The 60,948-nt window shown below is 47.9% G+C and overlaps 1 protein-coding gene across 2 annotated transcripts; it reads left to right on the plus strand.

Annotated features, from left to right (window-relative positions):
- Positions 1–10,652: 10,652 nt before the first annotated feature.
- MAPKAPK2 (MAPK activated protein kinase 2) lies at positions 10,653–59,797 on the plus strand. 2 transcript variants are annotated; one of them, XM_033199312.1, is made up of 10 exons: positions 10,653–11,266; positions 54,175–54,314; positions 54,499–54,572; positions 54,858–54,937; positions 55,485–55,611; positions 56,203–56,278; positions 56,654–56,778; positions 57,138–57,223; positions 57,337–57,417; positions 58,096–59,797. In XM_033199312.1, exons 1-10 carry the CDS (start codon positions 10,988–10,990, stop codon positions 58,237–58,239), a joined length of 1,212 nt encoding a protein of 403 aa, XP_033055203.1. In that variant the 5' UTR covers positions 10,653–10,987; the 3' UTR covers positions 58,240–59,797. The 2 variants fall into 2 exon arrangements, with proteins under 2 accessions (XP_033055203.1, XP_033055204.1); XM_033199313.1 differs by having other exon boundaries at positions 10,655–11,266; positions 54,499–54,563.
- The last annotated feature ends 1,151 nt before the right edge of the window (positions 59,798–60,948 follow it).

Consider the following 60,948-nt stretch of genomic DNA (forward strand, 5'->3'; position numbering starts at 1 on the left):
CTCATCTGGGCCCCTGGAAGGATATTAGTAACACCTATCTTGCAGGGTTGTTATGGGGCATTGGTTGAGTCAACACCTGGAATCACAGGCATTGTAGGAACATAATAAGTGCTCACTAAATGAGAGCTATTACCGTGACCTTTTAAATTTGTCTTTCTCTATGTGCCATTCACCATCCTCCATTTCATCCATCCAGCAAAAATACAAATACCATATTCTGTGACAGGCGCTAGTCAATTCACTAGGGATAGGCACAAAGTTAGCAGAATATAAATCTCGTCAGAGGGTTGATCTCCTCCCCAGGTTTCTCTTATTTCTTAATCCGGTTTCTCTTATTTCTTAATTTCTTAATTCTCTTATTTCTTAAAGAATTAAACATTAATTCTTAATGTTAAGAGCAGAACATACAATAAGTTTGAACTCAATTTTTGCTGGTCCTTGGTCCTGTTCCTCACCCATTCTCTCCATTTGCTTTTTCTGCTTCCTTATTCTTTCTTTCCGAATTCTGTAGGAAGGTAGGCCCAGGTGTCTCCGCCAAGGAAAGACCCTGGAATCCCGCCAGGCTCTTCTAGGGCTCCTTTTAGTGAGGGAGCCCTGGGAGGGGCAGATCCCCAGGGAAGCCTGCTGCTCCTCCCACTCAGCAATCCCTCTTGGGCCAGGCTCCCCTTCCCAGGCCCTCAGCTCTCCCACAAGCTCTCTGGGGAAGCTGGAAAAGGGCCACTAGGCCCTGTAATAACCACACTTCTTCATGGTAAACAAGAACCAGATTCCTGGGGAGTGACGCAGGCTGGAGCTCTGTGGCTGAGGCAGCTGTGTGATTACACCAAGACATGAAGAAACACCTCTTGCTCGGCCTTGGCCTGCTTGGGGAAGGCCCACGGGAGAGGCTGCCCACGTGTCCCTCTTTGCTACCCTTCTAGTCATTCTTGGCCTGAATTACAGGGGCCTTGGCACCAATTGGCTCTGCAGACACGAGTGGGCAACCATCAGCCCCTATCTCCCAACCAGACTAGGTTCCTCCATCACCTCTTCTTTTCCAGGATTTTCCCCACCCTCTTCCCTACTCATGTGTCTGACTCCCACCCTTGGCTGTCATCCTGCACTCCCTGTGCCTTCCTTCTTGAGGGAGAATCATGCATGTCCCTCATCAATGCCAGGTGAAACCTTAGGCTCCTGTGCAGAGGCCTTGATCCTGGGCACCCAGGAATGAAGCCTGCCCTGAAGGGGCACTGGCCCACAGGCTGTAAAAGCTGGTCCAGGGCCTTCATCTTCACAATGTGACTTCTGAGTGTGGGATCAGGTCTCCTGGATGTTTAGGCCAAGCACAGTTCTTGCTAGTTCCTAGATGGAAGGTTGAACTGTCTTAAATACTTCTAGGATACACAGAAACTGGGGTGGAGAACTGGGTGGTTGAGGGGTTAGGTGGCCAGGGAGAAATTTTACAAGATGCCCTTTAGGGCTTTTGCATTTTGTACCATGTGAATGTATTAAAAAAAAATTTTTTTAAAAAGAATTCTGTGGTCTTGTAAACCTCTTGTACGTCAGATATAGAGAATTTCTGGCCCCTGTCCTCATGGTGGAAGGGAGAGTGGGATAGCTGCATGGAAAAGGCCTCATTTGGGCCAGACTTCAGGCTTAGAAGGGGCTGACAAAGGCAGGTGGCTACTTGGGTTTGAGATTTTCTGAGTGTCTGAATGACACAGAATCTTGCACGATGAGGGTTGTGTTGCTGAGTGTGATGGTCCTGGATGGAGGAGGATGGGCCTGAGCTTCTATCCAGGCCTAGAAGGACATTTGACTTTTTGTGTCTATGAATTTGACTACTTAGGTACCTCAGATAAGTGGAATCATATAATATTTGTCTTTTTGTGTCTGGCTTATTTTATTGGCACAATATTTCCGTGGTTAGTCCATGTTATGGCATGTATCAGAATTTCCTTTTTTTTTGAGATGGAGTCATCTATATCTATATCTATATCTATATCTGTTTCATTCTTTCTGGTATATCCCCAGAAGTGGAATTGCTAAATCATATGGTAATTCTATGTTTAATTTTTTGAGGACTGGCCATACTATTTCCACAATGGCTGCACCATTTTGCATTCTCACCAGCAGTGCACGAGGGTTCCAATTTCTCCACATTTTAGCTAACACTCATTTTCTGGGTTTGTTTTTATTTTAGTAATAGCCATTCTAATGGGGATAGCCTTAAGAAGGTTTAAGTGTGGTGCCCTGGGGCTCAGAAACGGGAGAGATATATGCAGGAAGCTCTCACTGAGAAGGAGACATTTGACCTGGACCTCTAAGGATGGGCAAGAATTCTCCAGGTGGAGGAGGAAAACCACACAGGAGAAAGGCTTAATGAAAAGAGGAACGAAGAGAGACAAGAAACTGCATGGCCTGTTTAGAGGCAGCAGGTGGTTAGCACCAGCAAGAAGATACGGTTTGTAGGGGAGGGTGTCAAGATGTAAGGTAAGAGGCAGATTTAAGGGCTAGAAATTCCTCTCAGGCTTTGGACTTTGGTCAATAGGGAGCTATTGGCAATGTATGTGAAAGTGTTGTGCAAACTTCAACACACTCTATAAATATAAGAATGTAGAATAAAAAGGAGAGAAACGTTTTTAAAGAGATGAAGTATGACAGGGCACGGTGTCTCAAGCCTGTAATCCCAGCACTTTGGGAGGCCGAGGCAGGCAGATCATTTGAGGTCAGGAATTCGAGACCAGCCTGGCTAACATGGTGAAACTCTGTCTGTACTAAAAATATGAAAATTAGCCTGATGTGGTGGCATGCGCCTGTAGTCCCAGTTACTTGGGAGGCTGAGGCACAAGATAGAGAATCACTTGAACCCAGGAGGCGGAAGTTGCAGTGAGCTGAGATCATGCCACCGCACTCCAGCCTGGGCAACAGAGCAAGACTCAGTCTCAAAAAAAGAAACAAAAGTACTAAGATCAATGCACAATGCCTATTGAGTAATCAATGCACAATGCCTATTGTGTAATCAATGCACAATGCCTATTGTGTATTACACAATATGGAAGTCGTGTCTGGCATCCATCTAGGAGAATCCTGGGTACCCATGGTGCTAGCACTGCCCCATTCCCTCCCTGTCAGCTTCCAAATACAAGACTAACCAAATAGCACAGAGGGCCTTCCCCTGTTGACCTCTCTGGGTCAGGAGAGGCTCCTGTTGTCCATTAGGTGGGAGAAACATGAGGCCATCATGATTCCTTGCAGCCTCAACCTTTTAGGCTCAAGCAATCCTCCCACCTCAGTCACCTGAGTAGCTGGGACTACAGGCTCCTGCCACCATCCTCAGCAATTTTTTTTTTTTTTTTTTTTTTTTTTTTTTAGAAACAAAGGCTTGCTCTTTTGCCCAGGCTGGTCTTGAACTTCTGGTCTCAAGTGATCCTCCTGCCTTGGCCTCCCAAAGTGCCAGGATAATAAGCATGAGTCACTGCACCCAGCCTCTTGTGGTACAATAAATGTGCACCAGAAGTTCTGAGAGCCTAGTTTTCCTTTTACTTTTCTTTTTCTTTTCTTTTTTTTTTTTTTTTTTTGAGATGGAGTCTCGCTCTGTCACCAGGGCTGAAGTGCAATGGTGTGATCTCCACTCACTGCAACCTCCGCCTCCTGGGTTCAAGTGATTTCTCCTGCCTCAGCCTCCCTAGTAGCTGAGACTATAGGCGCACACCACCACGCTTGGCTAATTTTGGTATGTTTTGTAGAGACAGGTTTTTGCCATGTTGGCCAGGCTGGCCTCAAACTCCTGACCTCAAGTGATCCACCTGCCTCAGCCTCCCAAAGTGCTGGGATTACAGGTGTGAGCCACCGTACCCGGGTTGAGAGCCTAGTTTTAAAAGTCACACACCTACCTGTCTATATGATGGTGTAGAGGTGGTCTTTGGAGGAAAGGTGCAGATCTATCTGTACATGTCCCTTTTGTCTCTACAATGTTGTAGTTTTCACTGCTTCATAAGAAATGTGGGAGGAAAAATTAGGTCCTACTTTGATCTGTCATGGAATGAGCAAAAACAAAGCAAAATATAGTGTATATACATAGTGTGTGTATATATGGTGTGTATATATATACACACACTATATTTTGTTTTGTTTTTGCTCATATATAGTGTGTATATATATAGTGTATATATAATGTGTTTATATATGTATACACGATACACATATACTACATAAATGATATCACATATACCTCAAATATTTAGGTACTTCCTCAAAAGTTTACAAAAGCTAAGATTCCAAACCCATTAATGCTCAAATGACTCTATTCATTGCCTTTAACTGTCTATCTTAGTGGTAGGAACAGTCTCTGGAAGCTCTGAGTCAGTTGCACTTGCAGACTGTCTCCCTCTCCTGAGCCATGCACACAGGCTGAGATGGCTTCCCCAGGTCAGCCTGGCAGGTGGCAGGGAGCTGGACCACTTTCAAGAGCATTTAGGAACATAGGCTCTGACACATGTGGAAACATGTCTTCCCCATCTAGTTGTGTGATGACTGGCCAGTTATTTAACCTTTCTGAGCCACAGTGTTTTCAGTGATCAAAATGCCAGAAATACTACTCCTTAGAGCATTGTTGAGAGGATTGAATGAGGTGGTTACTATGAAAGTACCTGCTGCATAGTAACTGCTCACATTTATAGAGGCCAAGTACTATGTGTTTGAAACCATTGAAAATGTTACCCTGTATTTAATCTAGGGAGTATTATTTAATCCTTCATTATACAAACAGTGCAACAATGAAGTGCAGTTAGGTATAGTAGTGAGTGATGGGGTGGGATTGGAACCCAGAATTTGATTCCACCATGCTCTGCTGCCTTAAAGTTACATTCTCATGTGGAGCTATGGCTCATTATACCTTTAGGAAATCTCTACCCATTTCACATACACATGTGTATATCTCTCCCCTACCTTTTCTACCTTTCCACTTCCATTTACTTATCTTAAGCAAGGGAGAAAATTCCAGGCATCACCAGGTCACCAGGTAAGAAGATAATGATCCTTTTCGTTGACCCATCTTGATTGTGTTCCTAGATAGTTCCCCCTTTCCTTTCCTCCTTTCCCAATCATTATCCAGGCTGTTACTCATCTAAGTAGCAACTGATATGCCAGATGTAAGCTAGGTTGGAGGGCAATGCTTTTTAATACAAGGACAACAGCCTTGGAAGCCTTCTTGAATACGGCTGGATATTTGCCTCTCTTCCCTACATTTCCCATCGTAAACCGTGGATTTAGCATTAGGCATCCTGGCCGGGTGCAGTGGCTCACACCTGTAATCCCAGCACTTTGGGAGACCAAGGCAGGTGGATCACCTGAGGTCAGGAGTTCGAGAGCAGCCTGATCGACATGGTGAAACCCCGTCTCTACTAAAAATACAAAAATTAGCCAGGTGTAGTGGCAGGTGCCTGTAATCCCAGCTACTCGGGAGGCTGAGGCTGGAGAATTGCTTGAACTCGGGAGGCAGAGGTCGCAGTGAGCCAAGATTGTGCCACTGCACTCCAGCCTGGGCAACAAAGCAATACTCTGTCTAAAAAAAAAAAAAAAAAAAAAAAAAGACTTAGGCATACTGTAGTCCTAATTACTCTCATTTGTAGTCCCTTTGGACCATATTATGTCTGTTGATGTGCAGAGGTGAAGTTTCTGTTCCCCTTTGGGTACTTCCTTCTTTCTCTTTCTATTCGCATTCTTTGCCACTGCCCCAGCTGTTCCCTTCCATGGCATTAAACTATCAAAGGATGGAGTGCAGATGAGGGCACCGAGGGCGTCATGGGTGGGGAAGCATTTTTCCCCTCTGGGATGTGTTAAATAGGGCATTACCAATGGCACTTGCTTTGGGTAGAATTCCTTTCTGTGAGGCAGCCGTTAGCATCTTCAGAAAGAGCTAAGATAGAAGGGATGATAGAGACCATCCTAACCAATATTTTGAGGTCATTTTCTGGGCCAGAAATTTTTGTGACTAATGAGTCTTATGTATATATATCTGTCACTTTTGCTTTGGGGGAATTTCTCATTTTATCACAGAAATACTAGCCTATGACAGGAAGACTATTTCTTTCTGGCTCTGAGCCATTTTTCTTTCCAAGGGTGGGTTTTTAGTGGACAGAGCTTCTTCTGTAAATCATGCTCCTTCTTGCAATATTTTGTTTGTGGTAGTAGCAGTGGATACAAAGGCTGCTTTATCTGTGTTCACGCGCAGACCTGCCAGCCTGTGGATGATCCTCTCTCATCAAGAGAGTGTTAGCTGAAAATTTCCAAGAAATCCACCTCCATAAATTTCCACCCTCTGTCACTCATTCATAATGCCACGTCATAGTAAAACAGGAAACTTAAACTCCCTGATGGTGTGAAGGCTGGGTGGGGGAATCTTGAAGAAAAAGATTGTCACAATGTATCCTGTCATATAACCCAGTCATGCAAATTAACATAGACCTATACTCTGTAACAATTAGGCCAAGATGGAAGGAAATTGAGGTGTGGAAAATTTATGTTGCTCTAAAATGGAAAGAATAGCCCATACCTCTTCAGGCAATTCCTGCCCAGAAATAGCAGATACCGTATTTCTGACATTAAGAAGGATATGTGAGTGTATGTCTGCTCAGGATCTACAGTAAGGACTGTGAGCCTCGACTTTGGGTCAGAAAGACTTGGGTCCTGTCCTTTGCTAGTGGAATGACTCTGGGAAAGTTCTTTAATTTCTCTGGGACTCAGTTTTCTTGTTTAGACAACAGATAAGTGAGGATAACAGTGCAGACCTCATAGGGCTGTATAAAAGTAGGATAAGGTTTGGCTGTGAGTGACAGAGAACCTAGACCATCAGTCACTTCAACAAGAAGGCCATTTATCGATCTTTCATATAAAAGTCTGGATAGGTGGTTCAGTGCTGATATGATGGATCTAGGCTCACCAGGATACAGACTCCTTCTGTCCTTTTGTTCTGTCTTCCTCAACCTGTAACCTCCACTTCACAATCCAAGATGGCTCCAGCTGTGAAATTTTTATTCTAGCCAGTAGGAAAGAAAAAAGAGAAGGAGAAGAAGAAGGACCTACCTCTTTCCATAAACCACTTCCATTTACAAGTCATTGGTTATAACTTAATCTTATGAAGGTAACCAGCTGTAATGGAGGCTGGGCAAGTGGGAAATGTAATTTTTATTCCAGGCAGTCTTATGCTTAGCTAAATATGGGGGTCTCTTTACTGTCAAAGAGAGGGAAAAAAGGTATTACCCCACCCAACTAGCAATCTCGGCCACGGATTGTCATGAGATTTAAATGAGACAATGCAGGTAGAGGGATGAGCACAGTGTTGGGCACTCAGGAAGCACTCAACAAACATTGTCATCATCATCATCATCATTATCATCATCATCAGCATCATCATAAGAAGGTGAGGAATACTTTGAAACTATGACAAGGCATTTTCTTATTTTAACCTGGTCTTGCTGCTAAAGCCACCCTTGGCCACCTCCCTTTTAAGATGATTTGAGTTTCATCTTTTATGATACATTTGAACATGCTTTCATGAAATAAAACTATATAAAAAGGAAAGCAAGGGAAAGGTGAACATAGGACTCAGGATGATGGGGTCTTGGGCCAGGGAAACAGAGGAGTTGGGGGAGTGTGGATGGAGGAATCATCTAGTTAGGTGTACATTATTGTCGAAGTTCTTGTTTTTATTTTGGGTAGTGGATTCACAGGTGCTTACTGCATTATTAAAAATAATTATTAACTAACAATAAAAGTGGAGCTGCATGGATCAATGATCCAATGATGAGAGTGGGTCATGAATCAAGGATTATAATTAATCCATTTCTATGTACCTGAGGTCCTTAAATTGTCATTGTGTGTACTATATTGTATGTCATATGTGTTTGCATATTAATAGTAGACAAAAATAGGACTTTCTATTTGCATAGACTTTCAAGTTTTGAAGCACTTTTACACATCCATAAAAACTGTTTATTAAGTAGTTCCTTACAGATGGCTGAGAGCCTGGTGTTACACAAATAGGACTTTGGACTGCTTCCTGTGGGTATTTTATTTTATCCTTGCACAAGCCCTACAAAGTAGGCAAGGCAGATGTTATTGTCACTGTTTTATAGATGAGAAGGAAGGAACTGTGGGAGCAAGGGGCTCTCATGAGGTTACATAGCGAGACCGTATCAGAATGGAACTTAAGACTCAAGATCTCTTGTCCAGTGCTTCTGCATTTAGCACATCTCACTCCTCAATTATTCATCCACTAGGCGTTTATTCTATTACACGGCACGCTGTGCTTATGTGTTGTGTTCATATATGTGTGTGTTTTCTAGTGCTGTGTGCACAGTTCATATAATCTCTATCCACTATGTATGTACCCTCAGAGTCCCTGCGTACCCCCTAGGCCTATTTGGCTCTTGCAACTTTGGGAGGACTCTCAGGTGGGAATTCAGTTGTCCTGTTATTCCTAGGTCATAGGGCTTCACCATCTCCCCAGAGCTCCAGCTTGGTAGGAAAGCAGCTTTGATATTAGGAATAGATCCGTAGGCCATGGGCACAGAGCACAGGAGCAAGCCAACAATGTCCAAATAATGGTGATATTTAATATTTCATGATAATTTATAGTTTATGCTTTAGGATGTGTTCTCATAATTACTATTTCATTTTATTCTCTCTCAGCCCTGAAAGTAGATTTTATTGTTTTTCTCTATTCTTTTTCAGATACTGAGAGATGTTACATGTCTTGCCCAAGGTAATCCAGCTGGAGGACAGCCTTGGCTTCAGCTCATTTGTCTCTAGATCCTGTCATCTTACCGCTGTGCCTTGCTGAAGTTACTCTCTTTCTAGCTTTGTGGAGAAAAACAGGTGATACCTCAACACCAAGCCATAGGGAGCCTGCAGTGACTCTGCAAAGAGAAAAAATACCAACTCAGATTCCAGAGCAGCCCCAGACCAGAGCCTGAGCAGTTGCAGCCTTCCACCTTCCCACCCCTGCGTTCCTCTTGTCCTTGGGCATCTCCTGTGTGTGCTTCTGGGAGATGACAGCGGTGCTATAGAAGTGTTGGAGTGAAGGTGTTTTCCCATCCCCTTGGCCTTAGGTAGTGTCTTTGCCTTTGAAGAGTCAAGGGAATCCGGGGAGCTGTCTAACCATATCTATCCTGTAGACTCAGGAGGAAGCTGCTAGCTGCTACAGACAGAAGAGAATCCCTGTGCTTCGGGCTCCTAGGAAGGTGTCTACCATACTCTCTGTGCCACTGGTATCTGTCTTCTTCCCCACCAGATTGACACCATCCACCGCTGCAGGGCTCAGCATGGCACCTTGTACATGGAGCTAAGCAGATGCTGCTTGAGAAGAGCAAATGTTCATGTCCGGGAAACCATGTCTCTCCTTGGTCTACAGAGCCCTGCCTGCCCCAGGAAAGGACAGCGTTGGGAGAGTAAGTCCCACCCCTCACTCTCCCCCTCATTCCTGCCTCCACAAGCATCTTCTGAGAAAGGCGAATGAGGGAAGAGACATTGGCACTTGTGCCTTACCTACCTAAGTTCTATCCCCAAGGGCCCCTTCCGGAGGTGCTGTCTTCTTTCTGGAGTTTTGGGGGACCTATCAGGGGGAATGTGTGGCCATAGGTCAAGCCTCATTCTCTAACTGGCCTTACCAAGACTTAAGCTGAGGTTTTGTGTTCACCTGTCTGGGTCGCCTGCCATTTCTCAACTGTTTGTCAGTCAGAAGTGGGAGGAGGTCAGCAGGGATGCACTTGGTCATCTCGAACCCCTCAGAATGTGTGTGGAGGCCTCCTGGCAGCTTCTATGTAGGGTCCAGCTAGATCCCTGGGCTTTTCCTGAGATACACGGGGCTAACCCATTTCTTACGGATTAATTTTTCCACATCAGAAATCAGAAGCCATTCCCTAGGCCCTCCCCTTCAGTTTCACTATCTCCTCTGACTCTGCCCACAACCTTTGAAAAACTCTCGCTGTTCTTCCCACGGAGAGAGAGGTGCAAGGCTTGTTCAGCCTCACACAGCCAATCCGTGGCAAAGGATGGCGGGAATTCAGGCGGCCCAAATCTCAACCCATCCTCTTGCCACCCTGTATCCTTTTTAGTTTATTTACATGAAAACATGTTCAAAGGTATAATTAGTAAAGTGCTCCTGACACAATAATACGTCTTTACTGAAAAACAATACATTAATGAGAAAAGAGATGCAAAAAACCTCAGAGGAAAATGTTGAAGTTAGGGAAATATTTAATACACCCGCGTTTGGCTCACACCTTTTCCTGGGACGATTCCAGCTCCCCCGCGAGGTCTCATCTAGCTGGACACCTACGAGCCATCCCTCTCCTTGGAAATACACCCTTCTTCCAATTCGCTGACGCTGAGGCCCAGACAATTGGAGAGGAGTGGATTTTCCATCTGAATTAAGCAGCTCCTTTGACACGCCTCCCCGTCCCTTTGCATGGCCTTGGTTAAGAACTAGGATTTCTTCGTCCTCTCTCCCTGTCCTCCAGGCAGCAGCCCCCAGCCTACTCCGCGGTCCTCCCAGCTCCCGGCACCGTGCGTCCTCCCCTTTAAGGACCGCCCCTCCCCCACACCACGCCTCCCCAGGCCCCGCCCCCGCCCCTCCCCTTTAAGGACCGGCCCCGGACGCAGACGAGGCTGTGACGCGGCCGCCGGCCCGGGGCTGGGTACATTGTAGCGCGGCCGCTTCCCCCCGGCCGGGCCCCCGCCGCCCCGCGGTCCCCAGAGCGCCAGGCCCCCGGGGGGAGGGAGGGAGGGAGGGCGCCGGGCCGGTGGGCGCCAGCGGCGCGCGGCGGGACCCACGGAGCCCAGCGACCCGCCGAGCCTGGAGCCGGGCCGGGTCAGGGAAGGGGAAGCCGGCTCCAGCTCGGAGCGAACTTCGCAGCCGGTCGGGGGGCGGCGGGGAGGGGGCCCGGAGCCGGAGGAGGGGGCGGCCGCGGGCACCCTCGCCCGTGTCCCTGCGCCCCCGGGCATCATGCTGTCCAACTCCCAGGGCCAGAGCCCGCCGGTGCCCTTCCCCGCCCCGGCCCCGCCGCCGCAGCCCCCGGTCCCTGCCCCGCCGCACCCCCCGGCGCAGCCGCCGCCGCCGCCCCCGCAGCAGTTCCCGCAGTTCCATGTCAAGTCCGGCCTGCAGATCAAGAAGAACGCCATCATCGATGACTACAAGGTCACCAGCCAGGTCCTGGGGCTGGGCATCAACGGAAAAGTTTTGCAGATCTTCAACAAGAGGACCCAGGAGAAATTCGCCCTCAAAGTAGGTCTGGGGCCCGGGGAGGGGAGGCGGGGCCGGTCCGGGCCCTGGAGCTCCCCAGCGTCGGGTGCCCGCCCCGGCCTGGGTCGCGGCGCGGTGTGGAGGGGTGGCTGCGGCGGGGCGGGGCGGCCGGGCGGGGGTGCCGAGTGCGGGGCAGGCGGCGGGTCCCAGCGCCCTCGCCACCCTGACCGCTTCCGGCCGCTCCCGGGCGGGAGCCCTGGAACCCACTCCGGGGACTCAGGGGACCCTGCCATTTTGGGGTTTGAGCGGAATCCAGCCGAGTCGGAACGGTTGGCCTCGGGACTTCTGCTAATTTCACTCCATCTCAAGGAAGTGATTTTGGGGGGGGTGGTTCCCCGTACTCTCCTCCCTCCTTTTTCTCTCTCTGCGGGCACAAAAGGCCCATTACTCATTGAGCCGGTTGGTCGGTTGGTTTGGAGAAGTCGGATCGCAGAGGTTTATTTAGCCTCGCTCCTTATTTGGGAGCCGGAATGTGTGATTTCACTTCCCCGAGCCTCGCGAGGGCATCCGGGCCGCCTTGGGGAGCGCCAGCCAGGAGATGTGCTGAGGCAGGGTCCTGGGCGTCCCCCGGCTGCGGGGGCGGGATTGTTTGGATCCCGGAGCTGGCCCCCTCCCACCCCCGCGCGGGGCGGCTCCGGGGAGAGGCCGGCGGTGTCCGCGGCCCGGCGGATCATTGTGAACTGAGTCTGTAACCCGCGGCCGGACCCGTGCTGATTCCGCCTCCCGGAGAGGGCCACTTGCTGTCCTGGACTCGCGCGGTGATGGGCAGTCTGAGGAAACGTTATCCTTGAGCCAGGGAAGCCCATCCCTTTTCTTTCTTTAAGGGGTGTGGTGGTGGGGAGAATAAGGATTCAAGTGAGAATATCGACTTCAGAAGTTAAACAGAATGCAGTGGGAGGTCTCTGGAGATGGGTGGGTCCCCAGTGAAGTGTGAGCTGGTCATGCAGGGTCACCAACAAGGTTTTCCTCTCACAGGGGTTTCAGGTCAAACCAATCTCTAAAGGTGACATTTCAGGTTTGTTTCCCCTGGGGTGTCTCAATGATTGGAGGAGGAGAAAAATACTTCCTGTGTTGTATTTTTCTCTTCCCCATCAGCCCCCATAGCGAGGTGTATTTCAGTTATCAAATACAAAACTCAGAAATGAGGTATGGGTGGAACTATTGGAATATACAATCAGATGTTTTGAAAAACACCAGTACTTCGAAGTTGTACAGAGCAAGCATGTTCCATTTCTGGATTTTAAGGCCTCTAGAATTATTTTCCTGCTGCTCTCATACTCAACCCTGTCAGAGTTCTGTGGTTTCTGCTGTAAGTTTTTGTTGTGGGATCTCGGTTGTTGTTTAGTGTTGGCTGTTGGAGAGGGGATAAGGATCTTCAACACTTCAATATTTGTACCTTAGACTTCTCTTTCCCTACTCATAACTGAAGGGAAAGGAGGAGGAGAAATTGTTTGGATTGACCATTCACCCAACTCCATGACCTTGGGGACTGGAGTTGGGTGAATACAGTTTGACCACAGTTAACCTGTATCACTGAGGAAGTGACAGACGGTCTTTACAGGAGCGTTTGCTGTCCCCTCTGAGACACCATCTGCCTTCACCCATTAGTAGTTTGGGGACACTGGCTGTTTATTTTCTTGGATATTTGGAATATTATGTAAAGACTTCAGAACAAAAGCTCCCAGCTTCTGCTCTGTATTCTGTGTAATAGACACATGCACAAAATCATCCTGTGAAATGCTTTTGAGTGGCAATTCAGATTTCTCTTGTAACTAATGGGATAGAGGTTTAGATATTTTTCTACTTTGAATAGTTTTGGAAGGAAAAATCCAGCATTGTGTTAAATAACGCTTATAGTTTATCCCTCTCAGGTTAGAAGTGCGTGAAGAGTGAAGTCAGTCTGTTTTGACAGGCAACCTGCTCCCAGATCTTTTAAGTTGACTCAACTGTTAAATTGTGGATTTCCCACACACGTCTTTGTGTTAAAACTTAATAATGGAGGAATAAAGGAGAGACAAGGCATTTGGAGTCTGACAGCAGTGTTAACAGCAAGCACTTCCATATCCAAATACTGGCTGAGACATAATTACAGCTGTAGGGGGAATCTGGTTCAAAGAACCCTGTTCTAGAGACACACACCAAAGAGATTTCTAGATCTTGAATTTTGATTAACCTCAGATGCTGAGTAGTGAAATGATTTTCAAAACCAGAAGTCTCATAATTATAAAGCAGGAGAGGAAGATGGAGTGGGGCAGGAGGGATTACCCCCTTGGAAAGGTGCCTGAGAAAAGGGGAGGAGACCTCTATTCTGCAGTGTGCGGAGGGCAATGCTGGGGGCTAGGGCAGAGCTGGAGGGCAGCAGCCCAGCCTCTGCTGGGGTTCAGAAGTCTCCTATGTTGCAGCTCTGAGAGTTGATGGCAGCTGGCAGGTGCTTAGATGCTCTTCTCCTTGCCTATAGTCTGGTGACCTCTTAGCCCTGTTAAGTGAAATCAGCGTTTGAAAAACAGTCCCAGCTCACCCTGCTGCTTCTCTCCCTCCACCTCAGAGAACTACCATTTAAATGCTTTTGGTGGGTGCTTTGACCTTACCTCACCATCTCTCCTGGCTGCCTTTGCTAAGTTCTGAGTCATGCTTCCAGTCAGAGTTGCAAGGGACTTGAGAGGTCATTTTGTCCAGCCCCCATCTTTTGCAGAAGCAAAAACCAAGGCCTAGAGTGAGAGAGTGACTTGCTCAAGGTACCATAGCCATTCACTTGGCAGAGGCAGGGTTGGAACCCAGGTTGCCTGACTCCCAGTCTCAGGCTTCTTGCCACTTACTTCCTAGCTGAGCCACAGGCTCAGGGACATGGCCAGCTGCTGCTCCAGGGTGCCTCCAGCCTGAGGAGCTGTTCTGTCACCTCAGGCCCTGACGGACAGGAGGGGAGGTCAGCGAAGGGGGATGGGTGGGTATTTGCTCCCCTGCCCCCCCCCGCCCCGAGCACAGTCCCCAGAGTTGGAGGGGAACTTCAACGGTAGCTCTATGCATCTTTTTAACCACTCCCTCCCCTTTTTAAGAGAGTATTTGATAGACACCTTACTTATTGTTTTTTGTACAAGAACATGGGAATTCTATTATTTCTTTGATAAGGACACCTAGTCTCAACCCACTTGTGTATTAATTAGTTGTATTCCCCGGGAGGGTCCCTCAGCTGCTTGCTACTTCACTGTGTCATGGTGACCCTTAGGTGTTAGCTCAACAAATTTAATTAAAGACCGTATCGTAGTTCTTCTTTGCCGTGCAACTCTGATTAGGTGAGGTATGTTGCTGCTTTATAGAATGTTGTCGTAACTTATCTCTGTGTATCTTTCTATTGCGTGGATTAGAGAAAACTAGGTCCTGTAGTTTCTTTTCCTTTCCTTTCTCCAGCAGTCCTCTCTCCCTACGTTGTCGTGGAAGTGCCACTGCGATGTGGCTTCCTTTGTTCTGGTGAAGGGGAGATGATTAGAGCCTCTCATGATTGTTCTGGATGCTGTTGGAGGGAAATGCCAGAGCTCCCACATCCTCACAGTACAGGCACCATCTCTTTTCCAGCACACCTCATACTGTGTACCTGTGGAGGGCAAGACAGGTAGTGTGGCTAGGTGAGAGGCAGTGTCCCAAACTGGAGTTTGCTGGAGGAGTCACAAGGTTAGGAAAATTTCATTGACCAAGCCAGCCTCTTTTATATGCAATATGGTTACAGATAGGTAACAGTTTGCTGAGTATCTGTCATAAGCTTAGTTGCATGGAGGATACACATGTAAAAACTGGCCTGTAAAATTTTGAGTCAAGAAACCTATTTAGAGAAGATGAAATTAACACATGTAGGCTAGGGCTGCACTGTCCAATTTGGTAGCCACTACCTTCACATGACTAATTAAATTAAAATTAATTAACATGAATGGATTAAGCTAAATTAAATTTGAAAAATCAGTTGCTAGCCACACTTCAAGTGTTCAGTAAACATGTAGCTAATGGCTATTGAATTGAACAGTGCAGAAGAACATTTTCATACTTGCAGAAAGTTCTCCTAGACTTTGCTGGTCTGGGAGCTAAATCATGTGGCTGGGAATAGAGGAGCTTTGAAAGAGGGGAATCTGTGGTGACTCTGGGAGTTAAGGGAGGCTCCAGCTGGGGTCAGTGGGACATGGCTGTGCCTCTGAGGAGTAATCAAGTCTGTGAGAGGTGTGGTGATGTTGGCCTGGCTAGAACTGAGGAGAGGAACAGGAGGTCAGAGTGGTCAGGGGTTGGTGGCTCGAAATTGAAGCTAACTCATCTTGTGTCAAAGCAGGCTTCAGAGTTTTTGAGGGGCATGAAGGTGTCAAAAAGGTTAGGAATCATTGAGGTTGGGCTTGCGGAATTATGAGGGAAGCGTCAGGTTTCTGGTTTCAGAGATCCTGTCCTTCCTGGCCCTAGCCCTGAACCCTGGCTCCTGCAGCAGGACTCTTGGTATTCACTGAGGCAGGTTCGAAGCCGGGTCAGCTCATTGTCCTTTTTCACTTGTGAGTTCTGGGCTTTGACTGAGCTTGGAGACCATCTCCAGCTAAGATATGGGATCAGTGACTGAGAGGAAGGGAGAGAAAAGCAGTCCCTGGGCCTTAGGGCCAAATATTGGTGGGTGTCTAGGAAACAAAAGAACCCCTTTGTGGGAGGAGGAAGGTATTGGGACCTGTGATGTTTCTACTACTTAGGACCTGAGGGATTGGGCCATCCACAGTTGATGATTTTTCTTATGAAGCAAGTACAAGAGATTGAGAGGAGGGCCTGGAAGAGTCCAGCCTCAGAATTGCTGGAGGCAAACTTAATCCTTGGGCTAGGGGAGGGGCCAAAGCTCCCGTTACCCAGAGCCCAGGAGTGTGCTGAGTGGGTGCCAAGAGGAATGTCAGCCAAGATGGGGAAGAGCAGGGCATAGTCGTCTGCATCTGAGCCATTGCCCAGTTCCCAAGCAGCCTTGCCATGTTCTGAGCCAGGGTTCTTCCTGGTGGCGTGATGTCTGTGGTGCAGGATTCACTCTATTCTCCTACCTTTCCTCTACTTCAGGCCCTGCCAAAGGTCATGTGAGGTCTCTTTTCCCCCTCTTTCCCCTGCACTGTATCTTTCCAGATGGTTCTGTGTCCTGGAGGGAGGTGGATGGGCAGAGAAGAGTTGTTTTTTGCAGGGACTGCAGCTTTTCTTGGTAATGGTTTGAGGCCCAGTGGCAAAGCGACCCACACTTCATAGTAACTTAGAACCCACACTCCCTCGTCATCTTTCTTGACTCCTTGCACATCACTGAGGAAGAGGCTGGGCCAGTGCAGAAAGGTTCAGTGGCATGTCCAAGGTCTTACATGGTGTTGGCATCCGAGCCACACTCTGGTTCCTTGGGACCTGCTCTTGGTCTGGGCTCCTTTGGTTTTTGGTTGGTTGCTGGAAGACTGCAGACCTGGTGGAGCAAAACTGAGCTCCACTAACGCATCAGCTAGGATCTTTCCACATAGGTCACCTTGTAAAAGGGGGCACTGGTGAAGAGAAAGGGCCGTGCTACTGGACAGTGTAATCATGTATGGCAGTTATAGAACCCAAATCAGATTGCTGTGTACCTTTTCTAGTTTTTAGGAAAATACTGATATTTTGTATTTTAAGATATATATAGATATAGATATGTAGAGATGAGCTTGTTACCATGGGTTATGTGCTAGATAAGAAAGCAAAAATAAGTACATACATAAATAGAAAGGTTCTAGTGTTTGCATGCTGCTAACAAGTTACATGACCTTGAACAGGTCGACTAAACTTGCCAGGGCTCATTGCACAGAGGGTCGGCTCGAGCAGCTTCTTGAGCACCGGCAGGGTGAGGCAGTAGAAGGTGGTGCTGCAGGCCAGAGGCGGAGGGCAGGCAGGATAGCTTGCTGACTTGCCCCGGGTCTGACCATCAGCAGTATTTGGGTCAGCATAGATGCCCTTTCGTAGGCTTAATGCCGGGCTCCAGGGCAGCCTGTGTTCAGTTAATGAGTAATCATCACTGACCAGCTGCTCCTTCTCTTGTATGAAGACTTAGAAAGTGTTCTAGCTGGTGACTCAGCAGAGAGGATAGACGACATAATTTAGCAGGGTGTGCATCTTCTCTTTCCTTAAAATCAGAAGAATCATGGTGTAGTGGTGGTGCAAAGTAGAGATGAGGAACTCTATTCCCTACTTGAGATTCCTTTCTCATTTCAAGTCATGGGGCATTCGAAGGCCACTGTGATTGCTGGTGCAGGCTGTGCCCTGTGCACAGGGATCTGGTTGAGGAACTAAGGGAGGGCTGAAGTCTAGCCACTGTCCCCTTGCTCGACTTTGTCTTTGTGTGTGGCTGGGTTCTTTCAAAGGAGTGCCTTTTTCTAATTCACCAAAGGTATAGTTATGGATTAGGGGTGGTTCTGAGTTTAGAGTTGGGGACTGATTCCCAGAGCTGATGAGGAAATTAGGATTTATATTCAGGTGACCCTCAGCCCCTCAGACAGGGCTGAGTAAGAAGAGATATCAGGAATCCAAGGAAGCAGGAGGAAAAGGGGTTGTCTGGTGATGTCTGTTCTCTTTCTTCCTCTTCCTGCCCATGCAAGGCTAGAGCAGCTGTTTCAGCCCTGGAGGTTTGGACTGTGGGGTCCTGTGTGCCGGGTCATCAGATTTGGTGTGAGGAGGAAGAAAACCACAGTAGAAGGAGACATAAAGTTGGGCTGGGCCTCTGGCAGTGAAAGGTTCTTGGGGTCTTTATTCTCTGATCAGTAAACACCTCTGTGTGCCAGAATGAGCTGGGACAGGGCGCCAAGGTCAGCCCATATTTGTATCTGGTGTTCTCCTCCAAGACTAGCCAAGCTGTGTGCTCATTCTGCTGGGAACCTGAGCTCTCCAAAAGGGTTGTATGAAAGGGCATCTTATTCTTGAGGGACATTTCCAAGCTTCTCTGTGGCCACTGTCCATCCTGGACTCATCTGAGAGGTGAAGAGTGGTGGCCAGAGGTGGAAGCCAGTGGCTGCCCGATGGAAGCTTTTCTGTTTCAGAGCATATGAGGGAGCTGAGGGAGCTGTACAGTTGATGCCTTCTCTCTGGCTCATCTCCATGAAGATTCTTTTGAACCAGAAGCAAAGGTGAAATCTCTCCAAGGGGAGGGGCTGAACAGGAGATCTACTAACTGTCCCCCTGCCGACTCCTCCCCCTTCGTCCTCCTGCGGGGCTCCTTATCCTCCTGCTTGTCTACAGGGAGATGATTGAGTTGATCGTTTGCTGCCATTTTAATGATCCATATTGTTAGGAGGCTCTCAGCACACACTAGACCTTAGTAGCCTGGCCTCCTGCCCAGGGCCCAGAACTGTTACTCAGCCCCTCTGCCCAACAGCTAAAAATAAACCTGCCACTGCTGCAGTCTCCCCTCACAGCCAGGCCCTGTTAGCTGTCCCAGTGCTTCCTGCCACACTGCTGACCTGTTTCTCTCACTTGTTGCTGATGTTCTCCCTGCTTACCCCTTTCTCTTCTAGCCTGAGCTTGGTAGGTGATTTGGGGCTAACTCACTCTTCTGAGTGCTGGGAGATGCGCTATGGTTTTTATGTCTCCAGGTGTCTAGAATTTGTGTGTATGAAAGCTCTGTGAAGCTGTCCTGCTTATTTCCCAATAGGGAAAGGGTTAGACAAAAAGGAGAGTGACCAAGCTCGTTAGAGTGGATCAGACCTTCTGCTGTGCTCGCCTCCAGACCTGGCTTCCTCCAGTTTTACCTCCAAGCAGGCTTCTCTGCCAGAGTTACCTAGGGATGCTAGGACAGCCCCACATGGGCATAGTCTGCCCCAGGCCTTCATCCTGACTGCCCTGTCACTGAGCATGCTACCTACCGTGTACTCCCGCCCTGTTGCTACGTTATATTCTCCACCTGCATTGTGAGGCTTGGGGCTACCACATTCAAAAGTGTGACCTTATCTTGTCAGCTTCCAAGAATAACTGGGTCCTGGCTCTCAGTACCTCCTTACTGAGTCAGGCCATGGCACCTCTGGCCCTCCCAGCTCAGCCACGTGCAGAATATCACCAAGTGCATGGGTTTCTTCTGTCTCTTGACTGCAGTATTGATGTGTGTCCATGGAGGTGTAGCCTCTTCCCTTACTCCCCAGAGATCCTGGAGACTTGTGGAGCAAGGTGAGGAAAGGAGCTCAGGTAGCTAGAATATCTGCTTAGCTGAGAGATACTGGGCAGAGTGTGACATTGGCATTCTGTTCTTCAGCGTGGCGCTACTATTTTTTATGTTTTTTTTCTAATCCCTAGACAGGTGTTGATACTAATCGTGACCTAGGAGGGCTCTATGTCTGCTTTCGGGAATTACGGTTTATTTAGGGGAAGGGATGTATGGTGGAGAGTGATGGTAATGGCAACCAAGACATAGGGCTTGAGGAACCCTCTGCCTTCAGCTAGAGTTACATCCTCTGACCATGTGTCCATGGCCTGCTTCTCCCACCTCTCCCTGGGGCCTCATTTCCTCTGCAAGGAAAGATTAATCTGCCAGGGCCCATTGGCCTATGCAGGGGAAGGGTTGGTTATAGTTGCTAAGTGTTTATTTTTCACTCTGACAGAAGGAGCCCCTGTCCTCAGAATAGCCATATCCTCTGTCTTTCTCTGTCCCAACTGCCTTCCTTGGCTTTTGTGATTCCTAGAAGAAGGTTAGTAGGATTCTAAAGGCCAGGCTTACACAGGAGCTGGAGAAGAGCAGCCTTTCTGAGTGAGGAATCTGCAGGTTGCTCATCATGCTTGGCTTCTGCAGAGCTCAAAGGGTCCTGCGGGGAGAGTCCTGGACACTAAAGGCCATGTGTCTGGAACTTGGAGCATCCTAGGAATGCAAGTGGCTTGATGAGGAGGCTGCATGTGCCCTGCAGCTCAGAGCAGCCTGGCTGCACAGCTGAGCTGGACAGCCCAGCGAGGGGTTATCCCATGCCTTCTCCATCCTTACAGGCACCCAGATCTCTGGCAGATGGGGAGGTCACAGGGAGAAAATGAGCATATGTAGTAACCTGCCTTGGAAACGCTTGCGCTTGCAGACATGCCAAGTGCTGTCATTCCCTCTGACTGCCAGGCTCACGAGCATCATGTCCTTATGTCCTTTCTAGCAGAGCCCACCTGGGACTCTTAGTGACTTCATACCCTTTGTGTTCTCTTCCCCTGATGTGCTCTAGGGACCTGTGCTCACAGAGAGGAGGAGGAAGGGTGGCAGTGCCCCCTCTCCTGGGTCTCAAACTCTGCTAACTTTATGCATTTGATTTGGCTACCTGGGCTCGGATTCTTTAAAAGAAAATAAAATTAGGTTTGAGGTGTAACCAGAGAGGAAAGGAATAGAGAGTAGTAGGGGATGGGATGGGTGGTTGAAACATGTGGCTAACTCTGAGAACCCTCAGCTATGGAAGGAAGGTCTTGCCCCCATGATTCTTTGGTGTGCAGTGGGGGATTAGTTTGCCTGGAGGCCAGCACTGATCATGTAGCTTCCCAGCTTTAGCCCTTCAGTGGGTCTCTTTGCCTGCAGAATGCATGAGATATCCAAATCTGTCCCAGATCTGGCCCCAGTCTGTTTTTTTTTTTTTTTTTTGAACACATGCTTTTTTTTTTGTCCCCAGCTTAAGTGGCTTTTATATGTTGTTTCTTTAACAGAACTGTGCTTTCCACCCCCACACCTTAGCATCTATCCATCTGCATCTTCTCTGTACCATGCCCGTCCCCCGTCCTGTCTATATCTACCTATTCCACCCTCCACCCTGCACAGATGCTGCTTTTCCAGAACCTTTCACACCAAAAGCGGGTCTTCCCATTCTTCTCCATCAAACTTGGTGATACACTCTTACCTTTTATTTATCCATTTAAGTGCATTTCTCCATGTGCAAGGCATCTGTCTCTCTCTCTAACAGGAAGGCAGTTTGTTAATGGAAAGTATTTGAGGAGTCCTGTGCACAGGCAGTAACCACGGCGACCCCTTTTCATGTGGGTGCTGTCAGAGGGGTTGGGGGTGATGTCCTCAATCTGTCCGATCTTGATAACCGGGCGGGCAAGGGCCCTGAGGGCCACCTGGGCCCTAGGTCCAGGGGTCTTGGTTCTACTTCCTCCTATGGCTTGGAGTTTGATGTGTAGGGCAGTGATACCCAGCTCTGGGCCACATCCCGGGCAGCCAACATAGCAGCATGTGGTGAGGATTCATCTCAGCCTGCCTTCACCTTCGTCCCACCAGTCGCACGGCAGATGATTTCTTTGCCAGAAAGGTCAGTGACATGGACAAAAGTGTCATTGAAGGATGCAAAGATATGGCAGACACCAAATACATTCTGTCCTTCAGCTACCTGAGCTCTGAGGCTGATGACCTTTCTTCTTTTCCTTCCCCTTTCAAAGTGCCATTTCTGCATGTTGTTTCCAGACTCCGCACAGGAACTCAAGGCACCTCTTTAGATATCGGATTGGATTGTAAATTCCTTGAAAACCCACATCTTCGTTATTTTTGTATGCTCTTATTTTCATGTAGTGACCGTATGTCCTCATTGAAAAACAGGCCAGGCATGGTGGCTCATGCCTGTAATCTCAGTGCTTTGGGAGGACAACTGGGAGGATCTTTTGAACTCAGGAGTTCGATATCAGCCTGGGCAACATAACAAGACCCCATCTCTACAAAAAATTAAAAAAATTAGCCAGCGGTGGTGGCACATACCCATAGTCTCAGCTTCTCAGGAGGCTGAGGTGGGAGGATCACTTGAGCCCAGGAAGTCATGGTTACAGTGAGCTATGATCATGTCAGTGCACTCTAGCCTGGGTGACAGAGCGAGACCCTGTCTCTGAAAAAAGAATCCTAGAGTATTTTGGCACTGTGCATTATACACATTATACTTAGCTGCTGAATAAAGGTGTGATAACTGAGTAATAGTGGATGCCACAGATATTAAATGTAAGGTACTAGAGGTAATCCTCAGAGTCAGGGGCTGTGGCAGCCCCAGAAGTGGGATAGTACTGGGCTGTGCTCTGTGGGACTGAGCTGGGGTAGAGTGATGATCTCTCACAGTGTCTGTTTTTATTTTTCCTGCTGCTGAAAAGCTGCTCTTAGACAGTCTTCTGAGCATTTCTTCCCTCTACCCACTTGGATCTGCTGACTCAAGCAGGTACCTTCTATTTCTGCTTACAGAGTTCTCATTCTTACAAGGACCCTGACCACAGTTTCTCATTGATACCTCTCCTCCTTCTCCCTGTTCCAGGGCCCTTCCTATTCCTGTTCAGTCATGGAGATGACCCTTTTGCCCTTTGGAGAACTTTAACTGAGGGAGGGACAGATGTGGAGCTTGCCAACTTTCCTACAGCTCCTGGCATTTTCTAGTTAGCTACAGATATGGCATAGACACACAGATGCAGTCCATGGTTTTCTATCTGCTGGTCCTGCTCCTGTGTGTTGCAAGACGGACCAGTGTTAAACACTGTATTAGTCCATTTTGTGTTGCACTAAAGGAGTATCTGAGACTGGGCAATTTGTAGAGAAAAGAGGTTTATTTCTCAGAGTTCTGCAGGCTGTACAAGAATCATGGCACCAACATCTGCTTCTGGTTAGGACCTCGTGAAGCTTTTGCTCATGCGGGAAGTTTAAGGGGGAGCAGGCATGTCACATGTTGAGAAGAGGGAGCATGGGGGTGGGGGAGGCCCTCGACTCTTTTTAACAACCAGATCTTGTATGAACTCAGAGTGAGAACTCATTGCTACAAGGGAGGACACCAAGCCATTCATGAGGGATCTGCCCCCAAGACCCAAACATCTCCCACCAGGCCCCACCTCCAACACTGGGGATCATACTTCAACATGAGATTTGGAGGGGCCAGATATCCAAACTATATCAAGTATCCAGTTGCCGGGACTGAGGTCAGAGGTTTGAACCTCAGGGAGCTTCTTAACTGCATGCCACAACAGATTTGCACAGGAAAGAACCTGACGCTAGACTGGAATCTGAGAGACCTGGCTACTAACTCTACCTGTGTGGCCCCAAGCAAGTCCTAGGACCTGTCTGGGCCTCACTCAGTCTCCTCATTGTAAATGAACAGGACCAGACCTGACCTTGAAGGACTCCTGCACCGAAGGCCTTTCATCACTGTTGTTGCATCTGCACTGCTGGGAAAATAACCTAATGCTGGGAAACAAGTGGTCAGCCTGGGTCCCAGGGAGCCTTGGGGACTAAGAGCCATCATGTCTGTCCTCAGTTTCTGCAGGACAGTGTTACTTCACCTTTCTCCTGGCTACAGTGTTTTTATTCATTCAGACAATGTTTATAAATGTTTATTCTTCTCCATGCCTGCCTCCTGTCTTTCCTGCTGATTGGCCATCAGGAGGCCCAGATGGCAGGATTAGCTTGGAATGGCAGAACAATCAAGGGTCATCCTCTTGGGTTTAGACCCCTTTAATACCTCTGCTATATGAGGTGAGAAGAATTTAGAACATTGATTCCTTCTAGCAGCTTAGACTAGACCCCTGCCTTTCTAAGCAGGATTTGCCTGTGGGTGCCTTCTATACTCTTGAGATCCAAAGCAACTTACTACTCAAGAAAATTAATTGGCAATGCCAAGAGTGACTTGTACAGCTTCCCTAAGGATAGCTCAAAACAGCAGATAGACTTTGATACAATATAATAATTTTCTATTATTCAGATCACTATAGGAAACTTAGCAACTCTGTGAAGGTTTCCCAGATTAATAACGAGTCTTTACTGAGCAGATACTGTGTATCAGGCATTGTGTTAGGTGTTTTACTTACATTCTTGTTAATCCTTAAAATAATCCTTTTAGTTCAAAGTGAAAGTCCCCGTTTTACGGAAGAAACATGTTCAAACATATACAGAATAATTCATTAGCAATTATTTATTGAGCACCTACTAAGTGCTAAGCATTATCTTGGGCTCTGGATATACATCAGTATATAAAACAGACAAAAAAGCTATTTGGGGGATGGGAAGGGGGACCAGGTAGAGGAATAGCAAATGCAAAGGCAAAAACCTGAGGCTTATTAATGAGTGTGTCTAGCTCTAAAACCTAGGCTCCCTCCAGCTCACAGTATTGCCTCTCTAATGGTCTTTTGTGACTCCATTATAATTGGGTACTTAGATGACCTAGCAATTTAAGTTTATCATCCAGTATTTATGGGATACTGACTTTGTGCACATTGCTACAATGATATGAATAAGTTGTAGGCCCTGCCTTTGGAAACATACAGTTTAGAGGAATGAACACCCATGTGTATAAAATGATTGAAAGAAGACTTCCTCTCAAAATCCAGGTTGTACCATTTCTTGCATTTTGTCATTTGACCCTTGTAGGCCAGGTGGTGTGATTCCTCATTTTGTATCTGAAGGAAGAGGTTCAGGGAGTGGGTGGGGGTTAAGTGTCTGGGCACCAGGGTGGCCAATAAAGGATGCAGAGACACACAATGGGCTCTTCAAGGTGGGAAGGAGTAGAGGGTGGGATCACTGCCTGGCATGGGCAGAGGATGCTTCATGGACACATACCTGTGACACACCCAGGGGAGGGTGCAGATGAAAATACGTCCAGTGGGATGGTTTCTAAGGAGAAGTGTGAGGAACTCCACTAGGCCTCCTATATTTTGTCTGGCTAAGGAGGGAGAGATGCTGCCTCTCCAGGAATCTGGTAATAGGCAATGCTTGAGATTGGTGTGAACCGAACTGTCACATAGAGCCGGGAGAAGTCACGAAGGAGGCATGAAAAAGAAATGGCTGGGCTGAAGCTGTGGCACAGCCCTTTTTATCCTCCTTTGGGCCCTCATATGGCTTCTCTTCTGCTCTGAAGAATCTCATCCTTCTTGAGTTTAGCCTTCTAGGTGAAGGAGTGAGCAGACTGTATGCAGGGAGACGGGGAGGCTGTGTTTGTGTCCTGCAGCTCAGGAGCTGAGAGAACAGAGGTCAGGGCTTTGGATGGAGCTGACCATTAGTGCAGATGGGAAAGTGAAGCAATGGATCGGGTCTGTTCGTTCCTGAGCATGTCCTATGACAAAGGAAGTTGCAACATGTCTGTCTTTCTCTCTCTCTCTCTTTTTCTTTTCATCTTTCTTCTTTCCATTTCCCTCCCTCCCTCCCTTCCTCCCTTCCCTTCCTCCTTCCTTCCTTTCTTTCTTTTCTCTCTTTTTCTCTTTCTTTCTTCTTCTTCCTTTTTTTTTTTTAATAAAGAAGCAGGTAAAACCATCTTCCAGGAAACGTCAGAAAAAATATCTGGTCTGTGATGGGTGGTTCTTGCCCCACCCCTTGCAGTGCTTTTCCTGTGTAGTTTTTCTTTTTTCCTTTCCCATCCACACCTTCCACTCTCCTTTCCTCTGAGAGATTGTGTCTCTGCAGCAGGCCAGCTATGTCTCCAAAGGGAAGTAGTCAGTGCTTGGACTGAGGGAACCTTGAGAGAGAATCCTCTCCATTGTCCTCCAGGTAAGAGAGCTGTTGCACCAGCTCACACCTGGAAGGTTGCTGGTGGTCTCTCCCTAGACAGAGAGCTGTTTAAATGTGACAGGTGGTTCCTGATTCCCACCTGGCATTTTTTTGTTTGTTTGTTTGTTTTTGCTGCTGCACAGGTCTGTGTTGTGTCTCAGAAGGCTGAGGGAATACTTACTTCTCAACTCAGATAACCACCTTGTTGGTAGATTCAGTGTGTGTCTGTGTCAAGGCAGATGCTGGGAAAAAGGGCCCAGAATGTGTGTGGGAGGTAGAAATCAAGGCTAGAAGACCACACATGTTAATCTGGAATACTTGGTAAGGTTTGATTTTGGCCTGTGTGCTATAGCTGGGCAAGAAGCCAGTTGTGTTTGGAAATGTACAGATGATCTCTTTTCCTGATGAAACCTTTTGATGTCTGGAATACACTTAGCTTGCTTTCTCTCTTTCCCTCTTTTGAGATTCAGTTTCTCTCCCTTGGACTTCTATACCCCAGTAGAGCCAAAAGTTCCAGTACAAACCAATTTTGAGACTCCAGCATTAGTCAACTAAGGGATGTTCTAGGTCATCCCTGAGAATGAGGTCTGCTTGCTCCGGGGAAGCTGGAAAATGGCACCAGGTGTCAGGCCCTGCTGCCCAGGATGGGGTGACAGCTGCTGGTGTTAATTACGTTTCTGGGCAGAACAGGGTAAAGTCCTTGGAGGCGAGAGTTTTTGTTCAGGCACTGTGTTCCCTGTACCTGTTGCCTCTGGTACAGCTGCTGCAGAGCCCCTCCTTTCCTGCTGTCTTCTTTGAATTTAATCTCCCTGTGATCAGGTGCATCTCTTCAGACTGGAGACAAGCTTAGAGGAGTGGTGGAGGAAGTGGGGCCAGAATTTACTTGTTTACTGGATCCCACTGAGAATACAGAAGCTCTCTTTCACGAGAAGCTATGCTGGCCTCTGTGGTAGCCACTGGCCATATGTGGCTATTAAAATTAAGTATTAATAAAATTTAAAATTCAGTTCCTCAGTAGTGTCAGCCACATTTCAAGTGCTCAGTAGTTAGCTGGTGGCCATGGTTTTATGCAGCACAGATAGAGAACATTTTATCATCACAGAATATTCTCTCAGACAATGCAAGATTCTGAGATAATTTTTCTAATCCTGGTAAACACTTATCTGAGCTGGAAGGGTATTTGAGGAAGGGTACTGGGAGAGGTTTTTGAAGCCCAGGTGAGAGGGCAAGTAGAAGGTATTCATTTAGAAAAGGATCTTAAAAAGTATTTCGTTTGTAGGGCCAGGTGCAGTGGCTCATGCCAATAATCCCAGCACTTTGTGAGGCTGAGGCGGGCAAATTGCTTGAGCCCAGGAGTTCGAGACCGGCCTAGGTAACATGGTGAAACTCTGTCTCTACAAAAAATACAAAAATTAGCCAGGCGTAGTGGCATGAACACATGGTTCGATCTACTCAGGAGGCTGAGGTGGGAGGATCACTTGAGCCTGGGAGGTCAAGTCTACAGAGAGCCATTATTGCACCACTGTACTCCAGCCTGGGTGACAGAATGAGACCCTGTCTCAAAAAAAAAAAAAAAAAAAAAGGAGTTCACCTTGTTGAGGACTACATCCTAACAGATGGTCACCTGGCCCAGTGGCTTCCAAACCAGGGTGATTGTTAGACTCACTTGTGGGTAGCATTTCAAGATTCAGATTCCTGGGCACCACTCTTTGTGTCTAATTGAGTCCAAGACTCTTCAGACAAGGTAACCTGGAATGTGCATTTTTAATGTGCTCCCCAAGTGATAATTATCTGGGTTTGGCAACCACCAACCTATCATACCTATGCTTAAATTCTTCCAATGGTGAGGAGCTTATCCCTTTTCAAGAAAACCTTACCATTAAAGAAAAATTTGCTATTGTTAAAATTCTATGTTTTTCAAATCTTGAGATTTGGTTCTTTGAGTTCGTGAAATCCTTTGGTACTCTTTGCATCTTCAGAGCCTTGCAGAACGCATCATCTTCATCTCCGCACTCAGTCTTCGCAGGTATTTGAGGGCAGCTGTGGTGTGGTCCCTGCCACTCCAAGTCATGGCACGCGTCAGAATGCCTGATCTGCCAAGGGCTCTAGGGAGATGCAGAGATGCAACATCATTCCAGGATCCTTCCAATTGTCAGGCCTTGCTGAGAGCCAGAGGAAAGGTCTGAATCTCAGTGGAGCCCTACAGGGACAGCCCAAGGGCCATCCAGCTGGTGAGAGCCATGTGTGCCTCTGCCTCTCTGCATCCTGCTCTGTAGGGAAGAGTCCCTGTTTCTTTGCACGTTAGCACTTGTTAACACCGACCTGGTTTTCTTCAGCGGCATCAAGAGATTCAGCCATCCATTCCCGGTGATGACAAATGTCATTTCTGTTTAGAGATCTTCAGTAGCCTCCCTTCACCTCCATTGTAAAATTCAAACTTCTAAACATGGCATTCAAGCAAGCTGGTTTGTCCTGCCTTCCACCCTCTCCCTTCCAGGAGAGCACTCCTTCCTGCTCTGCCATGCATGCATTCGTTTGCTTGGATCTTACATTTGCATCTTCTCTTGGATCTTACATTTGCTCCTCTTAATTTTTTTCTGTGAACTGTATTTATCTTTCAAGGCTCATAATAGATTTTACCCCCTTACTCCCCTGCCCAACTCTAGGCAGAACTGCCTCCCTCCTCTGCCCTAGTGATGGTTCATTCTACCTGCATGACTGCTATGCACTCGAATTACAGCCCCCTGCCAGGCCCTCTCTGCTAGACTGAGCTCCTTGAGGATAAGACCTATGTCTTGCTTGATATCCCCAAGTGCAAGCAAGCACCGGTGTTGGAGTCCCCCTTTCCAGCACTGGCATTCTTACCCTCAGTGGCCCAGAGCTCATCAGCTCCAATGAGAAAAGTGCTATTTAGCAGCTGATAATTAACAGACAGGATGTGAGGTTTGGCTGCCTCAGAGGCAAAACTGGTATTTAAACAGTAAGGTTTTTAAAAATCAAGGATTAAAGTGTCAGCTTCAGAAGCAGCTACTTCCAAACATAATCCTGCCCAGTTAGAGAAGATAAATGGAATAATGAGTGGAACCAAAGATTTCTCTCTAGCCTTGAGAAGAGTCCAGGGTAAAGAAGCCTGGGTGCATATTGGCAGGAGCTTGGAAAAGGGGCCTTCATGTTTCTGTTCTCTGGGGTGGGGCTGGGGCTGCTTGGAGAGCAGGTGGGAGGTGCTTCCCTAGAAAGGGCTGTCTGTGTTCTCTTCCATTCCCAGTTTCTATAGATTGGACTAATTTTTCCAAGTGACCAAGAAGAAAAATTGGGAAACAGAGGGTAGGCATCAACCCTGACATTTATCCTAAGGTGATGCAGCACACACTTGTATTCAGCGATAGAGACTTTTCCGTAATGCCTGGTAATATCTCGTTGTATTTTCTTTTGATGCTCCTGGGGGCAGGAGGGGAGAGCTGACATCAGAGCCTCCTCCCTTCTAGATTACAACCAGAGCATGAGGAATTCCCCAGCCCCTTGAGGTACCCAGACACTAACCACAGTCTGCATCTCTGCTGAAGGCGTTGTAAGAAACATGCAGGCCAGGAACAGTCAGTGGCTTCAGAGCAGGGACAGCCTGCTAAAGAGGCAGAGGCTTCTTGTGAGGGCGGGGAGCTTGAGAGTGCTCTGCACCCCATCCTGGGGGAGGTGAGCATCTGCTTCGGGGTTCAGCTGCCTGCGGAAGTCAGTGGGAGACACCCTTTCAGGGTCTACTTCATTATGAATGAAGCAAAAAACCTATCCCAGGAAATCACAGAGGCTGCTGGGTATACCCCAGGGTACACAGGCTGTATTTTTTCAACCCAAAGTTAGAGTCTGTCTGATAGTTTTTCCTGGGGTTGGGGAGGGGTCCTACTTTCAGATCCAAAAGAAAATCTGAGATATGTCATTTGAATGTGAACGCACTCGACTTTCTGGGAAATGTTGAAGATTTACTCCTGTCTGAGTGTCTCTCACTCATTGTTACCTGTCCATTTGTTACCTGGCCCACGGATGGAGGAGGTTGGATGGAGTCTCCCAGGGTCCCCTTCCTGGGCAAGCTTGGTGGGCCTTCCTGCTTTTCCTTTCAGGTTGTGGAATTAGTGGTGGTGGTAGCTCAGCTCACCCAGACTGTGTGTGATGGTTAAGGTGGTGACTTCTCACTGACTGCTGATGTGTACAGTACGTTGAAAGTAGTCACCCAACTTCCTTTATAGCCAGATGCAAAACAGTGCCTGAGGTCCAGGGTGGGGGAGGATTTGATAAGGGAATAAAACCAGCCGGCTCATCTGGGGGCTGATATCTGTCTGTGGTGACATAGGCACAGATGATCTGCAGTCAAGGTTGACTTGAGGGTGTGCATGGGTTCAGTCCCATTTATGAAGTCTAATGGTCCTTCCGGAAGCTTCATCATCATTTGAGCTGAGTAACTGAAGATGAGTGCAGCACAAGTGTGTGTGTGCACGTAGTAATCTGTCCATTCATCTGTTCACTGCAGGCTTACTGAGGGAGAAACATGTAAGCAAGGTATTTCTTATGTACTCCAAGTGGTAGAAGGGCTATGTTCAGGGAACTGGGTGAACTTGGAAGAAGGAGCTGCCCATTTCTCCAAGTGCCGCGACAGTCCTGAGACACTCTGTGATCTCCTAAATTGGGGAACAGTCTGCAATGCACATTACTGAATTAAAGGCTCTGAGAAGTTCTACAGTGAAAGAATCTGTTTAACTTTGTTTAACCTAGTGCTTCTGCCATCTATACCACCCCTTTTTACTTAGCACTTATTAACATCCTACGGAATACTATTTGAGAAATGGCAATAGCCCCCCGTCCTCTGGGAGAACTGTTCAGTGATTCAGAGCAAAAGTCACCTGACTCTGGGTCAGCACAAGTTGGAGAGGTTTGAAAAAGGTGTATGTATGTTTGCATGTGTATGTGCGGTGGGTTGGGGGGAGGGGTGTGGCAGAGGAGGGGCCCCAGCAGGTGGCTTCTATTGAAGTCAGCCCTGTCTGCCTCCCTGTTGGCTTTGTGCTTCTGGAGAAGCTTTTGTCCTGGCATGAAAATACTGAATAGCAGCTGCATCTGTCATGCCTGGGAAGCAGCAGTGTGCAGCATGGGGGTGCCTGAGCAGACACTCCTGCTGGAGGGCCAGGCTGCCGAGAGTGCCTGGGTATTGGACAAGGGAGAGGCTGGTGATTCTGAGGCAGCTGCTTGCTAATCCTGGAAGCGGAGGGGAACAAGATTTAGCTCCCTTATCTCTCTGCCTTCTCCTTTCCAATGGGGGCAGTTGTGTTGACCCTTGAGGGACAGCCAGGAAGAAGCAGGTGGGCTGGATGCTTTCTCCTCATCTGGAGGGTGGACCAGGGTGGAAAGGCGATTAGCTCTCTGTTACCCAGGGGAGCTGAGACGAAGGCATTTTGGGTTAAATTCAAGGAGGAATTCAGAATTGTGAACTGGATTTATGGAGGTTTGTGGAGTTTGAAAATTCGAGAGCCCTGGCTGGCCTTGTGCTTGGAACGTTGGTCGGAGGTGGATATGAATGATGGGTCCTGCAGATGACCGGCTCCCCGAGAAATGCCTGGGGCCTTACTGGATTTTTCGCTTGGAACAAACCCAGGCCTAGGGAATTCCCGGAGCCTTTTGCAGGCCTCAGCACCATTCTGGCGCAGCTTCGCTGTGAGGCAGTGGTTATTTCTCAGGAAATTGGCAACTGGGAGTAAATGGGAGTGTGGAGTGGGAATCAGCTACTCTTCCTGAAGATTATATACTTCCAGTGTAATTAAGGCGGGGTCAGGATTTCCTATCTCTGATTTATTTATTTATTTATTTATTTGCTTAATCTTAAAAGGCTGCTTTTCCCCTCCCGGTCTTTCCACAGGGATGGGAGTTAGTCTGTTCCCAGAAGGAGCTAGGGGAGGTGTCCTTTGTCTCCCAGTCCTTCTGGCCCTCTCCCTGCCTTTCCCTGGCCACAGCCACGGAGACCCAGAGTCACTCAGAGCAAAGCCAGTCCCTCTCATCATTGCCCCTTTGTTAGTGGAGAAAGGGCAGATGCTGCTCCGCAGTTACCCCTACCACCCTGCAGGACGTCTGGGTGGGCCGGGCTTTGGTTTGGGAATTGGGAGTATTAGCTGCAGCTGCCAACTGGGCTTGTACTTGCAGACTCGCAGGCTCCAGGCTCTCTGAAGGGACCAGCAGCTCTGACCCCCGTGGGCTTGCTGTGGTCCCCAGGGAGCAAGCCCTTGCCAAGAACCTCTGAGCTCACGGAGGCGGGTGTGGGGTAAGGATGGAGAAGGCCTTGGGAGCAGAAGTGTGCAGATGACTCCCTCCTTCCTCTCAGCTGGGCATGCATCACTGCTGCTGGGAAGACGTTCAGGCCACTTCTAGACAAATCGGTCATGATGGAAATTTTTTCTTGGCCCTGGGTGGGGCTTTACTTGTTCAGAAGAGGCTTCAGATGTGCTCTTTCTAGGTCCTGGCTTGAGTGCTGAGCATTTACCTGCTGCCCCTCGGGGCTGGAAGGCAGGGCAGTGTCTGAGCCCCTTCCCTACCCCTCATTCATTCTCTCCCCTCACCTGTCTTTCCACCCATCAGCCCCGATCAGCTTGGCAGCCTTGTGGCTCCAGCTGGAGCTTAGTAGGCATGAAGTTGGAGGAGGGGATGGCACTGCAGCCGCACTCTTCTCTCTCCCACAGGTCTTATTTTTGTTGGGCCTCCACTTCCTGTCAGGGCCCTGCTTGCAGCTGTGGCACATCTGGACCTAGACGGAGTGTCCTGTTATCCTGCATGATGAGGATCCCAGATTTCCCCTAGGTGATGACCATAGTCATTGCAGGGTGGGAGCAGGACTTCTCCCACCCCCAGGCACTCCAGAGACTTCCTCCAGACCCCCACTTTCCAGTGGTGACCTCTAAGTAGTCTGTCCCCAACTCCACCTCCCCCCATGGAGAATGGTGGGAAGGAAGTTCTGCCAGAAGTTGTTTTTGGTTTGTGAGGCAATAGACTTTGCTTTGAGAAACATACACTCTCCCTCTTCTTTAAGATGTGAAGCCAGAAGCACTAGACTCTAGTTTCCTTGGAAACCAGAGCAGCAAAGGCAGAGAAAAAAGGGGCTGGTTGTAGGCACTGAAATTGAGGAGAGTTCTCTGGGTCCCAGCGCTTTTCTGGGGAATCCACATGGTCTTCCCAGGGCCCCGGGTTGTAGCCCTCACTGTGTTAACGGGCTGTGTAACCTTGATAAACACCTGCAACTCTCTGCACCTTAGTTTCCACCAAGATGCCTAAGGTGGGGAACATGTTGGCTTCACTCAGACTCTGTGCCCCAGAGACCTGCTGGGTTGTGTGTGTGGGGGTTTGGGGGTAGGGCAGGGGACTCCTGCTCACTGATTTAGTGTTTGCTGTGGCTAAACTACAAAGTGGACAGTCCACATGCAGACACTTAAGAGCTACTTGCACCCAGGTCCTGTCTTTGAGAATACAGTGAGGTAGCAGGAGGCTCCTTGCATTTTGCTTGTGTGAAACCACCTGGATTTTGCTAAAGCTGTAATTGTGTCTCTGCATTCTTTTATTCCTGTGTAAGAAAAATGGTTTCCACAAATGTTGTGAAGAATAGACTGTCAGAGCTGGAAAGCGTTTAGTAGGGATCCTTTAAACCTATCTCTACATTGTACATTGATCCCTTCAGCCAAAGCCAGAGAGGGGCAGGGACTTACTTGCTCTGACCACACAGTCAGAACAAGAACCTACAACAGTAAAGCTCTGGGTAGCAGCCTCACATGTGCTAAGATTCCCCGTTGGCTAAGATTATCTGTGCCCAGGTCACCCTGGCCTTTTGCAATTCTGCCCTTTGCAGGCCCCTGTGTTGGCTGAAACTAGCCCTCTTCTTCCCCTTGCGCTTTCCTCCTGTGACCTCCCAGCCACCTCTTGTTTCCCTTGTGGTGCTCCCCACCTGTTGTTACTTCCTACTCCTCCTCACAACTTTCTATTATGAAACATTTCAGATGTGCAGCAAACTCGAAAGAATTGTACAGTGAACACGTTATACCAAACCACCTAGATTCTACCATTAGCCTCTTACTATGTTTACTTTATCACGTCTCTACGTGTTTGAATCTCTCTATCCATTGACCAGTCCATCTTATTTTGGGGGATGCATTTCGTAGTAAATTGCAGACATCAATGTACTTTACCCCTAAATATCTCAGCATACATAGGCATTAATTTGAGTTCAATATTTGTTCATGCATTTTTTTGATGATAATATTTATATAACAGTGAAAAATGCACAACTTTTAAGGTGTCACCTGATAAGCTTTGATAAATCCCTCTATCTGTGCAACCCAAACCTCTGTCAACTACAGAACAAAAAGTTTTACTACCTAGTTAGTTCTCTCGTGTTGTTTCCCAATCATCCCAACACATACCCCTTCGCAGGTAATCACAGTTCTGATGTTTTCTCACTGTAGATTAGTTTTGCCTGTTCTGGAACCTCATATAAATGGGATAATCAGTGTGAACTCTCCCTTTTGTGTGAATTTCATCTGCATGGTGACATGTATCAGTAGTTTGTTATGCTGAGTAGTATTCCATTGTATAGATATAAAATTTGCTTCTTTATTCCCCTGTTGATGGACATTTGGGCTGTGTCCAGTTTTGGGCTCTGATGAATAAAGCTCCTGTTAGCATTCTTGCACAAGTCTTGTTGTGGACGTAATGTTTTCATTTCTCCTGGGTAAACAACGAGGAGTGTGATTGCCGGGTTACAGGAGGCTGTTACTTATTGTTCCTATCTGACTCTCTGCCCTGCCCTCTCATTGTACTGTGCACCCAAGTGTTTTACGACTGTTATCACATCCAGTCCCTCAGTTGCTCCTTTAGGGTTTCTCTTCTTCCGGCATATCACCCCAGTTTATTGAGCTGTTGCTCGTATATTATGCTCCTTAGATCTTCTATATCCTGGTTGTCCTCCTCTGGAAATATAATACTGTTTTACAGATGTGTTGCCCAGAACTGAGTGCTCGCTGCTCGATGTGAACATGTGGATTCTAGGTATGGGAGAAATACAGAGTGTGGGTGCATTTGGATCCCTGTCTTGAGCTAGGTACTTGATCTGTCTATGAGCTGAAGGAAAGATTAACTTTTTGGCAGCTACGTCATGGCATCAGATCAGATGAGTTAATGTTTGTAAAAATACCACAAATCTCATATTAAGGTATCCATTCAGCTTGAAGTCAGTCCGAACCTCTGATACTAATGGCATTTATTGTAAACGTTCTACTTGCCATTGTGTCATTTAGTTTTTGCCTACCACTTGGTGGGAAAGGTACTATTCAAATTAGCTTAATAAAAACTCTATGATTTAAAACAAGGGTACTTAGCTTTGGCACTGTTGACCTTTTGGACCAGATAAGCCTTTATTGTGGGGGATTGTCCTATGCTTTGTAGGAGTTAGCAGCAACCCTGGCCTCGACCCACTCGATGCCAGTTGCAACTATCTACCCATCCCCCCAAGTTATGACAATAGAAAATGCCTTCAGACATTGCCAAATGTCCCCTGGGGGGCAAATTAACACCAGGTTGAGAACTGTTCCCAAGGTATAGAGCTTAGTCACTAATAAAAAATTTAAACAATATAGCTGTTCCTGAAAGGTAATCCCTGTCAGCTCTTTAGCATATATACCTACAGATTATGCTCTTTCTACAGACAGTCCTCAGTTTCCATGGTTCTGATCTGCATGAATTGCAGTTACTATGGTTTGGTTAAATAACATCAGTCCTCCAAGAATTTGACTCAAATTTTAGTTGCCAAGATATCTGTATTATAAGTAGGTGCATGGAGTACAAACTTTGCTGTTAGCTCTGTAGTCCACAGATCACTATGTGCATAACAGATGCTCTTCATAGTCACTGACCAATCATATTTTTTCTTGAAGAGTCTTTTGGTGATTGGTCTCTGCCTGTCTGTTCACTTCACACGCAGACAGGAAAGTGTGTAGTTGTGTTGCCTCCCTGTCTCCTAGTGAGAAACTCATGTGGCATTTTACAAAAATGGACAATTGATGAGGGAATTGGCCAAGAAAGATGAAATTTCAAATGAAATGTGGTAATGCTGGTAGTGAAATTCAAGCAAAACGTAATGGAATTATAGACTACATAACTGACTGTGGGAATGTCAACACTGCCACTGTTCAAGACTACATGTACAGCCTGGGAAACTCAGTAAAGGTGGCATGTCAGCATAAATGGGGAAAGTGGTTTGATGAAAAGGATGAAGAGGTCCCAGAGGAGGTGACACTGCAGAAGGAAACTTCACATTAAAGGCATCCTTGAACATATTTCACAACATTGAAAGTGCAAAGGATAAAATGTTAGAAACAGATCCAAACTTAGAAAGGAGTATGACAGTTTGCAAAGGCATACGTAAGATACTCATTCCATATTGGATGTTAAACAACAAGAAGGCAAGTGCTGTTCAAATTACTCTGGATAAGGTTTTTACAAAGCAATAAAACACTCATTCTCAGTGAATCTAATGTTTTAAATTAGAGTATACAAAATAAATAGTTTTTACTGTTTTCTCATTTCCTTATTTATAATTTGACAGCAAGAGAATTTTTAATGTTTTGACAGAAATTTTTAAATGTCATGGAAAAATAGTAAATTTTCCTCATTGATGATTAAGGTTGCTTTGCATGGTCATTTTTATGGTTCCACATCACTGCGCAAAGCAAGAGCTGCCTATATTTACAAAAAGTGTGGGTGAATACACATGCACGCATGCACATACACGTGCTTTTTCTCTTTAAAACATTTTACAAAATGGGATCAGCCTATATGTATCAAATTACAACTTGCTTTTTCATGGAAGTTTTTTTGTTTGTTGTTTTTTGAGACACCATCTCTCTCTTGTTGCTCAGACTAGAGTGCAATGGCGCTATCTCAGTCCACTGCAACCTCTATCTCTTGGAGTTCAAGTGATTCTCATGCCTCAGCCTCCCAAGTAGCTGCTGGTACCACAGGTGCGTACCACCACACCCAGCTAATTTTTGTGTTTTTAATAGAGATGGGGTTTCATCATGTTGGCCAGGCTGGTCTCGAACTCCTGACCTCAAGTGACCCACCCACCTCGGCCTCCCAGAGTGCTGGGATTACAGGTGAGAGCCACTGCGCCCAGCCAGAAGAATGTATTTTTGAAGAACTTTTGATTTCAGTATGTCTTAATCTACCTCATTCTTTTTTTTTTTTTTTTTGAGACAGGTCTCACTCTGTCTCCCATGCTGGAGTGCAGTGGTGTCATCTTTGCTCACTGCAACCCCTGCCTCCTAGGCTCAAGTGATCCTCATGTCTCAGCGTCCCAAGTAGCTTGGACTACTGGCCTCTGTCACCACCCCCAGCTAGTTTTTTCTGTATTTTATTTGTAGAGACAGGGTTTTGCCATGTTGCCCAGGTTGGTCGCAAACTCCTGGGCTCAAGTGATCCACCTACCTCGGCCTCTCAAAGTGCTGGGATTACAGGTGTGAGTCACTGTGCCTGGCCCAATTTTCTATTAACAGGTGTTTAGTTTATTTCCTTCTGTCCCCCAATTTGAAATAATGCTAAAGTGAATATTTTTGACTGATACTATCATAAACTCCATTTAATCGATGAGTTCAGTGGAGATTTAGAATGTGAAGTAACTGGCTAAGGTCAGGCAGCTACTAAGCTTTAGTGCTGGTGTTTGAACTTGGGGCAGTGTAATTTCAGAGCCCTTGCTTTTAATCACAATGCTTTACACCTTCTCTTCCCTGTTCTTAGAAGCAGCTTTTAACAATGACAACAAATAATAACAAAAGATCTTACTGAGTCAGGCACAATTCTAAGTGCAATTACATTGTTATTATTCACTAAATAACAACCTGCGAGTTAGATACTGTTGTTATCCCTGAATTGCAGTGAAGGAAAACTGAGGTATAAGAAGGTTAGGAAAGGTGCTCAGGGTCCACAGCTGTTTAATGGAGGAGCTGGGACTGCCCCCATGCAGCCTGGCTTAGAACCTTGGCTCTCATTCATGTTATAAAGATATGACTTGAGAAAAGTCTCTTTCATCCTGTGCTGTTATAGATTTTTTTTTTTTTTTTTGAGAAGGAGTATTGCTCTGTCTCCCCGGCTGGAGTGCAGTGGCACCATCTCAGCTCACTGCAAGCTCCGCCTCCCAGGTTCACGCCATTCTCCTGGCTCAGCCTCCGGAGTAGCTGGGACTACAGGCGCCCGCCACCATGCCTGGCTAATTTTTTGTTTTTTTTTTAGTAGAGACGGGGTTTCACCGTGTTAGCCAGGATGGTCTCGATCTCCTGACCTCATGATCTGCCTGTCTTGGCCTCCCAAAGTGCTGGGATTACAGGCTTGAGCTACTGCGCCCGGCCAGATTATTATTATTATTATTTTTTGGGTTAGTTTTGGCATATATTTTCTCCTACTGTAATCTTTTAAAAATCTACTACCCAGCGGCCAGGCGTGGTGGCTCACGCCTGTAATCCCAGCACTTTGGGAGGCTGAGGTGGGCGGATCACGAAGTTAGGAGATCGAGACCATCCTGGCTAACACGGTGAAACCCCATCTCTACTAAAAATAGAAAAAAATCAGCCAGGCCTGGTGGCGGGCGCCTGTAGTCCCAGCTACTCGGGAGGCTGAGGCAGGAGAATGGCGTGAACCCGGGAGGTGCAGCTTGCAGTGGGCTGAGATCGTGCCACTGCACTCCAGCCTGGGTGATAGAGCAAGACTTCCGTCTCAAAAAAAAAAAAAAAAAAATCTACTACCTAGCACAGCCTGCCTCTCCCGTTGTTTTCTTAGGGGGTGTCACTTGGAAGTGTGATAAGCTTACTGCCTACGATGTCTTTAGTCAGCTTGTTGGTAAAATATGAATACTAGGCAAAGCCAGCCTGGCGTGGTGGCTTATGCCTGCTGTAATCCCAACACTTTGGGAGGCCGAGGTAGGTGAATGACTTGGGATCAGGAGTTTGAGACCAGCCTGGCCAACATGGCAAAACCCCATCTGTACTTAAAATATAAAAATTAGCTGACTGTGGTGGTGAGCACCTGTAGTCCCAGCTACTCAGGAGGCTGAGGCACAAGAATCTTTTGGACCCGGGAGGTGGAGGTTACAGTGAGCCAAGATTGCGCCACTGCACTCTAGCCTGGGCGACAGAGTGAGACTCCGTCACGCAAACACACACACACACACACACACACACACACACACACACACAAATAGGTTTGCCACTGAGGTTGTTCTTTGGGTTTAGTCAACAAATACTCATTGAACACCTCCTAAATGCCATATACTGGGTCTAGGATTTACAATAAAAAGATGAACAAGACATTGTCCCAGCCTCCAAGAGGTACATGGTCTACAGTGAGAAGAGAAACCGTTTTATAAATCCCACTGGTGAGTGCTGAAGTAGGAGTTTAGCAAGAGTCTGTGGGCACAGAGAGGCAGAGGGGCTGACTCTGCCTGGAAGTGGTCAGAGAGGCTTCACAGAGGAGGTGACATTGCCATGGTTCTTACAGACGTGAAGTCATGACAAGGCCTGGCATGCTTGAGGTCAGGAAGTACATTGTAGCTTCAATATAGGGGATGTATTGGGAGGTGAGGGTAGCAACGCTGTGGGTAGGAGCTACGGAAGAGTAAGTTAGGGAATTTGGATTTTATCATGTCAGCCAGTGGAGATGTTTAAGGAAGAAAATGTCCTGCTCAGCTTTGCTTTTCAGCATGTGACCCAGGATGTACTAGGATGGAGTAAGTCTCCCTTCTAGAAACCAGTTAGAAAACACACAAGAGTAGGCCATGCATGGTGGCTCACGCCTGTAATCCTTGTACTTTGGGAGGCCGAGGTGGAGGGATCACTTGACGTCAGGAGACTGAGACCAGCCTGGCCAACATGATGAAACCCTGTGTCTACCAAAAAATAAAAAGTTAGCCAGGCGTGGTGGTTGCATGTCTGTAGTCCCAGCTACTCAGGAGCTTGAGGTGGGAGAATTGCTTCAACCCAGGAGGCGGAGTTTGCAGTGAGCTGAAGTCATGCCACTGCACTCCAACCTGGGGGACAGAATGAGACCCTGTCTCAAAAAGAGAAAGTACACAAGAGAAAAGGGGGCTGCAACCCAGTAAGCAACAGCAGGACTGGAAAAGGAAAGATGGATTTGGGAGATCTTCCCAGAGACAAAATTGGATTGGTTCTGTGGGTGAGGGAGGGAGAGAGGCTGAGGATGAGTATTCAAGATTTATTATCTGGGAGCCTGGCGAGGTGGTGATGTTGCCATTTACTGAGATCCTGGAGCGAATTCAAGGAGGCAGTGAGTTGAGTTGGGTGCGTGTTCAGCAGCCTGTCCTAGATCCACCAAACAGCACTTTATTACTGGTCATCTGTAACAACTGCAGATCTTATCTAAATGCTTTGTCATCTCACTGCCTCCTCCTTTGTCATCCCTAAGGTCTGGCGGGAGACTGTGCTCATATACATTATAGAGGTCCAGACCTCTTGCGTCTGGCATTCCTTTGGTCTGTAATTCAGTAAACTCTGCTAAAAAGGAAACGAGACTAGCTTGCTGTGGCCTCTTAAGCAACCCAGGCTAGCTTGTGATGGTTCAGATTATGTTTTGTTCTAGAGCTTTTCCAGAGACAGATGTTAAGGAGTTTATCCTATTTATCCCCTTCCCTTTAAACAAACAAAAGTGCTGGCTGGGTGCAGTGGCTTACGCCAGTAATCCCAGCACTTTGAGAGGCTGAGGCAGGCAGATCACCTGAGATCAGGAGTTTGAAACTAGCCTGGCCAACATGGTAAAACCCCATCTCTACTTCAAAACAAAACAAAACAAAACAAAACAAAAATTAGGCGTGATGGTAGGCGCCTGTAATCCCAGCCACTCAGGAGGCTGAGGTGGGAGAATCGCTTGAATCTGGGAGGTGGAGGTTACAGTGAGCCGAGATCGCACCGTTGCACTCCAGCCTGGGTGACAGAGTGAAAACTCTGTCTCAAAAAAAAAAAAAAAAAAAAAAAGAAGTGCCAACACCCCAATTTTTTATATCCTCTTAGTCATCATAGTTTATTAACAGTTTTGTTTACATATTGCTTCTTTTTCCTCTTGGCTAGACTGTGAACCTTGAAGCCCTGTGAGCTTGGTCTAGTGCCTGGAGCATTGTGGGTACCGGGTACCGAGAGAATGTGTGCTGCCAGAAAGCAGAACATCGCCACGTCCTCTCCCCTCATCTCCTGAACCACTGCCAGCAGTGATTCTGGAATCAACCTGCACTTTCCTTCTGCATCCTGGGGTGTAATTCTGGGTGATTGTAAGTTGGTTTATGGTCTAGCTTAGATTTGAGGCCTCTCTTGAGAGAGAGAGAATGTGTGTAACTGTTTAACTTGTTCTAGTCTGGAGCATTCTCCTTCATAGAAAAGATGGGAAATGCTGGAGATAAATGTTCCCCCATTCTGTGTCATTTTGTGTATTAGAGTCTCTGTCCCCATCCCGGGGCCACTTCCTCCCTGGTTCTTTTTGTGGCTTTGAATGTAACTTGAAGACGTGTTCCTAGCAGCTCTTGCATTTTCACAAGCTCTGCTTGTTCTGTTTAGTGAGCCCAGACTGCTCCCTTTGGACCTGTCCTGTCTCAGGGGCAGTTGCTCGTGTCTTTGCACACATCCTTTACTATCTCAGCTCATCACTCCTCCCTGACATTTGTGGCTGCCTTCCCCTGGTTTCTTCTTTAGGGGATTATTGTATTTTAGATGATCAGAATTCACATTTTAGAGACTTAGACCATGTCTTTCAAAATGCATTCCCTTTTGGGATCTCTGCCCATCATACTCCTTGGTCTCAATATCTAAATATTGTTTTTTTTCTTTTTCTTTCTTCTTCTTCTTTTTTTTTTTTTTCTTGAGACAGGGTCTCACTCTGTTGTCCAGGCTGAAATGCAGTGGTACAATCATTGGCTCACTGCAGCCTTGACCTCCTGGGCTCAGTGATACTCCTGCCTCAGCCTCCTGAGTAGATGGGGCCACAGTCTAGGGCCACCATGCCCCGCTAACTTTTTAAATTATTCGTAGAGACAGGATCTCCCTGTGTTGCTCAGGCTGGTCTTGAATTCCTCCTTCTCCTTTTTATATCCTCTTAGTCATCAAGCCATCCTCCTGCCTCAGCCTCCCAAAGTGCTGGGATTTCAGTGTGATCCACTGCACGTGACCTAAATATTGGTTTTTTTGATGCAAAACAACTGTTTTTGTCTCAGTTTTTTTTTTTTTTTTTTTTAATTTCCCTCCTTTGAACTTGGAATTGATAAGGTTACTTCCTCCCAATGTGGCGTTCTTATTATTGTTTTTGCTAGCTGAAGTTTTTTTGTTTTTTTTTTTCTTTTAACATAATTTACTAGATTTTTCTTCCTGGTCAGAAGTAAGTTCAGGGTAATAGTTCCCTTCCTTGTGTCTTCAGCTGTGTGAAAGGTGATGTAGAGTGAGAATTTATCAGGTGCCCTGCTCGTAGCAGAAGACGCGACTTCTCTCTCACAGGTGACCTTGTGTTTGTGTTGGTGGCTTGAACTCACGCTTGTGTCTGGGCCATTTCTCTCACTATGTAGGAAAGAATGGTTCCTGTCTTCTCCCTGGCCGTGTAGTCTGCTGTGTGTCACCACAACAATGATCTATCTTCTGGTTCTTTTTCCTTCTCTCCTCACCCAGTAGTCTCCAGTCTTAGGCGTGTGGAATTGTGTACCGGGTGGAGGATGTGTGTGTGAGCTGTCCTCTTGATTTGTAGGATCCTTCTCTTCCTCCACATTCTCTCTCAACTCCCCTCTGCCCGCTATGAGATCTAGATCTGTTGACTCAGGTATATGTTGCCGTGAGTCTCATTCTGCTCAGCTGGGGTGATGAAGGTGAGATTGCTTTTGTCACTTCAAAGTGAAATTTTAGATTTGCTTTGGCAGCCACGCAGGGTCATATGTGTGGGGGCTGCTTAGGCCAGAGGCACCGTGTTCCTGACCTCCTTCCATCTTACTTTCTCTTGCTAGTTTGCCCATCTCTGTGGATTTTTTAAAAGTAGATACTAGATACCTAGATACTACTAAGATCATGATCGTTTTCTTCTTGCCACTTGGATTTTAGCTTAAAGCCAACTTGGAGCATTTAGGGTGTTTCCTTCCTGCCACTGTCTGCCTGGTCTCCTAGGGAAAGATGCCTTGTATCTTGTTCTGGTGTACAGTCTGCCCATTTAATCAGTAAGTGTTTATTGTGGCTCTTCTCTACTGGGCTCTGGCCCCAGGCCTGATGCGAATAGGGCAGGCCTGTGAACAGAGCAAAGACGAGTCACTTAGGAGGGGACGAGAGAGGCCAACGGTAAACTAATATTACCAACTCAGGGTTTATTTATCAAAGCCTCCTTCGTTGTGAATAAAAGGTTAGATCTGAATTGGGTCTGAGTCCTGGCTTTATCACCTACTAGCCATCTGGCCTTGAGCAAATTATTAATACTTCCTTGGGCCTTGGTTGCCACACCTGTACAATGGAGTCAGCGATGGATCCTGTTTTGCAGGGCTGCTAGGAAGCTTAAATATAGCAATATTTTCTGTATATAAGTGCACCTGGTACATGATTGATGCGGTTTATATGAAAATTCCTCTTTCTCTTTCAAAGTCATTTGCTGGAAGAAACAGAAAAACTCTGTCCCCATCTTTCAGTTTCCTACCCAAGACTCCTGTGTGGTTGACATCACTGCTGTGTGCAGTGTTCATGTCCATATAAGTCAGAAGTGGTTTGCAACAGTGGTTTGGGGCTTTGGGGCCTCTGCTCGCTCCTTATCAATTCTTAGGGTTACATCCTCTGGGAAGATGCCAGGTCTGGTCAAGTGTGGCCTCTGACCTAGAGTTATGCAAGGCCTCTCTTCCTCCTGTGGCTAGTGCAGAAATTTCTCATCTCTGCTTTCCTGCCTCTAGCAGGAAGGTTGGCCTACATTTGGGGCACATTCATGTCACTGTCTCAGACCAGGGGTTCAAATATAAGACCTGAATCATACTGCACCTCAGAATCCAAACCCTTTCACTTAATTTTTTAAAAAGAATTTCATTCAGATGGTAAAGGTTCAAACAATACAGAGAGATATAAAACAGGAAAAAAAATACACACCTTTCTCTAGTACCTATTCCCCAGTAGTCAACACTGCTACCTTTTTTTTTTTTTGCAGGGGAGGTAAATTCCTCCAGAAAAAAATTTAAACATCTACAATTTCATATATCCTTTCCCCTCTTCCATAAAAAACAAAACAATAACAACAAAACTACACAAATGGGATTATGCTATATATTCTGTTCAGTACTTTACTTGTTTCTGAAAATTTTAAAAATATGCAAAAGAAGAAAATGTCATCCCTATTACTACCACTTAAATTAACCACTAATTAACTTTTTGGTGTGTTTGCTTCTTATCTTTCTGAATATACTTTAAAAGCTACTTAAGTAAGGTGGAAGCAGTTCCATTTAAAAAATTAGGATGTTAAAGATAAAGCCAAAGTATTGTATCATCTTGGTCCTTATCTGCTTTCTCACTTAATGTCATCCTGCTGTCCCCGTCGTTGTGGATGGGGAGCTGCCTGTTTCTTCTATGACGCTGCACGGTATTCCGTTGTATGGATTTGCTGTCGTTTATCTGACCAGCCTCTTATTGGTAGGCATTTAGGTTGTTACCAGTTTTTTTGCCATTAAAATGCTTTATGAATATAATTTGTAGGATGGTTTCTTGCTGGGTAATTACTGGGTCCAAGGTTTGAATATTTACAATTTTGATAGACATAGCCAAATACCTCCCCCAAAATACTAGTTTATTTCTCTACCAACTGAGTGTGTAAGAGAGTGCCTTTTCTCCCCAGATCTTTGCATCAACCCGGGAGTTTTGTTTTGGTCAAACGTTAAATTTTTTTTTTTTTGCCAGTCTGGTGAGATTATCATCGTTTTTATAAACATTTCTCTTTGAGCTACACTGAGCATCTTCCGTTCACCCATCTGTGTTTCTTTTGCTTTGAACTGCCTGTTCTTATCCTTTGTCCATTTTTATACTGGGTTGGCGATCTTCAACAATTGATTTGTCTGAGTTAAGTTAGCCTTTTATCCATCCTGTGTTGTAAATATTTTAAAGATTTGTCATCTACAGTGCGATTTTTAGGCCTCTTGACTTTTTGTTGAGCCCTAGGCTTTTGTGACTGCCTGTGACAGCTCTGGAGAGGGGGCCGACAGGGACGGTGGCCCGCAGTCGAGCCAGGCCCCATCTTCTGGGCACTGCCGCGTTGTTGTTTTAAGGCTTTTGGTACTGGGATTCCCCGTTGTAAGTTTTAGCTTTGTTTTGGTTAGAGACTTTTCCGCATCATATTAATGAACATTAATAACAAATAGAGACTTGCTTTTGCCTCCCAACCAAATGTTTGGGAATGTACACCCATGTGAAGGGTCTGTGTGGTATCTTTATCTCATCAACCTTCTAAGCCTTTTAAAATCTGTTGTTAGATTTATGTTTAGACCATGGTTCTAGGGGAGAACCATTGTCACTCCTCATTGAGTTTTGCAGAGGCTCTGAAAGGAGGACATAGTCTCTTCCCCCATCAATGTAGGGTAAAGTCAGTAGTTCAGCCAAGATTGCTCTGTCTGCCACCTCTTATGCTTCCAAGCTGGGCTAATTGAGAAGTGTGACATCTCACTCCAGCCTATAAGCAACTGTCTGTAATTCTGAGAGATGAGAGGGATTCTCCCTTAAAACCATTGCCACTTTTGTGGCTGCATCTCATTTCTTTCCTTTGCAGCACAAATCACAGTGTATAATTAAAACTATTTTCTTTGAGCTTGTTTTTTGTATACCTCCTGCACTAAAATGTTGAGTTCCATGGTGGTCACAGGCCTTATTTGTCATATTCTCTATTATATCCTTGGCATCCTCTAAACCAATGTGTGGTGCATGCTGGGCACTCTGGGATTTCACTGAGTGATCCATTCTGTGAGGATGGGATCAAGTGCTCATGTATCTCCTCCTGTGTCCCTCTCTGACTCCAGATCTTCTACCTGGCAGGGTTTCCAGAAGCCCCAGAGATATGCTCCATGGCCATAGGGCCTGAGGCGTGGATGGCTGCCCTCTGACTAAAATTCGGAGAGCTAAGCTTCGTCTCTTTAAAAAGTAACATATACTAATTGTAAATAACCTAGAAAATAAAGACATAATAAAGGAAATTAAATCTGTGATTCTGTCTTTCAGAGATCATTACTTTTAACAAGTCATTGAGTCTTAATGCCTTTACTGTTTTTTGTTGTTATTGTTGTTTTTTTTTGAGACAGAGTCTCTCTCTGTTGCCTAGGATGGAGTGCAGGCTCACTACAACCTCCGCTTCCTGGGTTCAAGTGATTTTCCCACCTCAGCCTCCCAAGTAGCTGGGATTACATACAGGTGCGTGCCACCATGCCTGGGTAATTTTTTTGTATTTTTTGATAGAGATAGGGTTTCAGCGTGTTGGCCAGGCTGGACATGAACTTCTGACTTCAAGTAATCTGCCTGCCTTGGCCTTCCAAAGTGCTGGGATTATAGACGTGAGCCACCGTGCCCAGCACCTATGCTTGTATTGTTTTTATATACAGATCCAAATAAATATCCATACAGCACCGAGTTTATGCTGTGCATAAGGGTTCGTAATTTTCACTTACCATCAGACACATTCTGATAATGAAATTTAAAGAAAGTACACATTGGGATTTGGGTTGCAAAAGAAAAAATAGGATAGTATTCTAGACAATGACAGTGATGATACCTTAGAATCTAGTAGACACTCAGGAATCCACATTTCCCCATTTAATATTCATCTGAAACACCATTTTAGTGACTGTAGATTGTGTAGCTAAACTCACTTTTAAATAAAACAACCTCTATTACTTATCTCTGGGCCTTAAGTTTGTGATGTAGTTTGGCTGTTTGTTTCTTCCAAATCTCATGTTGAAGTGTAATCCCCAGTGTGGGAGGTGGGGCCTGGTAGGAGGTGTTTGGGCCCAGCGGGTAGATCCCGCATGAATGGCTTGGTGCTATTCTCAAGATAGTGAGTTCTTAGGAGATCTGGTTGTTTAAAAGTATGTGGCACCCCACCCCTGTTGCTCGTGCTCTTGCCATGTGACACCCCTGCTCCCCCTTCATCTTCCACCATGATTGTAAGCTTCCTGAGGCCTCACCAAAAGCAGATGCTAGTGCCATGCTTGTACCAGCTGCAGAACTGTAAGCCAGTTACATCTTTTCTTTATAAATTACCCAGTCTCAGGTATTTCTTAATAGCAACACAAAGTAGACTAATACGTTTGTTAGCTATTTCTAGTAAAGGTAAATAACTCTTGAAATGTATATTTTCTTAAAGATACATCTATGATTAATACCTGAGGATGAAATTCTAAAGGTAGAATTTTAACATCAAAGGGTTTGCACTTTAAGGCATTTTCAACCACCATTTCTGGCTGTTGCTGTTGCGGGCAGTCTTGGGCAGATTTTGAACTCTTTGCCTTACTGTGGGGTGGTGGAAAGGAGGCTGTAGGAGCAGCCAGAGCACGATTAAAATTCCAACCCTGCCAGGGACAACTGTCCAAAAGGTCATGAATTAATGACTCAGTGAGTTTTCTCATTTATAAAATAGGATGTTTCCTCCCAGGGAGGGGTGAAGTGGGAGAGATGCCCATTCGAAGTGCAGTTCAATGTACTTCAGTGTACAAAAGGCTGGTTCTGGCACCACGTGTGTCAGAAGGATACTTGACCCGTGAGCAATGCAAGGGTTAGGGCCACTGACCCCTCAGCAGTCAACAATTCACAGAAAACTTTTGATTCCTACTTTGGGAGGCCGAGGTGGGTGGATCACCTGAGACTGAAGTTTGAGACCAGCCTGACCAACATGGAGAAACCCCATCTCTACTAAAAATACAAAATTAGCCGAGCATGGTGGCACATGCCTGTAATCCCAGCTACTCGGGAGGCTGAGGCAGGAGAATCACTTGAACCCGGGAGGCGGAAGTTGCGGTGAGCTGAGATCGCACCATTGCACTCTTGCCTAGGTAACGAGAGTGAAACTCCGTCTCAAAAAAAAAAAAAAAAAGAAAGAAAAACATAAAAGGCTGGGCGCAGTGGCTCATGCCTGTAATCCCAGCACTTTGGGAGGCCGAGGCGGGTGGATCATGAGGTCAGGAGATTGAGACCATCCTGGCTAACACGGTGAAACCCCGTCTCTACTAAAAATACAAAAAATTAACTGGGCTTGGTGGCAGGCACCTGTGGTCTCAGCTACTTGGGAGGCTGAGGCAGGAGAATGGCGCCAACCCAGGAGGTGGAGCTTGCAGTGAGCTGAGATTGCACCACTGCCCTCCAGCCTGGGTGACAGAGCAAGACTCCGTCTCAAAAAAACAAAACAAAACAAACAAACAAACAAAAGAAAACTTGATTCCCCCAGAACTACTATTAAAAAGTAGCCTACTGTTGACACGAAGCCTTACTGATTACATAGTTGATTAACACATATTTTGTCTGTTATGGGTATTTTCTCTTTATTCTTAGAATAAAATAAGCTAAAGAAAATACACATCATTAAGAAAATCACATTGAGTAGGCTGAGGAAGAGGAGGAGGAAGCGGAAGGGTTGGTCTTGCTGTTGCAGGGCTGGCAGAAGAAAATCCCTGTGTAAGTGGATCCACACAGTTCAAACCCAGGTTGTTCAAGGGCTAACAGAACTTAGTAGCCACTTAGCACAGAGCACTGCCAGCGCCCCTCGGCCTGCAGCCTTCTCCAGCACCTTGCTAAGAGGTTGCCGAGGCTCACCTGCAGTAGCTGCCCTCCCGAGTCCTCTTTCCTTTATATCCCGCAGAGCACCTGGGCCAGCCATCCTCCATGTGGTGCAGCAGAGGCACCGGTGGTCCAGGAGGCAGAGAGGGTGGCCCTGGCCTGAAGGCACGGTGGGTTAGTGTGTGACACACGTGGCTTTCCCCCTGACCCCCAGCTGCCTCCTGGGAGTGAAGAGGAGGTCTTGTTTGACAACATGCACCACATACCGCACCACACACCCACAACACACTTGGTGCCAGAATGAGCATCGCTCTTGGTGCTGAATCAGAGTCTGTCTTGGGGAGGGATGTCTTCCTTCTCTCATTACATGTGCATCCCCGCCCCCAGCTGCCCAGCTTTGGTGGTGTAGTGAGGGAGCGCATAGGGCTGGGATGCCACAGCCTGCTTTCCTCCCCGTATCCTGGGGTCCCCCCCTCTGTCCAGTGCCCAGAGCTATTAATAACACTTTCATTGAAGTGGGTGTAATGGAATCCGAGTTGCCCACCCCAGTGGAACTCCAACACATGGGGAGTGGGGAGCAGAATAATAATAGCAAGCACGGATGCAGTACTTATTATGCCAATCATTATTCTTAGTTATTTACATCATGCACATCTATTAACTCATCTCATATAGCAACCCCATGAAGTAGGGGCTGTTACTATCCTATTAATGGATAAGGGAACCAAGGCACAAAGGGGTTGGAAACTTTCCCAAGTTCACATAGCTAGTGAGCAGTGGCGCTTGTGAAGGGGGTCCTCCTGAGGGCCTGGGGCCTCCTCCTTCCCAGTCTTGTCCTCATATCCACCTTGCTGGCAAGTGGCATGTCAGGCCCTGGGTGCCGGCTGCTTTCCTGTCCTCTGGCTCAGCTAGGCTTCTAATGCCGACCACTCCTGAGTCTTTCCACGTGGCTCCACAATGGCAGACTCGCAGGAGGAGATGAGGGGAAACATGCACACCCTGAATAGGGGGAGGGGTCCTGTCCTTCTTCCCCTCAGGTTCTGGCAGAGACAGAGAGGCATAGGACTGTATTTAGGCAGCTCCCACAGCTCCCTCACTGCCACTGTCCTAGAGCTTCCTCCCCAGGCAATGGGCTCTGTGGCTTGACCCCCTGCCCCTGCCACAGTTGGCAGGGGGCCTTGCCTGTTGCGTTGCAGCTGAGCACATGCAATCATTAACCTTTTCTACGTGTAAGAGCATTTCAGGCACAAACTGTGTGGGGCTGAGGTGAGTCACAATGTTGGACTGGGACTTAGTTCGGGCTTAAAATATTTCACCATTCCTCCAGGCATTCCTTGACTAACGATCTGTGGTCTTTTAGTGGGAAGACCCTTCCTTTTTCTAGTCTCCAGTCTTCAGAGCTGTGGTCCAGGGCCTGTTGGCCTCCACTGCCAATGGCCATGGCCATGCCCAAGGAGCGGGGGCCTTGGCTTCTGGGTGGGCCCACCGCCTCACTCTGCTGGTGGCCTCTGGCAGTGCCCTAGGAGTCCTGCTTTCCTTCCCTGTCTCTTCTCTGGCTTGGAGCGCAGGCCACCTCCCGTGCTGTTCTTTACTTAACCCTGTACTCCAGATTAGCACATTCTTGGTTTCCTCTCTCCAGGCTTTCTGCGCTCCACGCTTGTCCACAAAGCCACTTTGGCACTTCAGGGCTGTGCGCCCATGACGTCAGCCAGCCTGCCTCACCCATTTGAAGGTCTTTCATTGCTTGGGCTGATTTTCCTATCCAATCAGGGGTTTCTGATAAACATGTGCCTGGATGAATGTCAATGACCAGTCCTTTTTTTTTTTTTTTTAATTTAATTTAAGTTCTGGAATACAAATGCAGGATGTGCAATGACCAGTCTTCATGGGAAATTCTTGCTATGTTTTTCTAAGAAATTAAAAATACTACCTTTTCCAATTCAGGACGGAAAGGACAGCTCACCCTCACTCAGTCACTGGGGGAGAGAGTTTAGTAGGGAGAAGAAGCAACAGAATGAGGCAGTATTGGCTCAGAAATTCCTAACCACTAGGTGAGGGAAGGAAGAGGGGAGGGAGTAAACAGAAATCAGATTAGATCTTGCCCATTAGAAACTCAGTTAGGTTGGGCAGATAAGGCATAAATATGCAAAAGGGTAAATTTTTTAAAAGTGAAAACTACCCTATATAGAGTTTCTGAAGCACCTTCAAGGATATTATTTCACGAAGTTGAATCTAATTTTATCGATGAGGAAACCCTTTTCAGAAAGATAGGTGGGCTTGCCTGACACAAGCTAGGAAGTGCAGAACTGGGATTCAAAATGCCTGTAATTGCAAAACCCAGGTTCACTGTGCTACACCCACCTCCTCTAATGGGTGGAGAGTTTGTGCAAGTCTGGAAGTGCGATGTGAACCCAGCCCTTCTTGCGCAAACTCTCCTTTGCCTTGTACCATGCACTCTTAACATGTCTAGGGCAGAAAGTGTGGAGGTTGCAGTGGGTGCTTGGAATTCAGGGGGTGCCAAGGAGCATGCATTTGGATTTGGACCTTGGTGCATCCTCACTTAGCACAGCTCTGGTTGGCGGACGTCCTGGTGGTGGTCACTGCACTGAAGACAGAAACTCAGCCTACAGTCTTGCTGGTAACTTGTATTGGTTACATCTACATGCTCCAGGCTCTACTCACTGGTGACGGAGGGACCCCCCTGTTCTGTGGCATTAATGGTACTGGTTAACAGTGATGAATGCCTTTCTGACAATAAAGCACTTTTAGAGGTATTATTTCATTATATGCTCATAATGTTTCTATGAAGGGGAGGCTAGGCAGGTGTCGTCGCTCCTAAATGCATGTGGCACAGGCTCTGAAAGGCAGACCTCTCTGTGAGGCTGTGCAAGAAGAAACTGACAAATTTCAGACTGGGCCAAGTCTTCCCTGATTGTAGCTCTACAACCATGCATTGCTTCTGAGTAAATCTGACAACTTGAATTCTCCTCTGGGCTCCAGTTCTTGTGTGCCTGTAGGGGGCGATCGAGGTTCTTTCTGCGTGGCTGCTCTGGAAACCTTGTTCCTCCTGAGCCCTTTGAGTTTAGCACTCTTACAGCATATAATCTCACTGGATTTTAAGGATTTTCTGTGTCTCCCCTCATATCTTCTTCTGCCCCCACTAGCCTAGGCTTTTCCAGATCAGGACTGCTCTATTTGGTTTTGACATTCAGTGCAATGCATGGCCCATAGTAGGAGCTCAGTAAATGCTTGTTGGATTGAATTTTATACAGAGGAAACTGGCCATTGCCTTCTCTTGCTCCCCTTAGAGCATGGGAAAGTAAACTTTTTTCCTGGTACATCCAAATGAATGAAGTCGAAGGCTGGGCGTGGTGGCTCACACCTGTAATCCCAGCATTTTGGGAGGCCAAGGTAGGTTATCACTTGAGACCAGGAGTTCGAGACCAGCCTGGCCAACATGGCGAAACCCCGTCTCTACTAAAAACACCAAAAAATTAGCCAGACCTGGTGGCTCACACCTGTAATCCCAGCTACTCAGGAGGCTGAGGTGGGAGTATCATTTGAACCTGGGAAGTGGAGGTTGCAGTGGGCCAAGATTGTGTCATTGGACTCCAGCCTGGGCAACAGAGCAAGACCTGGTCCCAAAAACAAACAACAAAAAAACCCGAAGGTGGCAGAACTCAAGACCCATGCCGTGTCCTCATATGGCCACAAGGTGGCAGTGTGACCTCATGGGAACCTTGCCTCCTGCAACGATTGGCTCCAGCCACCTGTTACTCCATGGTATCTAGTCATTGATTCCTTCTAGACACCTGTTTGGGGAATTGCCTCTGCAAAGTCAGTCAGAGAAATCTTGGCTTCCAGCCTCCTCTAAAAACTGGGTGGTGTGGTGGAAAGCCTTGGTCTTTGGAATCTACCAGGCCTGGATTCCAACCTTGGCTCTGCCTTTTCTCAGAAACTTAGCCTTGGGCATGCTACTTTCCTGAGCCTCAGCTTCCTCATCCTGTAAAATGGCAAATGTACAGTTAGGAAAAACCCAACATACCATGGGCCATAGCATGAATGTATGCCAGCTTTCTTGTTGGAAATGCTCATTTGCCCTTCCCTGCCCCCTGCAAGCTGGCTCCATCGTGGCCATCTGATCTTATTTGCAAGCTTCAGATACTTTCTAGCAGGTTCTTAGGCCTCCCTGCTGTATCACCCCAGCTCCACTCCATCTCAGTCAGTCAGCACCTGCTGGCCACGTTCCCCTCTGCCTGCATGCCTTCCCTCTGCCTGTCCATTTCCTTCCTAGCCTGTCTCTTGGACACCCCAGTCCTCTGAATGTCCAAAGCAGTTGGAGTGTAGACTATATAGGGCTCATCTTGACTTCCCATGAAGATGCTAAGTCTGTGAGTGTCGTTGTCTTAATTATTTTGGCACCTGTGCTTGCACTTAGCAGACAGTTGGTGATAAAAATGACAGCTATTAGTGAGCATATATGTCAGACACTCTGTGAGGTGCTTTGTGGAAATATTTCACTTAATCCTCACAACAAATATGTGAAACAGAAGCCATTATCCATCCCCACTTTACAAAGGAATGGTAGATCAGGATGATTTTGGCTCCAGGCAATAAAAAATTTCACGAAAAGCAGCTTAAACAGTAAGAAGAGTTTATTATCTTGTCAAAAATAAGTCCTGAGGGACCCCTGGTGATGTCAGCAAGGATCCAGGTAGTTGCCATCTCTCCTGGTTGCTTTCCTTGGTGCATTGGTTTATCCTCTTAGGCCCCCCTTACTGGTAATGATGTGATTGTCATGGTCCCAGGTACCATATACAGGAGAGAGATGTAGGTTTCTTGTGCTCCCTTTAAGAAGCCTCTTAGCAGATTTCTTACTAGATTCTTGGCCAGTTGGGTTGTAGGCTCGTTCCCAAGCCAGTCACTAGCAAAGGGACTGGAATTAATGAGACTGGCTTAGACAAGTCAAGATTGAACCCCTGAGGCTGGTGAGAAGCCAGCCTTCTTTAATACCCCCAGCCAACTGGTCCAGGGAGAAGGGGTATCAACGAGGTTCAGTGAGTTAAGTAACTTGCTCAAGCTTGGAAATCTAGTAATAACTGGATTCAAATCGGCATCTAGCTGACTTCGAAGGCCATCTGTTGCCTGGTTGAAGTCAGCCACAGAGGTAGAGAGAACATTACTCTGGATTTGTTGTGCTGGGTCTGAGTAATTGAGGAGGTGCCTTTTCCTATGTCTCTTCTCTCTAGCCGCCTTTCCCATACTGTATTGGTTTTTCTTAGTCGGCCTTTCTTCCTGAAGCCCCTTCACCCCCTGCTTCCCAGTACCTGAGTGCTGCTTGCCTTCTAGAGTAGACTTCATGGCCTAAGCTGGAGACAGGCCTAAGCTGGACTGAATGGCCCGAGGGCTGATCTCAGTGTAGCTGTCAAGGCCCCAAAAGAGTCATCGTGAGATTTCGTATAGAGCAGATAAGGAAATGCAGAGGCCTCAGGAAATGTGCCAGGGGGGCTGGTAGGGAAGGCCAGCAGGAGTAGGGGGTTTGTGGTGTGTCGGTGGCAACGTCAGGGCATGTGGGCCGGGGGCTTAGAGCAGGGCCATGTGACAGCGCACTCAGGAAGCTGTTTGGCCTGCAGATGCTTCAGGACTGCCCCAAGGCCCGCAGGGAGGTGGAGCTGCACTGGCGGGCCTCCCAGTGCCCGCACATTGTACGGATCGTGGATGTGTACGAGAATCTGTACGCAGGGAGGAAGTGCCTGCTGATTGTCATGGAATGGTAAGCAGCCACTGTTCGGGTCCGGCCCAGCCTGTCCCCTCTCCTCACTCAGGCACCTTGCCCTCTGAGGACAGCCCAGGGATGGGCCTGAAGCCTGGAATGTAAACCCTTGATTTTTCGGGGGTCAGTAGAGAGTGGCGGCGGGCTATTGTGTTCTCCGGATCTCACTGTGGCTTCATTTCAGTTTGGACGGTGGAGAACTCTTTAGCCGAATCCAGGACCGAGGAGACCAGGCGTTCACAGAAAGAGGTAGAAAGGGTCTGTTGTGGGAACAGGTGCAGGCAGGCAGGGCAGTGGGGGTGTGAAGGAGGCCTCTGCAGTGCCTGCTCTAGGGGAAGGGTGTTGAGGCTGCTGTCCCCTCCAGCACACTGCAAGGGCTGCCTCAGCTGACCAGGGCAGCTCCTGGTGGCTTTGTTTCTGGGGTGGGTGGTGGCTTGGGGAGCCTCAGGCTACACAGAGGTGGGACTGGTGCACTGGATTTTCAAGCCTAATGACATGTCCTTGTGACTTTCTTTCCCACTCTCTCTTCCCTCCCTTCTACAGAGGCATCCGAAATCATGAAGAGCATCGGTGAGGCCATCCAGTATCTGCACTCAATCAACATTGCCCATCGGGATGTCAAGGTGCCAACTGTTCACAGCCCTGAGCCCGAGTGCTGTGGGGGCAACAGGGTGGCCATGGCCACTCCAGGGATGGTTGCCAGGCCACCCGGCGTCCTTGCTGCCTGGTTCCTGAGCATGCCATTCTCTGCCCTGTAGGGCCTTGCCCTCTCTGCCCGTGGGCAAACTCATAAACCCAGTAGTGAAGCATTCTCTGACCCCACTCAGCCCTGTGGTTCTCCTCAGGCAGAACCCCCCAGTCACACTGTTGGTTTCTCTGTCCCTGTGGTGTTTACTGTGGGTTCTGTGTGTCACTCTCTTATCTCCAGGCACTCTGGAAACCCTGCAGAGGCAGGCACTTGCCCATAGAGAGCTGCCACTCCTTGTGATGGGCAGTGCGTGGGCTGGGCAGACACCCATAGAGAGCTGCCACTCCTTGTGGTGGGCAGTGCCCGGGATAGGCAAATGGTTGCTGGATGAGCAGAGGAAGGAAGGAACCAGCACGCTTTTGTTTCTGATAGCCCCTCCCAGGTCCAGCAGGGTTGCTATTTTTCTGTCTCTCTTTCTGTAGCCTGAGAATCTCTTATACACCTCCAAAAGGCCCAACGCCATCCTGAAACTCACTGACTTTGGCTTTGCCAAGGAAACCACCAGCCACAACTCTTTGACCACTCCTTGTTATACGCCATACTATGTGGGTAAGTCCCCAAGGGGCCCAGGGACCTAGTCTTTTCTCAGAACTTTTCTCAGCCCCTCCTCTTGACTGTCGGGGGGCGCCGCAAATCCTAGGAGAGTTGTGTCTGTGTGGCCCCTTCTGGTGCGGGTTCTGCTGGGACCTGCTGAGAAGTAGGGCTTGTCAGAGCGAAGCTACAGTGGAGGAATTGTAGGAAAGGATCTGCCAGGATCTTTCTGAGAAGAGCCATGGTTTCCATCAGATTCTCATTGGAATCTGGACCCAGGTCTTGTTCTGGAGCCTCAGCTGATTGGCATGGAAAAAGCTTTCAAAGCGTGTTCAGAGCATCTGTGAAATTAAATGGACGGCATAGGTCTGAAAGTCTCGTGCAGTTCAGGATCTTTAAAATCTTAAGATCCCAGTTCCAGGGTTTCTTGTGGAGGAGGGTGTTCTGTTCCAGTCCCTGGGCTGGGCTTCGGCTCTTCCTTCTGCACCCCAGCTGCTGCCACCTCATGATAGGCTGAAAGGTTGGGATGGGGAGCATCTTTCGCAGAGAAACTGAGTGGATCACAGGATTCTGAGGGCTGGCCCACCCATGTTGACCTTTGGTTTGCAGCTCCAGAAGTGCTGGGTCCAGAGAAGTATGACAAGTCCTGTGACATGTGGTCCCTGGGTGTCATCATGTACATCCTGTGAGTGTGCTGGGGAGGGGGCTGGGTGGGGCAGGGAGTCAGGGCAGCCAGTACTTCTCCAGGACAAGAGGAAGAGGCAGACGTTAGCATTCCTCTTTCTACAGGGGAGGTCCCCTGCGTGCCCCTTCTCTCAGTTCCTATAGCTAAGTGGCGGGTGTAAACCAGCTCATGGACTGGAAAATGTGCGCCTTAGATACTTGCTATGCTGGATTCCTGGGCCCCGTCCTTGGCTTCGTATGTTGTGCCTATGTCAATGAGCCCTGATTTCTCTGTGACCTTTACAAGGAGAAGAGCCTGTTTCTCATCCTGTTCCTGGTGCAGAGCCCCTAAGTGACAGCTGTTGTGTCTCCCACTTCCTTCCTCCTGTTGATGCAGGCTGTGTGGGTATCCCCCCTTCTACTCCAACCACGGCCTTGCCATCTCTCCGGGCATGAAGACTCGCATCCGAATGGGCCAGTATGAATTTCCCAACCCAGAATGGTCAGAAGTATCAGAGGAAGGTAAGAACCCAGGCTTTCAGGACAAGGGGAAGAGCCTCTGTGTGTGTGTATGTGTGTGTGTGTATGGGCCTCCATCTCATGTACCTGGTGTAACTGTGGGTTAACACCTGTGCCCACGCCTGCGGGGTGCGTCCTGCCTCATTTTGCCTGTGTGGAGGGCCGGTGGCAGGGCCAAGGCTGTGGGGCTGTGCAGGGCCTATCAAGTGGTAGAGCCGTCATGGTCCTTGGGGCTAGTTGTTCAGGCAGCCTGCCTCCATGCAACCCCTCTTTGAATCTGGTTTCCCCATAAAAACTGGGGAAAGGAGCAGGCCAGCGAGAGTGGCCCCTGAGCTGTCACTGCCCCCTGCCCCGTCCCACAGTGAAGATGCTCATTCGGAACCTGCTGAAAACAGAGCCCACCCAGAGAATGACCATCACCGAGTTTATGAACCACCCCTGGATCATGGTAAGCTCGGCAGGCTGGGGAACCTTGGGTCCCATGGGACTATTCCACAGGACAGAGTCTTAGGACCCTGCCCACCTCAGGCTTTCACTCGGACCCCTTTTCTGTCTTCTCAGCAATCGACGAAGGTCCCTCAAACCCCACTGCACACCAGCCGGGTCCTGAAGGAGGACAAGGAGCGGTGGGAGGATGTCAAGGTGAGGGGCACCACTGGCCGAGAGGGGCTCCGGGTGGGGTGGGCGGCTTGCGGGGATTGCCCAGGTGTGAGGCATGGTGCTGGTAGGGGAGAGCTTGATTCTGCCTCTTTCATCCCAGGGGTGTCTTCATTACAAGAACAGCAGCCAGGCCACTTGGCTGACTAGGTTGTGAGCAGAGAATTCTGTGTTCCTGTCCAAACTCAGGACTGTTTCTTAGAATCCCTTTACTCCCTGGGTCTCTAACGGGACCTTAAAGACCATCTGGTATAATGTTCTCATTTTGCAGAAGAGAAACTGAGGCCCCGGGGCGGGGGGATGGACAGTCTGCTCAAGGTCACGCAGCTGGTGACTGGTTGGGGCAGACCGGACCCAGGTTTCCTGACTCCTGGCCCAGGGCTCTTCCTCCTTTCCTGCGGGGTCAGTGGGGGCTCTCAAGGAACAGCAGCAGTGCTGTAGCCAAGCTCTCTGCTGCTCAGCGCTGGGATGAGGCTGCCGTTGTTAGCGTGGACCGCTAAGCAGCCCGTCTTCTCTCTCTGCTCCCACCCCCGCCGCCCTCACCCTGCTCTTGTTGTCTCTGTCTCTCACGTCTCTCTTCTGCTCTTACATCTCTCTTCTGCTGTCTCTCCTTCCTGTCTTCTGGCTCTCTCTGTACCCTTCCTGGTGCTGCTGTGCCCCCAGGAGGAGATGACCAGTGCTTTGGCCACAATGCGCGTTGACTACGAGCAGATCAAGATAAAAAAGATTGAAGATGCATCCAACCCTCTGCTGCTGAAGAGGCGGAAGAAAGCTCGGGCCCTGGAGGCTGCGGCCTTGGCCCACTGAGCCACCACGCCCTCCTGCCCGCGGGAGGACAAGCAATAACTCTCTACAGGAATATATTTTTTAAACGAAGAGACACAGAACTGTCCACATCCGCCTCCTCTCCTTCTCAGCTGCATGGAGCCTGGAACTGCGTCAGTGGCTGAATTCTGCCTTGGTTCTGGCCACCCCAGAGTGGGAGAGGTTGGGAGGTTGGGAGGCTATGGAGAGAAGTGAGCAAGGTGCTCTTGAACCTGTGCTCATTTTGCAATTTTATCAGTAATTTGACTTAGAGTTTTTATGAAACCTCTTTTGTTGTCCTTGCCCCACTCCTCCTCTCCACCAGACGCCTTCCTCTCTGGATACTGCAAAGGCTTGTGGTTTGTTAGAGGGTATTTGTGGAAACTGTCATAGGGATTGTCCCTGTGTTGTCCCATCTGCCCTCCCTGTTTCTCCACAACAGCCTGGGGTCGTCCCCGCTGGCTCAGGCATTCTGGGAGCTCAAGGCCACCTTGGAGGAGGATGCCATGCACCTCCTCTCTCGGAGCCCTCAGACATCTCCAGTGTGCCAGACAAAAAGGAGTGAGTGTGTGTGTGTGTGTGTGCACATGTGTGTATAAGTGCGCAGATCTGTGCCTGGGATCGTGCATTTGAGGGGCCAGGGGCAGGCAGGGCTGCAGAGGGAGACGGCCCTGCTGGGGCTTAGGAACCTTCTCCCTTCTTGGGGTCTGTCCTGCCCATACTGAGCCTGCCAAAGTGCCTGGGAAGCCCATCCAGATTCTGAACCAGGCCCTCTGTGGCCTGTCTCTGTTCGCTGGGTTCCGGGAGGCAGAGAGGAGTGACCAGGCACTGGCACAGCGATCAGGAAGACTGGACCCCCAGCCCCAGGGCCCCCTTCCCCCTACTTAGTGCTGGTCCTAGGTCCTCTGAGGCACTTATCTACTGAATGACCTCTCTACTTCCCCTTCTTGCCATTATTAACCCATTTTTGTTTATTTTCCTTAAATTTTTAGCCATTTCTCCATGGGCCGCCGCCCAGCTCATGTGGGTGAGCCTGGGCAGCTTCTGTTGACAAAGCTTTTGCATTTCCTGTGTTTCTCCTGGGTTCTGGGGCGTCAGCCAGCTACCCCTTGTGGGCAAAGACAGGGCCATTTTTGAGGTCTTCCCTCAGATTTCCATTGTGTGGCCTGGTGGGTCAGGGGGAGTCTTTGCACCAAAGATGTCCCGACTTTGCCCCCTTGCCCATCAGCCATTTGCTATCACCCCAAACAACTCAGCTTCAGGGCCGGTGAAGGGAGGGGCCTCCCCCAGCACAGATGAGGAGCAGCTGGGGTAGGCTCTCTGTGCCATGGCCCCCCACTCCCCCTTCCCTTGGAGGGAGAGGTGGCAGGAATACTTCACCTTTCCTCTCCCTCAGGGGCAGGTGGTGGAGGGGCACCCAGGGTCGTCTTTGTGCACCGGGGAAGGTGCTGGGTGCCTGCAGCGCCTCCCTTGTCTCAGATGGTGTGTCCAGCACTCGATTGTTGTAAACTGTTGTTTTGTATGAGCGAAATTGTCTTTACTAAACAGATTTAATAGTTGAGAGTTTTTCTTTCTCTTTCTTCCTGGGGCTCAGGCGCTAGCCCCCAATGCCTCTGTGTGCAGAGGGGTTTTGTTGGGTGGTGGGGGTGTGGGTTGGGGGTCCTGGGAGAGGAGCAGAGGGCCCCCTGGGCGAGCAGGAGCCAGCACCTCGTTGGTGAGGACCTGGGCAGGATGTGTGTAGGGCTCCTCAAAGCAGGACAGGGAGGGTACAAGCCCATCATCTTTTGCCAAATGCAGCGTCAGGAGCCAGGCTCTTTTTGGCATATGATTCATTGACCTATATAGCCACCACCAGGTGCTGGCACCTTTAGCTTGTGAAAGCCGACTGGTATAGGGTCCAGGGAAGACGGGGTGCTGGTGAATTTTGTTGAAATCCTGGAAAAGATACCAGGGGAGCAGGTTAGTGTAATACCGGCACTCTCCAGGAGGCGGTGATAGGGGTCAGGTAGAAACCAAATGCTCTACCTCGGAGCTAGAAGAGAGCTCCGGATTCCTGTGGCCCATTCTCAGTGCACAGATGAGAAGACTGAAGCCCAGAGCTGGGGCCACGTGATAACTTGACCTACAGCAGAGCCTAAAGTGGAAACTGGGCTACCTGCCCCATTGCACTCCCTCCGGGTCAGATGGGAAAACAGCATATCCTTCACTGTGTCACCCGCATTTTCTTACGTGACCCTCAGAGCTGCCAGCGAGAGACAGTATAGGGTGGCTGCTGATTGCTGTTTTATGTGTGAGGAAAGTGACTGAGAAGGCGGGATAATGTGCTGCAACTGCGTGGTGGGATTGGCAATCAGATCCCCCTTCCCGCTGGAGGAGAGACCTGCTTGTCCCCTCTGCTGCCAGAGGGACCGTGTCTCCACTGTCAGCTCACGGGTACATCAGGCCCTGGACCTCCCCTTCATGACAATGGTTGCTGAAGTTGATTCTTGCCTTGAGACACTACTCATCACTCTAAAATCACAGCTCAAAACAAAGCAGCATGGGGGTTTCCTTTCAGAGAAATCCATTTATTTTGTCTGCACTTATGAAGGTGTTAGAAGCAATAACCCGAGAAGGAGGAATGAGAGGTGGTAGGAGGGAGTGAGGGAGAGAAGGAGAGGAAGTTGTCAGAGTTCTGCTATCTTTAGAAGCTGCATTAGTTTCCTGTTAACA

The sequence above is a fragment of the Trachypithecus francoisi genome, unplaced genomic scaffold, assembly GCF_009764315.1.
Source record: "Trachypithecus francoisi isolate TF-2019V2 unplaced genomic scaffold, Tfra_2.0 Lachesis_group5, whole genome shotgun sequence".
NCBI classification, from domain to species: domain Eukaryota; kingdom Metazoa; phylum Chordata; class Mammalia; order Primates; family Cercopithecidae; genus Trachypithecus; species Trachypithecus francoisi.

What these genes read in the sequence shown, in the direction of transcription:
- MAPKAPK2 (XM_033199312.1), top strand. Translation starts at nt 10,988, where the DNA reads ATGCTGTCCAACTCCCAGGGCCAGAGCCCGCCGGTGCCCTTCCCCGCC. An exon ending in AGGAGAAATTCGCCCTCAAA is followed by an intron (nt 11,267 to 54,174) that starts GTAGGTCTGGGG and finishes TTTGGCCTGCAG; the next exon opens with ATGCTTCAGGACTGCCCCAA. An exon ending in AGCGGTGGGAGGATGTCAAG is followed by an intron (nt 57,418 to 58,095) that starts GTGAGGGGCACC and finishes CTGTGCCCCCAG; the next exon opens with GAGGAGATGACCAGTGCTTT.